Source organism: Pongo pygmaeus, chromosome 20, assembly GCF_028885625.2.
Source record: "Pongo pygmaeus isolate AG05252 chromosome 20, NHGRI_mPonPyg2-v2.0_pri, whole genome shotgun sequence".
Taxonomy (NCBI): Eukaryota; Metazoa; Chordata; class Mammalia; order Primates; family Hominidae; genus Pongo; species Pongo pygmaeus.
In genome coordinates this window covers 62,953,517-63,023,686 of record NC_072393.2, presented here as the reverse complement: position 1 = coordinate 63,023,686, position 70,170 = coordinate 62,953,517, and the positions used below count along the sequence as shown (strand labels likewise).

The window sequence follows — 70,170 nt, the reverse complement described above, 5'->3', positions numbered from 1 at the left end:
GTTTCTATTATTTTGTGCCCACATGACCTGAATGTGACCTGACCATTTTTGAGTATGAGGAATTCGATTTTATTGTCCAGATATACAGAGAGAAACAACAAGTTCACTGTTGATACAAAGAGCAAAAATGTCAAGAGAAGAGGCACTGGTGTGCATATGTCAGATGCCCCACTCTGCAAAAATCAATAATATCTAAGTAATAAGATTCCTCAGGACATGACCCTTCCAGCCACAGTCATCTTAAGAGAGTAAAAACGTGAGGGGAAAACTCCTGATAACATGTGCTGTCCCAGAGGTTTGTGTGGGTGGAAGATAAACTAAAGATACATGTTTGCTGCAGTTAAGTACATCATTTTCTGGCATAGCAGAAAGTAGCCAGATTCACAGTAGAAAGGACAAAGTCATTGACTCTAAATTAGAGGATATTTAAGTTTAGCTCCTACATTGCTACCTGTATTCTCTTTGCAATTCGCAATCTATTTCATCACAGACAGAAGTGAGACTCATCTTCAATACTGTATCTCACACAACACCCACTGCTCTGCATTGAGGCTGTAAAGGCAGAATTCTATTTCTCATGCAAATGAGGGAAACAGGAAAAGAATACATGTGTGTAAACGGTTAAGTAATACTGTTCAGGACAATTGCAATGGGGGAGAGAGAGTGAACTCAACTCCCCAATATAGCAACAACAGTTGGTTTTGTAGCCAACTGTAAGAGTAAGGGGGTCAGTGGGTGGGAAATCACAAACAGGAACTTCATTAGGTATTAAGGGTAGAATCCTGCTAAAGGCAGGCCAAGGACTGAGACATTAAGGGTGGAAGATGAGGAACCTGATCAAGGATAAGGGAATTCTCACTAAACCTACTTAACAGGATTCTTGCTAAAACTGGGTACAGCAAGGATGGACACAGAAATCCAAGGTCCGGGCCTACTCAAGAAGAGGGCTCAGGGATGCCTAAGAAAAGTCTGGTTGAGGAGAGGTCCGGGGCTCAGGAGGACTTACCAGCTCTACCGGAGGAGAAGCTTGAACTCAGTGGGGCTTCAATGGGCCCCTGCTGGTACCTTAGCTCCGGTTTCTGGCAACTCCTTCGGGGTCCTGAGTCTTCTCTGAGGCCCCACATGTTTGGGCGCCAGATTATTGTCGACGAAAGGAGTCAGACTCTGTAAAATATTTTAAGAGATTTATTCTGAGTCAAATATGAGTGACCATGGCTCATGACACAGCCCTCAGGAGGTCTTGAGAACAGGTGCCCAAGGTGGTTGAGGTACAGCTTGATTTTACAGACTTTTAGGGAGGCATGAGACATCAATCAAATACATTTAGGAAATACATTGTTTTGGTTCAGAAAGGCAGGACAATTCAGAGTGGCGGCTTCCAGGCTATAGGTAAATTTAAACATTTTCTGGTTGACAATTGGTTGAGTTTATCTGAACACCTGGGATCAATAGAAAGGAATGTTCAGGATAACATAAAGGATCGTGGAGACCAAATTTTATTGTGCAGAGGAAGTTCTCAGCAGACTTCAGAGAGAGAGAGCAGGTTGTAAAATGTTTCTTATCAAGCCCAAAAGGGTACCTGGCTCTTAGTTGATTATCTCCTGGATCTGGAAAGAAAGGAAGGAAAACAACGGGGAAAGGAGATTCTCTATAGGATGTGGATTTCTCCCAACAGAGACTTTGCAGGGCAATTTCAAGGTGTGGCAAAGAAATATATTTTGGGGTTAAATATTTTTTTCCTGGTCTCATAATGTTATGCCAGAATTAGATTGAAAAGTAACTCATGATGTGTAGGGTCAAATAAAACTCATCTGATGAGAATTTATGGTTGTAGGGCATGACTCCTTAGATCCCTTAGGTAGGAATTTGGGCAACATAAAAAAAATCAGAGCTTAGTCCTCATAGCGTAGCATAAAAGTCTATTTCTTTCTTTTTTTTTTTTTTTGAGACAGAGTCTCCCTCTGTCACCCAGGCTGGAGTGCAGTGGCGCAATCTCAGCTCCCTGAAACTTCTGCCTCCTGGGTTTAAGCAATTCTCCTGCCTCAGCCTCCAGAGTAGTTGGGACTACAGGCACATGCCACCACGCCCGGCTAATTTTTGTATTTTTAGTAGAGACATGGTTTCACCATGTTGGCCAAGATGGTCTCAATCTCTTGACCTCGTGATTTGCCTGCCTCGGCCTCCCAAAGTGCTGGGATTACAGGTGTGAGCCACTGTGCCTGGCTATTTTTATTTATTTATTTTATTTTACTTTATTACTATTATTTTTTTGAGACATAGTCGTGCTGTGTCGCCCAGGCTGGAGTGCAGAGGCACAATCTCGGCTCACTGCAACCTCTGCCTCCTGGGTTCAAGCCATTTTCCTGCCTCATCCTCCCGAGTAGCTGGGACTACAGGAGTATGCCACCACACCTGGCTAATTTTTTTGTATTTTTAGTAGAGACAGAGTTTCACCGTGTTAGCCACGATGGTCTCAATCTCCTGACTTCGTGATCCGCCCGCCTCGGCCTCCCAAAGTGCTGGGATTACAGGCGTGAGCCACCGTGCCCGGCCTATTTTTCATAGTATAAAATTCAGTGGCCTTGTTAGAATCAGAGTTATGCAACAACCACCACAATAGTTGAGACTACTTTAACTACAAAAAGAAATCCTACCCACTAGCCATTACTTTTTTTTCTCTTCTCTCCCCAGTCCTTGGCAACCACCAATCTAATTCCTCTTTTTATCTATTTGCCTACTTGGGACATTTCATAAAAATGAGATCACAATATGTGATGTTTTGTGTCTGATTTTTTTTTTTTTACTTAGCATAATGTCTTCAAGATGCATCTAGATTGTAGCATGCATCACTATGTCCTTGATTCAACATATCCCACTAAATTAAAGGGTCAGTTTAGAAACTGATTAAGCCTGTTTGAGCCTATAGTTTCCTTGTGTAAACTGAGATAATGCATCCACAGTGCTTTGCACCATAGAACATGGGTTGATGTGATGGTTAATGTCAGGTATTAACTTGAATGGATTAAGGAATATGTATGTAACTGGTAAACATTACTTCTGGCTGTCTTCAGGGTATTACCAGAGGAGATTGGCTTGTACATCAGTGGACTGAGTGGGGAAGATACACCCTCAATGTGGGTTAGCACCAGGCTTACCTTCATGAACTATAAATAGCCTTCAAATCAATGCTCATCCACATTTCTTTGACTCACTATATATTTAAGTAAATAAAACCTCTTAATTACTTTTGTTCTGCCTTATCGGCTAGTACACATGTGATTTTAGCTGGATGTACAGAATGAGATCAATTGTTTTGTGGGGTCTCTTTTGTGAAAGGGCTGTATATGCAAAGCATTCCCCAACACAGAAGGAGTCAAGAAACCAAAGAATGAGGTAGACAAATCTAGTATGTGCCTGTAATCTCAGCACTTTGGGAGGCTGAGGCGGGAGGATCACCTGAGGTCAAGAGTTTAAGATCAGCCTGGTCTCTTTATTTTCTCATCTCTGCAGAAAATAAGAAAAGTTAGCTGGGCTTGGTGGCGCACCTTGATGGCACACTCCTGAGTAGTCCCAGCTACTCAGGAGGCTGCAGTCGAAGGATCGCTTGAGCCCAGGAGGTCAAGGCTGCAGTGAGCTATGATGGTGCTACTGCACTCCAGCCTGAGTGACAGAGCAAGACCTTTTCTCAAGAAAAAAAAAAAAAAAAAAAAAGCATTGGCTAAATCAAATACAGATGATAAGTACCTATAGTTTGTATAGTTGTTCTATCACTTAGATGATATTAGGCACAGCAGGGTATATGTCAGCAAATACCTTATTGAATTCCCTGTAGTTTACTGTCACGTGCCCAGTGCTGTCAGGTTTCCTTTCCCAGTCACACAGAACTGCCGAAGGGACTCTGGGCTGGCCAACTAGTATTAACTTTGGCTAGTTCCTCTATGGTGGCTGTCATCTCTTTTATTCTGCCAAGAAAATAATTTGTTATTTCACACTGATAATACATTATGGGGGAGGAAAAAGTACAGGTGCCTATTTCACTGCCACTCTTTAAATAGCGTTTACCACCCAAACTCATTGGTGGAATTCCCCCATGGACGTTTGTAAAGTGCATCCTTAAAGGATGTCCATATCCAACATGTTTTCTGGAATAGGTGAGATAAAGACAGTATAGTAAGCAGGGAAACTCCACCGTCCAGTACCAAGAAGGGGAGGAGTTTGTCCCACTAGGATTGTTTGTCCCCAGTAACCATCTAGAGCTGCCCACTTACCAGTGTGTCTCTCTGGGCTTCCAAGAACTAAGGTGCACTCTGCACCTGTGTCCACTACAACTAGTGTCCTCTGCATGTGTTTTTCAACTCTGATATTGTGAGCTCCACATGGAGCCTCTAGTCACCCTCTACTGCTCATCCCTAGTGGCAACCTTGGCCCCCCTCCCCAGTGTGTAGGCTGGATAGGAGTCCAAGGCTGGAACAGAGACTGGAGTTCTTTTTTAATATACAGAATTTCATCTCCTCCATCCTCCTTTTCTGGCCGGATGCTGGGAAGAGGTCTAAACAGTTGGGCAGAAGTTAAGTCCTTTCAAATGCCCACCAACAAGGCATTAGGTTGCTGATTTCATGTTTCTTGGTTTATTCCAGCTGAGATCAGATTGTACCACATTTGTTTTCTGGTAATCCTAACAGGGCCTTTTAGACCTTCTTTTTTGAGTCCAATAGACTTGGTACCTCCTTTTCTTTTCCCTTGGTAACCAGTCAGACCTTATCCCTTCCCCTTTCGGTTTCTCCAAGACCAGCTACAGCATCCCGCACATAATATACATCTTGTCCTACAAGGGGACAACTGCAACTGCTGGTCATAGATGGCCTGTTGCATACCCAGCTCCCCTGAATTGCTCTGTGCCTCCTCCAGAGACCACCATGCCAGTGTCTGACCTGGGAAGTCCCCTTCACTGGGCCAGGCCTCTCTCATGGCCACACCACCATCCATGTGGCTATGCTGTCTCTTGGCAGCTGCTTTAAGAGTTCTTGCTGTGTCCAATAATTCTGCTGAGGTGTACTCTCAGAGTTAAGCTTTCCTGTGAAAAGACTGCTTGCTATTGTACAGCTGTATCTGTTGGGTTTTGTTTTCCTCCTGCCCTCAAAAGGGGAGGACAATCCTCCTACTCTGAGATAACCTCTGTTTTCATCTGACTCCGAAGTCGATTCCCAAGGATTCCAGGTCTCAGCTTCTTGGTCTGGTCTAGCAAGGACAGCTCACAGTTTCAACCAGTGCAGTTTTTGTCCTCACAGCTGCATAAAGCAGCAGACAAGTTTCCAGCTGCACCTCCTGAGTTTCAAGCTTATGCACCAAATTAGATGCTAACACAGATGTGGAGATTCTCGTATCCTTCTTTTACTATAATTACTTCTCTAGCTTCTGTACCTTTGTCTCGGTTGCTAACTGTACTTCTGGGGTCACATGTGCAACCCATAATAGCAGCCACCCCTCTTTTGCCACCTTCAGTGACCTTCAGTCCATGGTGTGGTTTTCTTCTCACAAGCACTCTAGACCCTGTAGCGTTCTGGGCCATCCCTGTACTCAGGCGGTGGTCTGCAGGCATCCAGCAAATGGGCAACACCACCCCACACACACAGAGGGCTGCCCCAAGACTTCTCCAACTGAGGCTTCCTTCCCTTGCCCATACTTTGGCTCCTGAATTCCTCCTGGCTAGCTCACCAACAGTTTCATGAAAGAACCACATAGGGAAAGCAAATCCATACCAAAAAGGAGCCAAGAAACCAAAGAATAAGGAAGACAAATCCAGTTTGTCAGTAGAAGGTGATTTATTGGAAAGTTTAGAAACATGTGGCAACAAGACAGGTAGATCTCTGCACTGTTACTCTCCAGACCCAGAGCTGACATACCATATAGAAAGAGCATACGTGCTTCAGAAGGAATGTGCAGGATCGCTGAAATTGACCCCTCAGGGAACAGCAAGAATGCTGTGTCTCATAGCCCATAATTTGCCAAAGGACAGGACTTAGGTAAGTACATGTTTATGATAACATTAAGGTTGTCTTGGCTTACACAAGCAACAGTAAGTAAAGTAGAAATCTTGAGGCATTCCTGGGCCTGGGGTTAATCAGAAGTCAACATGGCAGATTAGCATCCAAGATGAAGTGGCATCATCGTGCAGTGTCCAACGTTGTACACTTGATTAGGAGGGAGTAAACGAGATTGAGCACTGGGAGCAACAGTAGCAGGAACCCAACAGCCCAAAGTTAGAAGGAGCACAAGTGTTCACTGATGGATGAATGGATAAACAGAATGTGGTCTAAACATACCATGAAATATTATCCAGCCTTTAAAAGGGGAGGAAGTTCTGATGCATGCTACAACATGGATGAACCTTGAGGACATTATACAAGTGAAATAAGCCAGGCAGAGAAGGATAAATGCTGTATGATTCTACTCATATGAGGTACCTAGAGTAGTCAAACTGATAGAGAAAGTAGAATGTTGATTGCTAGGAGCTGTGGGGATGGGAAGATGGGAAGTTGTTTAATGGGTAGAGTTTCAGATCTGCAAGATGAAAAGGGTTCTAGTGATGGATGGTAGTGATGGCTTGCACCACAATGTGAATGTACTTTACTAACTGCACATTTCAACATAGTTAAGATAGCAAATTTTCATTTTGTGTTTTTTACCAGAATTTAAAAAGAAAAAAAGGGTTTTTTTTTTCGTTTTTGTTTTTGTTTTTTCAAAAAAGTCGTAGGACAAAACAAGGTGGAAATGGTTTCATGAAAACCAAAGATATAGAGTGTTTCGAGAATGAAGGATTCATTGAATGCTGCTAAGAAAAAGATGAGATGAGGAATGAAAACATCAGGAGGACTAATGAACAGGGGTATTACTGCTGAAACAATACAATGTCTTTAAGATGCAGAAGTGGGGTTGAAACCACATTGAAGTAGGTGACACTCTCTTCTTCCTTATCCGGGAATGAGTTGGTTGTTGGTGATCATCAGTCTGATCCACTCCAAGACAGATCATAACAGGGTCCAGTCTGTGCTCCCCTGGGATCGTTCGCCATGACTAGAAGTTGAAACTGGGCAAGAACATGTAGACAGTCAGAAAGGCTTATGCTTCTACTGCTCCCCGCTCCCCATTCAGTTCTTCTCCAAGTCATTAATTCCAAGGCCAAGGTGAGTTAATAATGGAATGTCCACCAGGCACAGTACTCATGCCTGTAATCCCAGCACTCTGGGAGGCCAAGGTGGGCAGATCACAAGGTCAGGAGATCGAGACCATCCTGGCTAGCACGGTAAAACCCCGTTTCTACTAAAAATACAAAAAAATTAGCCAAGCGTGGTGGCACAGCTACTCGGTGGGCTGAGGCAGGAGAATCGCTTGAACCCAGAAGGCGGAGGTTGCAGTGAGCCGAGATTGCGCCACTGCACTCCAGCCTGCGTAACAGAGTGAGACTCCGTCTCAAAAAAAAAAGGAATGTCCATGTGGACTACTCTTCTGACTGTCCTGAATATCTTTGTTTTAGAAACAAACTTAAAATGTGATTCAGTAAAGTGAGCAGATTAGAACATCTTGTTCTAAGCTACAATGTCATATACAAGAGAATCTGCCTGGTATTGCCCCAGAGAATATTCAGTCTTCAGTTTTATAAATCCTGGCTGCACCCTCAACACGGAGGCACCCAATGTTGACAAGTCCATGTGGGAAGCACCTCAGTTATAAACCAGTACCTCTATTTGAGAGGAAATATAGGTTTGGTGCTCATATGTGAAACCCAATTGGGTTTTTCTAACCATGATATTACCTATTCAGACCATGTCTTTCCCAGCTGAAAGGACTCAGATGCATCATTTCAGGAGCTCTACATAAAACCTCTAGCATTGAGTGACCCTGTGCTATAAAATGTGAATGTTTACTCATCATAGATTATAGTTTAAATCATATGGCATTAAAACCATCAAAACTGTATGAAATTCCCTTGAAGCATCTTAGGTGATGTGGTAGTAGCAGTATTATCAAGATACTATAGGCCAGGTGTGGTGGCTCACACCTGTAATCCCAGTACTTTGGGAGGCCAAGGCGGGCAGATCACCTGAGGTCAGGAGTTTGAGACCAGCCTGGCCAATATGGTGAAACCCCATCTCTACGAAAAATACAAAAATTAGCAGGGCATGGTGGCACATGCCTGTAATCCCAGCTACCCGGGAGGTTGAGGAAGTAGAATCGCTTGAACCTGGGAGGCGGAGGTTGCAGTGAGCTAAGATCATGGCACTGCACTCCAGCCTAGGCAACAGATAGAGACTCCATCTCAAGAAAAGGAAAAAAAAAAAAAAAGGCATTATAGTATTATGCTATCACATTGTATTACTACTGTGCTATGTTTCATTTGTTTGCTTATTTACTGTCAGGCTCATTAATTTTACTGTGACATCCATGATTATGAAGACCATGTTGATTATGTTACTATTTTTACTGTTTTATACTAATTTGGCAAAGTGCTTAAAACGTTGTAGAGATTTAAGAAAATATAGGATGAATAAATGAAAAAGAAAACAAATAGCACAAGCAAACAGCCCAAGACCAAGCTCTGTAATATGACCGTGACTTTAGCTCAGAAAATTCCAGTTTGAACCTTGGTTCCACATTTTGTCTACTGGCAAATAGTGCAACGTCTTTGAAGCACAGTTTCTGTGTGTTTAAACTGGCAGTACTGATTCTTCCATGTACTCACTTCTGATTATTAATTAACTTATGTATGCATTCATGCCTTTTATTCCTTCATACATTTAAGTATTATGCACCTATCATGTGTCAGGCTCTGAAACAGGATTGAGAAAAAGGTGATGATTAAGATGACCCCAACCCACATACTAAAGGAATTTACAGATTTGTATTTGGGCACGACAAAGAGTAGACATACACTTGGTTTCTGTAGTGACAATATCATTTACTGACAGCCTAGCTTAGTATCAGATCCCAGGGTGCAGTTGGTGAAAACATCTATTTTAAGAAATATCATAGATAGGTGAAGAGGGTGAGACAGGGAGAAAAATATAGAAAAAGTATTGGTTGTCCCAGGAGATTAAATGCAGTGTTTACTGATGGAGTTATGCAGATGGAGGATTTGGTGACTTTGTCAAGCTGAATGAGGAGAAAATCTGGAGTTATTAACTGATTCCATTTACCCACCATCTTTCTTTGTACTATTTCCCTCACAATTTTTACTCTTATCTACACTGCAAAAACTGTCAACGGGGTTATTTTGCTTTAAACACTCAGCTGTCTTTTAAGTTAATTGGAAGAGGAAAGAAAATGTCTTTTAAATTTACTTCTTTACTGTTTCTTGGCTTCTTCCTTCTTTCCCCCTGGACAACACTATGATTTCCTCACAGACTGAAGGACTTTAGAATTCATTGTTGTGTAGAACTGACAGCAATAAATTCTCACAGCTTTCATGTTTCTAAGATTACCTTGAATTCATCCTCATATTTGAAGCATATTTGGCAGGAAGGTTTTTTTTCCCCCTTCAGCACTTTAAAGACAATTTTCCATTTTCATTAGGCCTTTGTTTTTCTGATGAGAAGTTAGGGGGCATTTTTCTCCTCTTTCTCCACTGCCTGGAATTTGTCTGTTTGTATCTGGCTGCTTTCAATGACTCAGCTAGATAACAGGAGTGTTAAGAAGCTGTTAGAAGTCACTACTATTTGGTAAAATTCTGGTGATCTTGCCCCATGCCTGTACAGCCCAGCCCTTAGCCATAAATGTAGAGAGGACTTGGACGCAGACTTCTTTCATTGATCCATCATAGCTGTACGTCTAGCACATAGTAGGTTCTCAATACATTTTGTTAAATGAATGATTTAAAGAAGGCTGAGCTACAGCCAAAGACTCTACTGTGAGTTAAATTTCTTTATCCATTTGCAAAAATCCTGGAGCAAAGGAAATGGATATATTTATTCTCAATATCCCCTTTTTCATTTAAGTTTATTTACATAGTGAGAAATCCCAGAGATGTTGTTATTTCTAGTTACTATTTCTGGAGAGCAATAAGGATGGTCAAAAATCCAGAGTCATCTGAAGAATATTTTGAATGGTTTCTTCAAGGACATGGTGACTATGACTCAAAATAGGGGTTCCTAGAAGAATGGTAGAGTTTCTACCTCCAGGTCTTACTGTCTCATGGTTTAAACAAATTTTGCCCTCCAAACCTAGGTGTTGGTTAAATCTCTGGTACCTCCAGTTAGTAACAGAATCTCAGTGAACATGCTCTGTCCCTCCAAATTATTCTAAGTGCTGTGAACATTTAAAAATACAATTTACCACACTCAAAATAAGAGAAGTGTAATTCAAACCACACCGAGATACCATTTCTCACCTATCACACTAGGAGGTTTATTAGTTTCTCTCTGCTGTGATGAATTACTACAAATATAGCAGTTAAAACAAAGCAGTTTTCTTTAAACTGCTATGTTCTGTAGTTCAGAATTCCAAAATATGTCCTATGAGCTAAAATTAATATGTGGGTCTAGCTACCTGCCATTCCTGAGGCTCCAGGAGAGAATCTACCTCTTGCCTTTTCTAGCTTCTAGAGGCTGCCCTCACTTCGTCACACGGCCACATCCTTCTTGTCATCACATCTCTTTCTCTGCTTTTCCCACTTCTGCCTGACTCTTAAAATGACCCTTGTGATTACACTGTCTCCAGCTGGATAGGCCAAGATAATCTCCCCATCTGAAGATTCTTTAATCACACTTTCAAAGTCACTTGCGCCATGAAAAGTAACACATTCACAGATTTGAAGATTAGGTTATGGACATCTTTGGTGTGTGTGTACTGGGTGACCTGCTGCCTACTACAGCTAGCATTCAGATCATTCCAATCACCCTATTGGTGAGACTCTCATAGACAGGCATGCTCACATATTGGTGGTTAGATGGAAAATGACATAAATCTATGTAGGACAAGTTTGCAAATTCTCACATTCCTGCAGTTACATGTTCATGCAGAATTCCCCCTTATCAAACAGAAGAAGTACAAAAGCAAAAACACAAAAAAAGATGGATGTACAAAACTATTCAAATGTTCTTTACTTGAAATAGCAAACAAGAAAGAACCAAAATTGCCACTGACAATATTCTGGAATAGTACCCAACTTAAAACAGGAATAGGGAATACTGCCACATCACCGCACAGTAGCCTCTAGGATCCATTGTTAACTTAAAAAAAAAAAGATATAAAGAAAAACCTGTAGACTAGGCTACCAAGGAACCAAGTTGAAGGACAAACTCAGGAAACTGCATGAGGTGAGAAAAGCTGGTACAGCTTAGAACCAGGATGGGAGTTAGGTGTCGTGAAGGCATTAAGGTACTAATATCTGCATGGTCAACATCATGTGCAGACTTAATCACTATATTAAAGAGCTTCAAATTTAACCTGTATTTCAATTTTTTAAAAATATTGTTTTTAAAGGGTGGACTTCCATAAAAGTTATTTTTAAAGGCTGTCATGCCAAAAATAAAAAAATTAAAACATTGTTTTTCCTTCTGCCAGCTTGTGCAATTATCTGGCATCTTGTGAGATTACCTTGTAATTCATGGAGTAACCATATTTTTAACTGGTACAATTTTTGCTATAGCAGCATAACATGCTCCCAAAGTCCATGATCTGGCATGTTCCTGCATAAATGCTCTCCTCTCAGAGGTCCCAGTGTCGGCATTCAAACAGCGATTATTCAACCTTTTACTAGCTATTTTCAGCAGAAGAATGGTTTAACTTCTATGAGCCTCAATTTTCTTATTGATCAAAGTGTTCAGAGCTGCTCCATGTTACAAAAATACTTAGCATCTCTGGCTGGGTGCAGTGGCTCACACCTGTAATCCTAGCAATTTGGGAGGCTAAGGCAGGCGGATCACTTGAGGTCAGGAGTTAAAGACCAGCCTGGCTAACATGGTGAAACCCCGTCTTTACTAAAAATACAAAAAAATTAGCCATATATAGTGGTGGGCACATGTAATCCCAGCTACTTGGGAGGCTGAGGCAGGAGAAGAGCTTGAACCTGAGAGGCAGTGAGGTTGTAATGAGCCAAGATCGTGCCACTGCACTCCAGCCTGGATGACAGAGCAAGGCTCTGTCTCAAAAAATAGAAATTTAAAAAAATGTAAAAATACTTGGCATCTTTATTGTAAGATTTTTAAAAGCATCCATTTTGGTATTTGAAGTTCTTGGGGTATATGATCTACATCGAATTGAGCAGATCACTTCATTATTTGCACTTCAGCACCATCATGTCCACAGCCATAGCTTTTACTGAATTATGCCAGACCTTTAGTTGCAAGAAATATTAAATGTAAATAATTTGAGCAAAAGGACAATTATGAAAACACTATGCTTTTTCAATGAATCCTACATAAGAATTCAACTCAACCTCCTTAGAATGAGCTGGAGCAGTGGAATCAAACAGAATTCCCTAAATCTCTGCACTTTTCTGCTTGAATGTTTCACTTTTTATGTTTCAGCATAGGTTTCTATTGTTTTGTGTCCATATGACCCGAAAGCAAGCTGACCATTCCTGAATATTAGTTCTTCTATTTTACTGTCCAGATTTACAGAGAGAAATAGCAAGTTTACTCTGGATATGAAGACTAAAAATATCAAGGGGAGACGCTGGTGTGCATGTGTCAGATGCCCCACACTATATAAGTCAACAATATCGAAGTAACAGGATCCCTTGAGACATGACCCCTCCAGCCACAGTCATCTGAATACAGTGCAAATGTGAGGGAAAACCTTCTTGGTGGGTAGAAGATAAGCAAAAGACGTGTTAGCAGCCGTTAATTACATCATTTTCTGGCATAAGAGAAAGCAACTAAATTCATGATAGAAAGAACAAAGTCACTGACTTCAAAAAAAAGAACAATGAAGTTTAGCTCCTACATTTGCTAACTGAATTTTCTTCATAATTGAAAATCCACTTCACAGGTAGAGGTGAAACTTATCTTCAATACTCGATCTCACATAGCACCTGCTGCCTTGTATCTAGGCAGTAAGGGCAGAATTCTATTTCTCTTGCAAATGAGAAAAAAAGGAAAAGGATTTCCGTTCACTTCACCCATGTGCTCCTTAACTACTTATGGCATGCATACAGTGGGCTGCAACTGTGCAGACAATCAAACCCATCACCTGTTTTCCTCATCTCTCTCACAGTGACTCATGACTCATGGTATGACCACACTCATGGCTGGCTACAAATGAGAGGAAAAAAGAATGTCCTGATAGTAGCATGTGAGGAACTGCATCAGGTAACCATCTTTCCCCAAAATTTACTCTCTTCCACCCCATTTCACAGCTATCTTCCCTCCCTTAATGGTTCTATTCCACTGTCCCATTCAAAGGTTATCCCAGTGAGAAGATCAAGGATGGTTGCTGTCTGCCTTTTCTTCATTGTTCCAGTTAGGTGGCAAATGTTATTTATTCAATTTTCTTATTTCCTTTGGCAACTTTTCATGCATGTACTGAGGAAGAGCTTAACATATACACGGTGAGGGCTATCAACAATTCTAGGGAAAATTTTGATGAATTCTAGAAACCCAGAGGCAGTGTCAGGAATGGGTGGGAAGGAAGATGGGGCTTTGAGGGGGCTTCAAAAATGGAGCAAGAAGTATTTATATATTCCAAGATTGACAGGAAATTGGATTCCAGCAAGGATGGAGCATGTCAATATTCAAAGACATGCACAGAAAGGGATGGGTGCCATCAAAAGTGGCTGAAATAGAGTTTAAAGTTCAGTCAATGTGCATTGGGGCAGCTAAAGGCCGGGCTCTCCTCAAGGGGAACCATCCGGTTTGAGTTTTACAGGATGAGAAGAGAGGAGTATATCTCTGTGTCTGAACTCAGGTGGCAGTTTTTGTCTATTGTGAAACTTGCTGTTCTAGCCTCTCTTGGTTTTCTTGCCCCTTCCTCAGAGTGGTTGGGACAATCCCACTCTAAAGAACTGTTTTGCAAATCTCACAAAGAGTCAGTTAATAACCATTTATGGGGTAGAGAAGAAAATAGGGAAAACTGGGGAATCTATCATTTCTGTTCTAGTCCATTTACATGGGTGATATACAAAATTAGGAAAGCTGGTCATTTTGGTTGAAAGATAGCTCTATCTTAGAGGTTTAAGTTGGATTAAAAGAGGTAAAATACACCATAATCATTTCCCACTCACCATCTATGCTGTTGCTTTTTCTTCTGCTAGAAAAACTTATGGTATCCTTGCATTGATTTGACTAATTCTTTACAAAACAGCTTAAAATTCTCTAGCATATAATCTCCCTAAAAATTCATACCCTCAGACTAATCACACACACAAAAAAGTCACACAAACTCAAACTGAGGGACATTTGATAAAAATCCTGATGAGTGACAAGGTCATAAAAGATAAAGACTGAGGAATCATTGCAGACCCAAGTAGACTAAGGGACATGATGGCTTAAAGAAATGTGAGATTTGTGACTAGAACCTGGAACTAAAAAAGATAATACTTGGAAAAACAGTGGAACTCTGAATAGCCTGCAGTTTCTCTGAGAGTATTGTACCAATGTGAAGGTTTTAGGTTGACTAATATACCATGGTTCTATATGATGGTAGCATTAGGGAAAGCTGGGGAATGTGTATATAGAAACTCTGTACCATCTCTGCAGCTCTTTGGTAATCCAAACTTATTTAAAAATAAAACTGTTCAAGAAAGAAGGAAAAAATTCACTACTTCATAAAAGCCTTTTCTGAAATGATTAATATCCTAAAGTTATATGTTCCCGTGGCTCTCAAAACTTTTTTTTTTTTAATATTCCTTGCCATTTATTTATGTCAGTATTGGGTTGCCAGCCCATATTCCTCTAGTTTTCAGGCTAAGAATGTATCGAGGACACTCAGATCTAATGGCATTTAAACAGTCTATTTGCCTCTGAAGAGCATTCTCTTATAAACACTATCCTCTATCACTTACTCAGATTACACGTTTGCCAGATGAGCATAACAAACTCATCCTCTTCCTATTTCTCATTTTTTCTTTCCTCATCTTCATTCTCTGCTGCTGCTGTTTGTTTTCTTTTTCCCCATTGTATTTACCCTCATGTCCTCTCTCTTGTGGTTCTCATCCTAGGACATAAGAGCCAGTGTAGAGAGAATCAGCCAATTATTGGGCAAGAAACTAAGCCCAGAAGAACTGAACTCAAGTCATTAAGCACACATCCTTCCAGACCATGAAAGATAATAAAATGAGCAACTATTCCTTACCATTTATGCCTGAGGTTGCAATTTTTTCAATTTCTGCCATCAGACCTTGGCAATGACTTGAACAGTAAGATGTAACTCCCACATGCTTAGCATTCCAATAATGGAACACTAGCCATAAATGGGTACTTGGTAACTATATGCATCACAGTAAAGGATGGTTCATGAGAAAAGGTTTCTAGTATTAGGATGTGAAAGAAATAAAGACTGAATTTCCCTTCTTCTATTGATACACTAAGACATGGGACAAGAAAAATATTTGACTTTATAAAATAACATAAGTGGCTCATGACTTTGAATGACTAAGAAATGGAGTATTTTTAAGATTATGAAGAAGACTTCTAAAAACAGAGCATTGTTAATGAATAGTGAATAGCGTATATCTTGGGAAACCATCTGGCCACACTCTTTTTTTTTTTTTTTTTTTTTTTTTGAGACGGAGTCTCACTCTGTCGCCCAGGCTGGAGTGCAGTGGTGCGATCTCGGATCACTGCAAGCTCCACCTTCCAGGTTCACGCCATTCTCCTGCCTCAGCCTCCTGAGTAGCTGGGACTACAGGCGCCTGCCACCACGCCTGGCTAATTTTTTGTATTTTTAGTAGAGACGGGGTTTCACTGTGTTGGCCTGGATGGTCTTGATCTCCTGACCTCATGATCCGCCTGCCTCAGCCTCCCAAAGTGCTGGGATTACAGGCATGAGCCACTGTGCCAGGCCTGGCCACACTCATTTTCTAGATATTGTTCATCATGTAGAGCACTCTCACGTTTTCTTCTTAGAGTTTCTTCTGCTCACAGTGCTGATCTAGGCCCTAGTCCTGTGGAGTGAGTCTTTCTTCACATATACTGAAAATAAGGAATGTTTATCCCACCAAAGAGGCTGAATAGAACCCCTGTGGAGAAAAACAGAGGACAGACCTGTGACTTATTACAGGTCAAACCTTCATCTGAGACCCTGTAATAAAGCCTAAACATGCTCACCACACAGTGGGCACTGGAAAGAATGAGGTTGCTGACTTCACAGGGTGGAAAGATTCCATTTTCAACCTGCAGTCTACAATGGGGTGGTTGGGAAGACCTCAAGGAGAGGATGACATTGACCTATTTGCTGGGCTCCCCAAGGGAAGAGCATTCCAGGTAAAGGAACAGCAGCGTACAAAACCTTGATGAGGAGGCAAACCAGCCACGTTAGAGGAAGAACACAGGAGGCCAGTGGGACTAAAGTGGAATCTGAGAGATCACAGTGTGGGGTTTCATTAGGGCTGTCTAGGCCATTGTGAGGAATCTGGATTCTACTCTTTGTGAGGTAGAAAGTCACTGGGGAAGTTAAAGGAGACCAGAACATGATCTGACTTATGGTTTAATAGAATTAATCTACCTGATATGTTAAGAATACATGACTATAAAAAAGTGACAGAATGAGTCAACAAGTTGTTGAAGTAATCCATGTGGAAAATGGTGGTGTCAATCATCAAATGGCCAAATAAAAAGGGGTTCAAGGATGGGGGGTTCATCAGTAACATCACATCTTGGTAAAGATTTAGGTAGAAGAAGGACTAATTGATCCTTTAATTTAGCATCATGGACAACTTTTGGTGACATTTATAAGAGCAATTTCAATGGTGGCATTAGAGGCCCAGTGTGCTCAAGGAAAAATGTTATCAAGGAGCCACAGACAAAGAACAGAGACTTCTCTTTTTAGGATCTTTTCTGTAATGGGGAACAGAGAAATGGGGGAGTTGTTTAAAGAGTATGCATGACTTAGAGTAACAGTGTTTTTAAATTAAGGGAAATTCCAGAACATTTTTATTATTCTAGAATGATTTAAGACAGTAGGAAAATTATGTGGAAGACAATGCTCATAATTATTAGAGCAGACAATGCTCATAATTATTAGAGCTACACCCTGAGCAAGTAAGCAAAGCAGTGAGAAAAGTGAGCCTCAGATGAGTGGTTGGCCTTCAGCAGGAACATGGACAGCTCATCTACAGTAATGGGAGGGGGCAGGGGGATGATTGTCCTGCTGGAAAATGTGGAACTTCTTCCTGACCCATCCTGGTTTACTCATTAAATGTGCCTCAAGGTCATCGGATGAAAGAGAAGATTGGGAGAAGCTATTGAAGGTAAAGCAGAAATATAAGGTATGATGTTTTCTCAGGCAACAAGTCTTGGTGTAAGTGGACATTAAGGTTAAAGGGAGATAATTAAGCAAGGTTTTCCGGTTTCATCTCCTGTCATGTTTAAAGTTGAGTTTACTTGGGATTAGTGTTTATCAGATGAATTCTCTCTAGCTAAAAATGCAAAGAAGTGACTAAAGTAATTAAAGTGACTAATTAATTTCAACATCTCAATGTGGGCTATGAAGTAAATTAGCTCATGAGAGGAAAGGGATAGTAAGATGAAGGTAGATCACTCAGTTGTAATTCTCGAGTTGAAGTACTGTGGAAATGGAGTTGCTAATGCAAATTTTCTTAAAATATAGATATGTGACATTGAAATGATGGTGGATATACATACATTATTAATGAAAAATATGTGGGGTAACCCTTGAGTTGAGTGGCTGATGGGGTAGAAGACATGGTCACTAGAAAAGGTCAAGGAACAGAGAGGTGGAGCAAGATGGCAGAAAGGAACACTTCAGCAAACCCCCCAGCAGGAACATAAATTTCAACAACTCTCTACGCAAGAAAATATATTCACAAGAGCTAAGGAAACTAGATGAAAGATCACAGTACCTGGTCTTAGCATAACAAGGAAAGACAACTGAAAACAGTAAGAAAGATACTCTCCCACTGGCTTCACCTCCCTCCTTCCAACCCTAGGCAGCATAGCACGGAAGGCCTTAAAGGAAGGAGAGGGAAACGTGCATGGTACAAGTACTTGCCCTGCCACAGTAAAACACAGCACTGGGCAGAACCTCAAGGCCCCTGAGTATAGAATGGTGGCCATGAACAGAGCTTTTAGATCCACCCCAGGCCAGAAGAGAATCTGCCACCCACACAGGACGGTCCCATGTCCCAGACCACTTCACTGCTGGCTGACTAAAATGGCCTCAGCCCTAAATCAATTCACTGGCAGGCAGCCTCAAATCAATTCACTGGCAGCCGTAAGCCTTGGGCAGGTAAAGAGACAACCTACAGATTGGGAAAGAGTAATTTACAAACCATGCATCTAACTAGGGATTAATATTCAGAATATATAAGGAACTCAATTCGATAGCAAAAAACTAAATAATCTGATTTTAAAATGGGAAAAAAACCTGAATAGATATTTCTCAAAATGAGACATACAAATGACAAGCAGGTATATGAGAAATGCTCTATATCACTAAGCATCAAGGAAACGGACATCAAAAGGACAGACAGCTCCTGGCCAGCTTTCACATTACAATTGCTAAGATTATCTACTGTGATGGGATATAGGTGCAAAAGAATGCCCTGCCATGTGCAGTACCTCTGGCCTTTGATTAGTACTGCAGAAATAGCAACTATTAGGACTGTGGAATAGATGCCTTTAAAAAAGTGCTACTAATGCAAACAGCAGAGAAAATAACAATCTCAGATACCTTAATCAGCATTCTAAAGCGTGAATATCAAAAGGAGCATTTAAAGAAACTGTCATCTCTTGCAGTCAGAGGGCAGGCAGAGCTCAAGTCCAAGCATATGCACTTACTGGAAGAGGTGACTCAAAGGCTCAATTTCTCAACTACATAAGTCTCCCAAGCCAAAGTTGGACCCTTGATGAAGAAAGAGTTGGCTTTAGGACTGGAGATGGGGCATATAAGCAGATGAAGTTGTAGATCTTAAACAGTCATATTCTCTTTAGCCTTATTTTTGCTTTAAGAAGAGTTTCATTCAGTTTCTTGAAAGATAAGGCCCCCCTTCTTTGAAGACCATGCAGAAGCATCATATCAGCTATGTACCTCACAAGATAATGCTTGCCTTCCATAGGAATGTGTATACCATTGAGGCCAGGAGTTCAAGACCAACCTGGCCAACATGGTGAAACCCTGTCTCTACTAAAAATACAAAAATTAGCCGGGTATGGTGGCAGGTGCCTGTAATCCCAGCTACTCAGGAGGCTGAGGCAGGAGAATTGCTTGGAAAAAAACTAGATATGACTGTGATTTTAAGACTTTCGCAAAACACAATGCAAATAAGCCAGCACACAACACTGAGTAAATGTTTGTCAAAAGGTAGACAGCAGTGTCTCGTAGTTTCTATAATTTGCTGAATTTATTTTTCATGTGTTCAGTAGATAACCTCAAGATATAAAGAAACCTGGTGCACAACTAGGTTATTGATCGTAAGCATTTGAGCAAAACTACACACCAGGGTTCATGCCTGACCTCAGGGTAGGGGAGGCTCCAGGACTAGTGGGATGTGACTGATAAGTGAAAGGGAGGGAGAGAGAAGCATACATTTGTGACAGCATAAGGAGATTCATTTGCATATAAGCATCTAGCACGAAAAGATATAGGCTGTTTCCTTAACTCTTCAACACCATGCTCTCAAATCCTCTGAAAATAATTCTTCCACAAGAACTTTATTCTGTTGTCACAATTCAGGCCCTTGAAATCCCACAAATAAACTGTATACCTCCCCAGTGATATCCTGACTCAATTCTCTCTGCTTAACCCCTTCAAACAATACTCACAAATACGAGTTCTGCTATGGGCTATGATACAGAAGCTTGTACTAGACAAGTCTTCCGTATCATAGCATATGGCAGATGCAACTATGTATGGTAGATGCAACTGTGTATGGTAGACACAGCCGATAGCACTAACTTAAGCATACTCTGAAAATGACCCAGCATGGCAGACCCACCTGAATGCATGTTTGGAGCTCCAAATACGACCAACCTGGAGATTCATCCTTATCTATGATGAATGTCTGAGTCCCTGGCCTGTCCTGTGGAACGCGGGCCCTATGGGGGATTGAGGCTCTTTGTCTTGGGTTAAATGAGTCCCTGGCCTGTCCTGTGGAACGCTGGCCCTATGGGGGCTGAAGCTCTTTGTCTTGGGTTAAATGACAGTTGCCACGTGGATGCTGTTAGGAGGAGAGTGTTAAGTGAAAATGCTATATAAAGTCCATGCTTTCTGCAAGCAGTGGCAGTTCTCTTGTTCAGCCCACCACCGCTGGACCACTCTGTATGTAAGTTCCATCTCACATATAACCTATGCCTCATTTCCTGGATCTGAGTCTCTTCTTCAGCCTCTTGAACCTGGTGCCATCCCTTTTGGAGTTGAAAGAGTTACAGCATGACACAATAGCACACTACAAAATTAAACTATATCAGGGCAGTTTTCAGGCAGTGGACAAAAGGCCATGCATGACTAAGATTCATGTGAGAGGGGAACCTGTTAACAAGCTGAGCCTCTTTATCTCCCCATTCTCTGTTGAGGGATAATTCCTCAACTACAGTGGACACAGCTGGAATCTGAGCCAAGCGGAGCAGTCATGTTGAGTTCAGGAAGCCTCACTGCTAAATGCCACCTATCAAAGTGGCCTCCCCAGACCATCCTGTGTAAAATAATCCCTCTTTCCTCTCTAGACTTTCTAGCGTCTTTATCCTACTTTTTTCTTTTTTTTTAAACAAATGAAATCTTGACAGCCACTGTTCAAACGAGAAATTTCTGAGATTAAATCACAACAATATTCCGGAGCTTGATCTTTGGCTGTTTTTGTTATTTTTATTTTTATTTTGAGACAGAGTCTCGCTCTGTTGCCCAGGCTGGAGTGCAGTGGTGCGATCTCGGCTCACTGCAAGCTCCGTATCCCGGGTTCATGCCATTCTCCTGCCTCAGCCTCCCGAGGAACTGGGAATACAGGCACTTTTTTTTTTTTGAGACGGAGTCTCGCTCTGTCGCCCAGGCTGGAGTGCAGTGGCACGATCTCGGCTCACTGCAAGCTCCGCATCCCGGGTTCATGCCATTCTCCTGCCTCAGCCTCCCGAGGAACTGGGAATACAGGCACTTTTTTTTTTTTTGAGACGGAGTCTCGCTCTGTCGCCCAGGCTGGAGTGCAGTGGCGCGATCTCGGCTCACTGAAAGCTCCACATCCCGGGTTCACGCCATTCTCCTGCCTCAGCCTCCTGAGTAGCTGGGACTACAGGCATGTGTCACCACACCCAGCTAATTTTTGAATTTTTACCAGAGACGGGGTTTCACCATGTTGGCTAGGCTGGTCTCAAACTCCTGCCCTCAGGTGATCCACCTGCCTTGGCCTCCCAAAGTGCTAGGATTACAGGCATGAGCCACCACACCTGGCCCAGACAGTTATTTTCTCATAGTTCTAGAGACCAGAAATCTGAGATCAGAGTACAAATATGATGCGGTTTCAGTGAGGGCTCTTTTCCTGGCTTGCAGATGGCCACCTTCTTGCTGTGACCTCATATGGTGAAGAGACAGAGAGGGGAAGATCTCTTTTCTTCTTCTTACAAGGCCATGCTACTATCCAATTAGGGTTCTACCCTTATGACCTCATTTAACTTGATTAGCTCCTAAAGACCCTATTTCCAGATACAGTAACACTTGGGGTTACAGCTTCAACATATAAATTCCTGGGAGAGACACAATCCAGCCAATAACAGAAGTACAGCTAATATAATGCACTATGATATGAGAATATGTTGATAATTTATCAGCTACACTAATGCATAAGATAAAGTTAAAGAGTTTCATGCAGGACGGGCACAGTGGCTCACGCATGTAATCCCAGCACTTTGGGAGGCTGAGGCGGGCAGATCACGAGGTCAGGAGATCGAGACCATCCTGGCCAACATGGTGATTCCCTATCTCTACTAAAATACAAAAGATTAGCTGGGCATGGTGGTGTGCACCTGTAGTCCCAACTATTCAGGAGGCTGAGGCACAGGAATCGCTTGAACCCAGGAGGCGGAGGTTGCAGTGAGCCGAGATGGCACAACTGCACTCCAGCCTGGAGACAGAGCAAGACTCCGTCTCAAAAAAAAGAAAAAAAAGAGGAGTTTCATGCTATTTAATGTGTTTTGTATCATATGATTCAAATTATAACCCAGGGAGAACATGAATTTACACTTATAGGCCCAGGGACACTCCACATTAGAACTTTCCTTTAGACCTATTAAAACTACGCATCAGAGGCCTCTGACACTGACTGGGAGAGACATGCCCTACATAGACGTACAGATGTTATGATGATGGCAGAAACCCAATTGTGTTGAAAAGTAAGCATCGGCCAGGTATGGTGGCTCACACCTATAATCCCAGCACTTTGGGAGGCCAAGGCAGGTGGATCATTTGAGGTCAGGAGTTTGAGACCAGCCTGACCAAAATGGTGAAACCCCTCGTCTCTACTAAAAACACAAAATTAGCTGGGCGTTGTGGTGCATGCCTGTAATCACAGCTACTCGGGAGGCTGAGGCAGGAGAATCGCTTGGACCTGGGAGGCGGAGGTTCCAGTGAGCCGAGATCGTGCCATTGCACTCCAGCATGGGTAACAAGGGCAAAACTCCATTTCAAAAAGAAAAAAAAAAAGGAGGCATCAAATCCATATTCCCTCTGAATTGTAAGCAATGATTTATAATTCAGCTGCTTCCCACATGGGCAACTCAACATCTAGTATTTCACAGTGGGTGCAGCAGAGATGCATTTAACTAATGAAGAACTGGATATTCTCTAGGGTAACACCAAGGAGATTATCTAGTATATGACACTGTAGCCTACAACCAGGTTTTCTAATATTCTCATGTTACTGAATCACATTTTAACTGCTCCTAAAGTGCTGACAGAAAAATAGTACACACTTACATTCCACTGTTAGCTCACCTTACCCTTGAAATCGAAGAATGACTTGGGGAAGAAGTGAGTGGGGAGAAGGAGGTGTAGAAGCGTGGCCATTCTGACTCTCTATACATTCTTGCACAGACTTAGTTCTATCCTTGGCAAACTATTTAATATTCCAAATGGCAACAGATGGGACCCAGCTGGAATCTCTCTTGGAGTAGATCAGACTAAGGATCTTCATCATTCAACTGATTCCTGAATAGGGAAGAAGAATGTCATCTACTTCAATTTGACTTCTGACCCCACCACTGTATCTTTAAAAAAAGATAGCTCTATTGAGATATAGTCATAAACTACATAATTCACCCATATAAAGTGTAAAAATCAGTAACTTTTAGTATATTCATAGACACGTGTAACCACCACCACAGTCAATTTTAGACATTTTTATCACGTCAAAAAGAAACTCCATAACCTTTAGCTATCCCCTTCCTCACCTCCCATTCCTCCAAAACAAAGCAGATAGTAATCTACTTTCTGTATCTATGGGCCTGCTTATTCTAGAGATATGTTTTTATTTTCTATATTTTATTATGTTCCAACATATTGGGGTAGGGGAGCTAGTAGTTGGCTGGGGAGAGCCCCTCCTGTGGCTAGCTAATTCTTAAAGGCAGTAAACAATTTGCCCATAAACATAGCCTTTATATGCAACCAACCAATCCAAAGCACATATCCCCAATTACCATCTTCATCTAACGCTCATACACCAACCGTTATTTCCCCTGCCCTAAACCAACCTGAGGACCAGACAACTAGAGACTACCCCCATAGCCCAGAACCTGAGGACATTATTCAAACTAGACAATCCTAAATTGCTTCCCCTGCCTCACTTTGCCTTTCCTAGAGGAAACATGATAAAGGCTCTGGGTCTAGGCTTTTTCCCTTCTGCCTTGGCACTCCTTCTGCCTCCTGACCAAATCTTGATACATCCCCACGTGGCTCTGTATGGTTGGCATGCTCCCTTCTGCTGGGAAATGGAAGTAATAAACTCTTCCTGCAAAGGCAGTTGTCTCCATGTCTGTCACCTCACCATACCTGATTTTAAAAATCCAGGGTACGTTTTAAAATGCCTCTCCTCACATGGAAACTGTCTTAGCCAAAAATAAACCAAAAAAACATAAACTTAACGTTTGATGCTACATAAAATAGGATTATGTTTTAGCAACACTAGATTAAGAAGACATAAAATGGAGACATTTCAAAAAGCTTTTCTCATGTGTTACAAACTGTGTCCCTGCAAATTCTTATGCTGAAGGCCTAACACCCTGCACCTCAGAATGCGACCTTATTTGGTTGTTGCAGATATAATTAGTTACATCAAAATGAGGTCATTAGGGTACTAATCTAATTGGTATCCTTATAAAAAGGGGAAACTTCCAAAATAGTTCGTGTACCCCATAAATATATATACCTACTATGTATCCACAAAAATTAAGAAAATTATAAAAATTAAATGGAAAAATTTTAAAGGTGAAATTTGCACACAGACACATGCATGGGGAAAATGATATGAAGAGACCACAGATTTCTGCTATTTAAGCCACCCAATCTGTGGTACTTTATTATAGCAGTTGTAGCAAACCCATACATCATAGGGGAAAAAACTTACCAAGTTTGAGTCATATTCTACAGCCAAAAAAAGGAAAAAGCTTTGTGTAACTAACCTTATCTTGTTAGAATTTGCAATTACAACTAAAAAAGTTCATTTTCAAGTGTATCATTTTTTGTTAGGTGTGTTTTTAAAAGCATATGAATTTATGTATTTATTTTATTATACTTTAAGTTCTGGGTTACATGTGCACAATGTACAGTTTTGTTACACAGGTATACACGTGCCATGGTGGTTTGCTGCACCCATCAACCCGTCACCTACATTATGTATCCCAGCACTTTGGGAGGCCGAGGCGGGCAGATCACGAGGTCAGGAGATCGAGACCACCATGGCTAACACGGTAAAACCCCGTCTCTACTAAAAGTACAAAAAAATTAGTCGGGTGTGGTGATGGGCACTTGTAGTCCCAGCTACTCGGGAGGCTGAGGCAGGAGAATGGCCTGAACCCAGGAGGCGGAGCTTCCAGTGAGCCGAGATCGCGCCACTGCACTCTAGCCTGGGCCACAGAGCGAGACTCTGTCTAAAAAAAAAAAAAAAAAAAAAAAAAAAGATTCCAGATACTCTGGAGCTGTGATAGGGTCAGGTATTTAATTTATACCTGTAATTCCCATGGGTTCCTGGGGCAGGGGGAGGGGGTGGGGAGTCTTGAGGTGAGAGTGAGGGAAGGTCTGACCAAATCCAAGAGCAGGACTAGATTCTGGACATGGGCTCTGGGACAAACTGTCTTAGAAAGCTCATGGGTGTCTTGGGACAAACTGTCTTAGAAAGCTCACGGGTGTCTTAGAAAGCTCATGGGTGTCGGAGAATGGGCACAACAGAGCTTGATCAGGAGCCAAGACATCTGACCCACATACTCTGGTTTCTCTGAACTAGGACAGTCTGAGGCATAAAGCTTTTTCCTCAGTCCAGGGCTTCCCAGATTTTCGCACTAACGTGCCCCTAAAACAGCAGAAAGGATGACATACTTTCTTGGGAGGTGGTTTAAAGAAAACAAAGAAACTGCCAAGTGACAGATTTATCCTAAGGTTTCTTGGATCTCTTGACCACACCCCTTATTCTAGTATTAACAGGTATTTAGAACAATCTCCAGCCTAGAAAGAAACTTGCTCCAAGAACAACTCAGAGAACGGCTTACAGGATTAAAGAAAACCTTAAATGGAAAAATTCACTTTTGACCAGGAACAACAATCAGTAAGTGCTAGCTGCTAGTCACAGAGGTAATGGTAAAAGTCCTAATAGCAGTGTCTGTTAGCTTTTATTTTTATTATTACTACTACCTAATCACAGAAATGGGAAACCCAAAACTAGTTCCTCACACATTCTCCCTACTACCTAGTCCCCAAAACTTGCTCAGAGTCACCGGGGAAGAAAGAAATCACAGGCCCTGGGTTCCCCTCGCACATATACCCACCTATACAACTACAAAAACTGGGTCTCAACACACAGGCGGGTACACACACACACAGTCAAAAACACTGGCTTTCCTTGGCCGGGCGCGGTGGCTCACGCCCTTAATCCCAGCACTTTGGGAGGCCGAGAAGGGCGGATCACGGGGTCAAGAGATCGAGACCATCCTGGCCGACATGGTGAAACCCCGTCTCTACTAAAAATACAAAAAAATTAGCTGGACGTGGTGGCGAGCGCCTGTAGTCCCAGCTACTAGGGAAGGATGAGGCAGAAGAATGGCTTGAACCTGGGAGGCGGAGGCTGCAGTGAGCCGAGATCGCGCCACTGCACTCCAGCCTGGGCGACAGAGCGAGACTCCGTCCCAAATAAATAAATAAATAAATCACTGACTTCCCACACACAAACAACACTCACCCACAAAAACTGGCTAGGGCTCGAAACCTTAGTCGGATAGTATTTTAGGCTTTATGGGCCACAAGATCTCTGCTGCAAGTACTGAACCCTGCCATTGTGCAAAAGCATCCATAGAATAGACGTAAATATCCACAAGTATACATATTCAAAATCAGCGGTTCCCCACAGAGATGTACACACTGCAAAAACTGGGCTCTAGAGTCAATAGTAAATAGTTCAGGCTTTGTGGGGCCACACAGTACTTGTTGCCACCTACTCAACTCTGCCCTTCCGCAAAAGTGGATGCATAAGCTAAACAAATGTCCAGAACATACACACATATTCAAAATCAGTGCCCCCCGCCACGTACAAAACCACAAAATTCGGCTCAGAGACACACGTATAAGAAAACACAAAGGTTCGTCCTCACACATGTTCAGGGTAACACAATGTGGGTCTCACCTACACAAACGCGCGATCAAAACCCGGGACCCGCAAGCCCAGATGACTGGGACGAGGCCATACTTCACGTCTTCTCTCACACACTCACAATTACGCAACGGTCACCTCAAACGACTTTATAGCGGACATCCCCGGACCTTCCGCTGCCCGCTCCTCCTCGTCCCTTCTCACCGCCGCGGTCAGCCTCATCGACCCCGTCTCAATCCCGACACAGTCAGTCTCATTGCCAGCCCGCCGGCTGCGCAGGCGCAACACCGCATGAAACAGCCCCAGGGCGCGCAGGGGCCTTTGGGAAATGTAGTCCGGCCGCCACGCAAAGGACCGTGGGCCTCTTCGCAAAACGTGCAGGTGAGTCCCCACTGTTGGCCTAAAGAAACATCCCTCCACTGCTCTCCCGGGTCAGTTCATCTCCGACCCGGACAGAGCAGAACCAGCGCAGCCCAAGCCTTCTTCACCTCACGTTCTGGGTGGGACCTTCCACAGCCTCGCTGCACCTCGGGGGCTTCTGGATATTGCAGGATGACTGCGTAGTGCGCACGCGCGGGGGGCGGGCGTCCGCGTTCGCGGGTGAGGCCGGCTCCAAACCTCGTGAATGTGGGGGCGGCTGGGGGCAATAAGCCCTCACACGGGAACGCGTGATTGTGGGAGCGGGGAAGGCGGCGAATTGGGGAGGTTGGGTTTGGTTAAAGAGCTCGAGGAAACGCCTCAGTGTCCACACGTAATCTGAGAAGATGAAAAGCAGGGCCGGGCGCCCGTCGCCTAGGAGCCGGGTGCGCATGCCAGCCCCTCGGGTGTGCGCAGGCGCGAGACCTCGCGCGTCTGCCCCCAGTACTGCACCGCTAATGCGAACGCGCTTGTGCGTGTGGCGCTGAGGGGGCGGAGCCTCAGGCCGGGGCTGGTGGTACTATACCCGAGAGGCGGGTGAGCGCGTGCCGCGTGGCCTTGTTTGGGGGCGGGGCCACGCGCCCGCCTGCGTGGTGCGTGTGTGAAGGGGGGTGCAGCGCGCGGTCTCGGGGTCCCGGAGGAGAGTGCGCAGGCGTTGAGTCCCTGCGCGGCTGTCACGGTGGTCGCTGCCGGGGTCGGAACCCGGGAAGACCGAGGTGAGGGGGCTGGCCAGAGTGTGGGTGTGTCTCTTTGAGGGCGTGGGCGGCGCGCCCGCCACTGCGTGGACGTTCCTGCCCGCCACTGCGTGGACGTTCCTGCCCAGGCGCGCGTGGGTTTGCGCGTCCACGATGGCGTGGGCGTCTGCGCGGGTGCTTGCGTGGGCGGTGGGCTCGCGCCTGCGTGGGTTCTCGGCCCGCGACGGCTTGGGGTTTGCGCCCTTTCGCCTCTGTGGCTCTTGGGGCTTGTGCGCCCGAGTGTGAAGTGGGCGCCGCGTGTGAGGCGAGCCGTGTGTGCCTGTGTGTGAGGGAGCTATGTCGGGACCGCGGCTGTGTATCGCTGCGTGACCCACGCGAAGGAAACAATGGAGCCAGTGGGAAGCGGGGAGTGGGTGTGTGACGCTGGCTGTGAAGATTTGTGTTGCTGGAGTGTGTGCGTGTGTCAGTGTCAGGCTGATGTGGGCGTTTATTGTAGCCTTGGGTTACTGTGTGACTTGCCTGGGCGTCTGTCTGCCGCTTAGCGTCAGTGGCTTTGCGGTTATGAGTGTGTGACTGCCATTCTGGTGTATAATCTCACTGTAACCATGGAAATGGAGGCCCACAGGGGAAGAATTCTGAGCGGCTCTAAGGTGTGATGGGCTGCCCTGGAAATCTGTGGAACTGTTTAATTGTGCATGAGTTTCCTCCTTGGTAAAATAGCATATTAATAGCACCTGCCTGGGTGTTATTGGGAAGATTAAACGGGATGATGTAGCTCAAACACCCTGCACAGAGCTTGTCACATACTAATCACCGTGTTTAGGTCTTGGTTATGGTGCTGGTGGTCGTTTTTCTTTGACCCTATACAGAGGCAGAGGTAGTAGTGAATACTGGAGGAGTTTGCATCTCTGAACTTGGGACTGGGCGATCTTTGTCCACATAACAGGGCATCTGACCATCTCCAGTTGAGCAGTGGTGCGCTGCCCCCGCCAACCACCTGCGTCGTCCGTTTTCTGCATGTGTGCATTTGAGTGGAGGACAGAGCCCTCCACTGACGCTAAGTATGGTTGTGTCCCCTTCCTACCAGGGTAGCTTGGAAAATTAAGAGCATGGACTGTGGCGCCCCGCTGTCTGGTGTTGACTCCTGCTTTCACCAGTGGCTAGCTTGTGTGACTGGGAGAGCTTACTTAAGTCTACCACTCCTCGGTTCACCTGTAAAACAGTAGTAATAACAGAACCAACCTCAGGCTTATGGTGAGCATAAGTAGAACTTGGCACAAGGAAGTGCCACATAAATGGTCACCGTTTTATTATTAGCATAATAACCGCAGGCGTCCCACACCTGGAAAATAAAATCCAGAGGTAGAAATGCAAAAGGATGAGCCCCAGAGTAAAGGTTTCAGGTCCAGAGGTAAAATAACTTGGACGTCCAGATCAGGGCTTAGGTTCAGAATTGTGTAGGCAGGGTCCTGGGAGGGCAGCATTAGGGTAGAGGAGGTGGGGTCAGGAACAAAGGATCTTCCTGATGGAGATGTCCCTAGGGAGCCCATGGGGTCAAGAACAGAACTTTGAAGTGTCAGGGACTAAGGGATGTTTCCATATAACACATGGGTCTGGAAATGTTTCTGTCCAGACCAGTGTTTCACAGCCTTGGCACTATGACATTTGGGGCCAGATAGTTTTTTGTTGGGAGGTGGAAGGGGGTGCTATTCTATGTATTATAGGATGTTGTGCAGCAGCCCTGGGCTCTATTTACCAGGCCAGTAGCACACCGCACCTCCCTCCGGGTTGTGACAAGCAAAAAAAAAATGTCTCCAGACACTGTCAGATGTCCCCTGCATGGGCAAAATCACTCTGATTGAGAGGACCGTGATGCAAACGCATGGACAGACCCAAGGCATGATGATAGGGAAAAGAGTAAGGGAGCTGGGGAGGTGGGGAGCGAAGAGATGATAAAGAGATAGTATTCTGAGATGAGAAGAAAGGGCCTGCAGCCCGGGTAAGCTCCGAGATGCATTCATTCATTCAGCCAGTGAGTGCCTCCCGTGGATTGGGCACTGTGCTAGTCTCTCAACAAAACAGGCAAGGTTTTTACTCAGCTGGAACTTGCATTTAGTAGGAGAGACAAAAATAATGTCTATAATAGGTGCTGATGGGTATTTTGAAAAGTAAAGCAGGGTAAAGGGATTACAGGGTGTTGGCAGGTGTTCTTTTCAGAGTCAACATCCAGGTCTCCCATGGGCATCTTGGTCAACTCCAGAGCCAGGAATGGCCACCAGCAGTGACCCTTTGGAATTCCTTGATTAGGGAATCTTAAGAGTTTGACTTTGATCTTACCAAAGACTTTTCTCTTCACTGAGGTCTTGACTTCAACAGAAACAGGTCAGATCTCTAGCCCTGTTCTTGAGATTCTGAGACTCGAACGTTATTCTAAACAATGGCTTCATGTTACTCTCACCTTGGAATGCTTTATTTAAAAAAAAAAAAGGGGGCGGGGGCGGGTCAGACTCAATCCCCAGAGATTCTGATTTAATTGGTCTGGCATAGTGAACTGCCATCAGCTTCGACTATTTATTAGAAAGCTCCCAAGAGACTAATGTACGCACAGGGTTGAGAGCTACAGCTCTGAGTGCCTGCAGCCCAGGCTTCTTTGGGGCCTCTGGGAATGAGATAAATTGATTTGGAGGAGTCAGGGGGAGGATGCGAGTGCCCTCTGCTTGGATATCTTATCAAAAACAGTCCTCACAGCTGCACTTCCCTGCAGTAGGGGTATTCCTAGCCCCATCGTGAAAGTGAGGAAACCTAATGTGTTCCCAGGCAAAGTGGGGAAATGGCAGGCTAGACATGCATATGCATAGCCTGTGTTCTTCCTGTAACAGCTGTGCTGAGGTCTTTGGAGAAATTGCCTACATATGTCCCTGGCCTCTGGGGCTGGCAGGTTCAGGCCAGGAGTGATCTTTGAATATTTGACAGCTGGTACAGCAAAAGCTGACTGGCCCAAAGGAGGCAATGAGGCTGTGGCAGTGCATTTAATGGCTGGTTTTCAGTATATCAGGACCCTCCCCCAATTCAATACCCAGCACAGCCCCCCAGGCTCAAAGGGGTGCCAGGGCAGGAGGGGAAGGCCCCTCAGTTATTTGCCTCAGAAGGGAGGCACAACCACGGTTCAGTAACTCTTTGAAGCATGTTCCCATCCAGGTTCCAGCCGTCCTAACCTCAGGAGGACGTAGCTTTGTGCCTTTCAAGGTCTTTTCTCATCTATCATCAGGGACTCAGAAGACGAGCCAGGTTTACAGCCCTGCCTTGATGCGGTATGTGCGATCCAGCCTTCTTTTATTTCGTTTGTTGTTTTGAAGATGTAATTATACATTCATGACTCAAAATGCCAAAGCATAGAGAGGAAAAAGCGGGTTTTGGATTTTTTTTCCATTCCCACACATATAACCTGGTTCCTTTCTTCAGGGACAGTCACTGCTACAAACTTTTTGTTTATCTTTCCAGAGCCTTTTCAAAGTCATGTATTTGTATACTATATTTTGTTTTTTTCTAAATGGCTTTTCTATATTTTTGCCCTTATACCATTTTATCGTGGAGGTTTTTCAGCCTGGGCACAGTTGATGTGTTGAGCCAGATCCTTCTCTGCTCTGGAGGGCTGTCCTGTGCATTGCAGGATGGTGAGCAGCATCCCTGGCCTCCACTCACTGGATGCCAGGGGCACCCCACCTCCCAGATGTGACAACCAAAAATAGCCTTAGACATTGCAATTTTCCCACGGGGGGCAAAATTACCCCCAATTAGGAATCACTACTATGGTTCTGCTTTGTTTCTTTTAATATGTGGTGTCTCATTATATGCATGTAATATTCACTTAGCCATTTTCCTATTGATGGGCTGTTAGGTTGTTTCCAGTCTCCTGATGGTGGTAGTAATAATAAAATTCTTAGCATTGGCCCTGCTTCCTGGCACTACTCTAAATGTGTTACGTATTTTGACTCATTTAATCTTCACCACAACCCTGTGAAGTCATTACTGTGTTTTGTCTCATCTTACAGTTGAGGAAGCTCAGGCCGGGAGAGGACACATAGAGTGTCTAAGTCCACACAGATAGCAGACAGCAGAGTTAAATACTGAACCTAGACAGCCTGCTGCAGGCCCACACCCTTACCCAAGGAAATGTACTGCCTCTTTCTATAAACTCTGCCATGGTGAATACCCTTGTGTGTCTCTCATTGTGCACATGTGCAGAGATGTCTGAAGACATGTACAGGAAATAAGGTTGCTGGATTAAAGAGTACAACAGGGGTAAAGAATGTGTATCTTCAGTCCTAAAGACATTGCCAAATTGCCCTCCATTGAGGTTACACCAATTTATCTCCTCCAGCACTGGATAAGAATTCTAATCTCAGCCTTTTTAGTGGGTCTCAGTCTTTGTTGGTCTCTTGGATGCTTGGTATATGGTTGACCCTTGAACAGTGCAGGGGTTAGTGGTACCAACCCCCTGTACTGTAGAAAATCCACATATAGTTTTGACTCCCCAAAGACTTAAGTGCTAATAGTCTACTGGTCACCTTACTGGCACCTAAGCAATAACCTAAACAGTCTATTAACACATATTTTGTGTGTTACATGTATTGCATACTCTATTCTTACCATAAGCTAGAGAGAAGAAAATGTTATTAAGAAAATCATAAGGAAAATATATTTACTGTTCATGAAGTAGGAGTGGTTTTCATCGTCGTGGCCTTAAAGTTGAATAGGCTGAGGAGGAAGAGGAGGGGCTGGTCTTACTGTCTCAGAGGTGGAAGAGGTGGAGGAGCCGGAAGGGGAGGCTGGAGAGGTAGGCACACTCAGTGTAACTTCCATTGAAAAAAATCTGCATATAAGTGGACCCTCACAATTCAAACTAACGTGGCTCAAGGGTCAACTGTATTGTGAGTTGAAAAGGAAAAGGAAGGCAAGCAATGACCATGTTCCAGTTACCGAAGACATCACATATAAATATCCTAACAGCAGAGGTGAGGTAGGTTTTCTTTACCCCATTGTATAGATGAGCAAACAGGCTTTGTGTAACTTTTTCACAGCCAGTAATTGGCAGAGGCAAGCTTTGAATCCAGGATTACCTAATATCAAACTGCTGTTCTTTCTTCCCCAGTAGTGCCGAGTTCCTTGAAGAAAATTATTTTATGGACAATGTATGAGTCTGTTTTCACGCTGCTGATAAAGACATACCCAGACTCACAGTTCCACGTGGCTGGGGAGGCCTCACAATCGTGATGGAAGGTGAAAGGCACGTCTTACATGGCTGCAGGGAGAATGAGAGAATGAGAGCCAAGTGAGAAGGGTTTCCCCGTACAGAACCATCAGATCACATGAGACTTACTCACTGCCATGAGAACAGCATGAGGGAAACTGCTCCCATGATTCAGTTATCTCCCACCGGGTCCCTCCCACAACACGTGGAAATTATGGGAGCTATAATTCAAGATGAGATTTGAGTGGGGACACAGCCAGACCATATCAGACAAGAATCATCTTCTCAAATTTGGGGTGCATGGCTGAGTGCACACACCTGTGAAAACTGCGGGATGAATGCATTACAACTTCCTGGAACAAGTCATTTTACCTATGTATTTGGAAGGGGAAAGCCAAGTGATCTGCTTATCTGGTAAATCATTTAAAACATGATTTTTACATTAACACAAACCCAGATTTATTATGAAGTAATATGCACAAATGAACATGTTTCAAAACAAGAAATCAAAAGAGTTTTCTGTTATCGGCAGCTGCTTTCGGATATATCTCAAACCATAGAAATAGGCATTAGCCCTCCTGTACTCTTCAGGGATTTCTGCCCAAAGTTTAAGAATTCCCAGGCAAAGAATAGGGCTTTGTCCTCAAAGGCTCTGCAGCAGCCTTTGGTGTGGTGGAGCTGGCTCACCCAAGCCATTCAGCCCCATGCCAAGTGACATCACTTCAATAGCTTACAACCTGCTGTGGTGGGAGTGTGTATTAGTCTGTTCTCACACTGCTATAAAGAAATACCCGAGACTGGTAATTTTTAAAGAAAAGTTTAATTGGCCCACGGTTCTTCAAGTTGTATGGGAAGCATAGCAGCTTCAGGGAGGCATCAGGAAACTTTTACTCATGGCGGAAGGCAAAGTGGGAGGAGGTGTCTTACATGGTGGGAGCAGGAGAAAGAGGCAGGGGGGTGGTGCTACACACTTCTAAACAACTACATGTCGTGAGAACTCTATCATGAGAACAGCACCAAAAGGATGGTGCTCAACTGTTCACAAAGGATCCACCCCCAAGATCCAGTCACCTCCCACCAGGTCCCACTTCCAACATTGGGGATTACAATTAAACATGGGATTTGGATGGGGACACAGATCCAAACCATATCAGCGTATTTACTCCATGGAAGTTGTAACACTATAAATCACCCCTGCAGTAAGCTGCTTGTTAAACATTCCCCAGCACACCATTGTCCTAGGGTCTAACACAGCCCAGAATTCTGGTGTCCAGGATTCAGGGCAGGCCTCTTGGTCCCCATCTCTGTACGAAGGAAACCTCGCTCAGAAAAGTCAGAATCGAAGGCCAGTCTGCTCAGTTCGTCACCGAACCCTTGCTCCTCAGTCTTAACATGATATGCTCAAATTTTCCCCAACTCCTGTGGCCACTCTACTATGACATAAACATACATATGGGGATGTTTTCAGGAAGCATTTCACCACACTGATGCCTCCCGTACCCTGCCAGGGTGGATAGTGGACTCCTGCCCTGTGTGAGGAGTGCAGAGTGTGCGGCTTGTGGATAGGGCCTCAAATCCAGGCTCCATCAGTTAAAGCTCTGCGACAACAGGCGGGTCATCGTCCCTCTCTCATCCCCGCGATGGAAAATAAGGACCCTGGGTGGTTGATTTGCCATTAAAGGTTAAAGGAGATGGTGTAATGCATATAAAGGATCCAGCACAGCTTTCATTCTCATCATTATTAACTGAGGAGGTGATGTTGCTGCCCAGGCATGGAGCACATTCAACACACACACCTGAGCACGTGCATAGAGCGTGTGGGCTAAGGACGGTCAACGCGACCTTTTCCCAAACTCACATCCCACAGAACTGGCCCCACCTGGCTCTTGTAACCTCAACAGCAATGATGGTAAATACAGTTTACCTTAATGGAGCACTGACTGATATGATCTCATCTCATCCTCCAACAGCCCTTTGTCCTCCCTTTGCAGATGTAAAGGAGGGAGGTAAAGACCCAGCAAGGTTCAGTAACTTGCCCAAGGTCGCACAGCAGCTGCACACATGAGAACATTGGTCAATGCATTGTCCGGTGGAGGACAAGAGGTAAAGCCAGAAGGCAAATGTGCTCACAATGGAATGTGTTTCCGCTGTGAAGAAGTGGCACCTGATACATGTGAAGGATACCCCTACCCCGGTTTAGTGGGTGAGGGAAGGCTGCTTGCAAAAGTGTTGGTAAAGAAAGTTAATATTTATTACAAAGCCATTCAGTCATTCAGTTAGCAAACACTTAAGCCCTTTCCGTGTGCTGGATGCTGGTCTAAGGCACTTGGAATACAGAGACGCCTGTCCTCAGGACGGTTGACAGTAAGCATAATAAGCAAATTCTGCAGCGAGTTACACCACAATAAGAGCTACCGAAAAAAGAAATATCTGAACCAGCCGTGAAGGGTGAAGGGGGCAGCTTGCATTATTAAATAGAAACGTTAGTGAGGCTTGCTGAGAAGGTGAGGTTTGAGCAGACTGAAGGAAGTGAGGTGGGGCTGTGGCAGCCCCTTCAGGGACTAGCAGGGAGGCACTGGCGTGGGGGTGGGGGTGTAGGACCCGAACGTGATTCTTCATTCTTACAACTCCCTCCAGAAGTAGGTTCTGTATTGTCCCCAATTGAGAGGTAAGGAAACTGTGGCACAGAGAGGTTCAGTGGCTTGCCCAGGATAACACAGCTGATAGGAACACTTGCCACCCTCAGGTAGTCTGACCCCAGAGTGATGTGTGTACCACCACTGGGGGCCACCTCACCCTTCCCTCTGACCCTGGCTAGAACAAGGCAGGACTCTGAGCTTCCTCAGCATGAGGGAGCTCTGGATGCGCGCGTGTGTGTGTGTGCAGGCGTGCAAGAGGGAGGCAGGCAGGGCTGCTGTTTCAGGGCTCCTTTCTGCGTCTTGGAGTGGCCTCACAGGCCGGCTTCAGCAATCACCAGCTGACCTCTTCATCTCACCCTAGCCCTGTAATTCCCCTGAATTACAGATGTTTTCAGCACCAGGTCACTGACGAAGCAGAAGAAGCCCATTTATTGGGCATGAGGACTGGAAGGAAATGGTGGAAGGGTCACTGTGTTCATTTCCTCTTGCTGCTGTGACAAATTGCCACAAACTTAATGGCTTCAAGCTACACTCATTTATTCTCTTACAGTCCTGAAAGGCAGAGCTACGAAGCCATGTCGGCAGGTGCTCCTTCATCTTCAAGGCCAGCAGCATAGCTTCCATCTTGCAATTTCTTTTTCTGTCTGACTCTGATCCTCCTGTCTCCCTTTTATAAAGAGGACCTTTGTAATTATGTTGAGCCCACTCGGGCCATCCAGGATTGTGCTATTGAGAAATAACTATTTAGCCTTTTTGAGAAATAACTATTTAGCCTTTAACCTGTTTCCTGGCATAAAACTCCTGAAATCTTACAATTTCCAAAGTGATGTCTGTGAACCCAAAATATTGGAGACAAGTCTCAGTCAATTTAGAAAGTTTATTTTGCCAAGGCTAAGGACACACCTGTGACACAGCCTCAGGAGGTCCTGACATGTGCCCAAGGTGGTCGGGGCACAGCTAGGTTTTATATGTTTTTGGGAGACATGAGACATCAGCCAGTATGCGTGAGATGTGTGTTGGTTTGGTCCGGAAAGGTGGGACAACTCGAAGCGAGGGAGGAGCCTTTCAGGTCATAGGTAGATAAGAGACAAACAGTTGCATTCCTTCGAGTCTCTGATGAGCCTTTCACTGAACACACAGTTTACATGTGACAGGAGGGTAGACGAGTAGTCACTTATGCCTTGGTCTGGCTTAGTGAAATAGGGCAAAGGGAGCAATCAGATATGCATTTATCTCATGAGTTCTGTGTGTCCTCTGTCCAAAAAGAACTTTCTTGTGGGCATATTGTGAGGGAGGTACGTGGTTAGTAATAAAATGGGAGGCAGGTTTGCCTGAAGCAGTTCCCAGCTTGACTTCCCTTTGGCTTAGTGATTTTGGGGCCCAGAGATTTTGTTGTTGTTTTTGAGACAGAGTCTCGCTCTGTCACCCAGGCTGCAGTGCAGTGGCGTGATCTTGGCTCACTGCAACCTTTGCCTCCCAGGTTCAAGCGATTCTCCTACCTCAGGCTCCCGAGTAGCTGAGATTACAGGCATGTGCTAATTTTTGTATTTTTAGTGGAGACGGGGTTTTCCCATTTTGGCCAGGCTGGTCTTGAACTACTGACCTCAAGTGATTTGCCCACCCCAGCCTTCCGAAGTGCTGGGATTACAGGTGTGAGGCACCGTGCCCTTTTCTTTTCTATGTCTTTTGTATGCTAATGAGATGGCTGGTGGCTGGCAGCCCCTGGGTAGCTTCAGAATAGGGTTGGTCAGCAGGAAGACCAAGGCAGGACTAGACAGTTGGGACTTTGAGTTCCACCCTTCAACCTCTGGGGAGGGGAGAAAGACTGAAGGTTAAGTTGATCACCAAGGGCCAGTAGTTTAATCTTGCCTGTGTAATGAAGCCACCATAAAAACTCAGGACAGGGTTTGAAGAGCTTCTGGATAGCTGAACACATGGAGGTTCCTGGAGGGTTCCCAAGGAAGGCATGGAAGCTGCACACCACCTCACACATACCTTGTATTTCTACACATTTCTTCCTGTGTATTCTTCGGAATAGCCTTCATAATCAACCAGTAAATGTCAGTATTTGCCTGAGTTCTGTGAGCTGCTTTAGCAAATTATTAATTTATTATAATAAAAAATTTATTATTAACAATCAATTATTAATAAATTATTAATGATTAATTATTAATTAATAATAAATTATTAATAAATTTATAGTAATAAATAAATTATAATAAATTATTATTATAATGAATAAATGTTTATTATTATTAAGTTGTGGGAACCCCAACTTAAAGCCAAACGTTCCCGAAGTCCAGACTTGCAACTGGTATCTGAAGGTGGGGCAGGTGGGGCAGTCTTGGGGGCTGAGACCTCAAGCTCTGGGATCTGATTCTGTCCACAGGAACATAGTGTCAGAATTGAGTTGGAGGACACCCAGCTGGGGTCCACTGCAGAAATGATTGATTGCTTGGTGTGTGGGGAAAACTCCTCACACATGTGGTCATGGATTGTTGTGGTGTGACAGCAGAGGAAAAACGGTTTGTGTTTTTTCCATTTTCAGGATTATCTCCACTGCCCCCAAATCCTTAACTTCATCACATCTGCAAAGTTCCTTTTGCTATGTAAGGTGCCATATTCATGGGTTCTGAAGATTAGGATGTCCATATCTTTGGTGGGGAGGGCATAACTCTGGTCTACCACAGTCACTAATGCCCCAGTGCCCTCATTCCCCCCACCCCATTCCCAGGCAGATGAAGTCAAGTATCCCCCTTAGCCTGATGTGGCCGGCATGGCACACAGTGCTAATTAGAGGCCCCTCCTGGACCATGGCTCACCTGCATGGGACCCTGCCCCTTCTTGCCCAGTGAGTGTTGCTGGAAAAGAGGGTCCCAATCGAGACCATAAGAGAGGGTTCTTGGATCTTGCACAGGAAGGAATTCAAGGTGAGTCACAGAGCACAGTGAAAGAAGCAAGTTTATTGGAAACTACTCTGTTACAGAGTAGGGTGTTCTCAGAAAGCAGGAGAAGGAATGGGAAACTGTAAGGAGCTGTCATTAAACCTGGAATGTGCAGATGCGCTCACTAAAGGTAGGGCTATTTGTGCTATCAATGACCATTCATCCTTCAGCCTAAGCCTGGTCATTGATGTTATCTCTGAGTAAAGTGGGCTGCACTCTCAGGACATCTGGACATTCTGCAGGCTTGGTGGGAGATGTTCTGTATGTCCATATATTTTCTGTAATTATAATAGGTGGTCAGCTCAGGATGTGGCTACTTTCAGACTGTAAGCATTAACCTTATAGCAGGGGCCTTGTGAGCGCCTAGCTACTCACTTTAAGATAGAGTCACTCTAGTCATATTTTATTAAACCAGAGGCCTGGTAACCAGGGGTCCCTCTAACAAGAGCACCAGAGAAGTGGGGTGTGGCTCAGGGCACCATCCTGAGGGGCTGGGAAGCCACACCTCTAGCTGCCTCCCATTGGGGCCAGGACATTGATCATGTGCCCACCTCAACTCCATCTGTTGCAGAATGACTGTTCACTGGATCCTCATTCTAAGGCTGATACAGCTGGCGGGTATGATAGAGTGGGGGTTACCTCTTACTGGCTTATGTTTCGGAGTCTGCAGGGCCACCTCCCAGGTTCCAGCATTCTCAAGGGCCTCCCAGGACCCAACCTGTAGTCATGCTCACAGCTAATGATTTATTACAGCCAAAAAATGCAGAGCAGTATCAGCAAAGGGAAGGGTGCACAGAGCAGAGCCTGGCTTCAACTCCATCTGTTGCAGAATGACTGTTCACTGGATCCTCATTCTAAGGCTGATACAGCTAGGGGGTGTGATAGAGTGGGGGTTACCTCTTACTGGCTTATGTTTCAGAGTCTGCAGGGCCGCCTCCCAGGTTCCAGCATTCTCGAGGGCCTCCCAGGACCCAACCTGTAGTCATGCTCACAGCTAATGATTTATTACAGCCAAAAAATGCAGAGCAGTATCAGCAAAGGGAAGGGTGCACAGAGCAGAGCCTGGGGAAGCCAGGGCCAGGCTCCTCGGAGTCCTCTCCCAGTGCAGTCCTGAGTGACATACTAATTCCCTTAGTAACGAGTTAGAACAACACATGCGAGGTGCTGTCTACACAGCATGCCCATTAGAGACTCAGTGTCCACATTTGTTATTGTGAGCTGGTTACGTCGGCATCCTCTGGTTGGCAGATAACAAAATTGCAGACTCCCAGGAGGAAAGCAGGGGTTCAACATAAGGCATAAATTGTGTGCTCCCTGCACCACACAGTGAAGCTGAAGGTATTCTTAACAGTTAGGAAAAGTTTTATATCCATGTAGGGAATGGTCTCCCAGCCAGGTCCTTAGACGCCAGCCTGGGGCTGACCCTGCACACAGGCCTCTTGGGAGAGCAGCCTCAAGCCTGTCCTGCTGGTCTTCTCTGCTCACCTTGTTTCCTCTGACACGGGCAGAGGGGAGGGTGCCACACAGTGTGGTTAAGAGCCAGGCATTCGGGGCAAATGTCCAGGTTTGAACCCTGGCTCTGCCACTGGTCTACCTTATGACATTGGGCAAGTGATTCCTTCCTCTCTGTGCTTCCACCTCCCCATCTGGAAAATGGCGTTAGAACTGGACTTGCCACCAGATGTGAGAATTGAAATGATAATCTTCAGTGTTGCTTAGCACATGGAAGCACTCAACATTTATTCATCTTGTTAATAATTCACCTTAGTATTCCTATTCTTAACTGCTACTTTATCCTACAAAGAGAGAAACTTAATTATCCAAGCATTCTTCTGCCTAGCTTCTCTTAAATAGGACAAGGCCATCTTAGGATCCATGTTTCGTATCAAAACATAGCCGTTACCTAACTCTGAACTCAAGCCTGATGGCCTTGGATTTATTTATCTTCTTCTACCTCCACCCCTACGGGGATGAAACAAACATCTGTAGAGGGAACATCCATTATTTCCATTTTCCAGGCTGTATCCTGCTGTACTTTTTTCATTACAAAGTCACAAAAAGCTTTTGGGGACATTTCTGCTGTTGTTGGCAGCAGGGTATGACGATGGCATTCTTTGGAGGCGTGTGCTGGAACATTTAGGGATGAACTGTCATCATTCTACAACTTTCAGACGACTGCCTTTTTATAAAAAAGTGTAGGAAAAATGTTAACATTTGGTGAAGAGTAATTAGGCATTCATTGTATCGTTTTCTCAAGATGTCAAGCTTTCCACACTAAGGGAAGTGAAAAGTATGTCCCCATTTCTGTCCTCTCCAAAGACAAATGTGGAGGGCCAGAGAATGGCTATGGCAGAACTGTATCTCTGGGGTGGGGTTTCAGCACACTGAGGATTTGGTTGAGTTAGTCAACAAGTGTTTATTGAGCACCTGCTCTGTGCTAGGTAGGTTCTCAGCCCTGGGAGTAGAGCGGTGAACAAAACAAAGTCTCTGCTTTCCAGCCCAGATCATTGTGTGTGTTTAGGGAGGGAGGAGGTACTACCCACATAAACACCCACATAAACAAGCTGTTTTCAGAAAGCAGTAAAGTGCTCTGTGGAAAGTGGGGCAATACAATAATAGAGCATGCAGCGGCACTGCCCCACAGAAACATAATGTGAGGCTGATAAGTTTACATTTTCCAGAGGCTACATTGAAAAGGGTAAAAAGCAACACATTTATCATTAAAGTTAATTTTGTTTTGTTTTGCTTTGTTTTTGAGACAGGGTCTCACTCTGCTACCCAGGCTGGACTGCAGTGGCATGATCTTGGCCCACTGCAACCTCTGCCTCCCAGGCTCAAGCAATCCTCCCATCTCAGCCTCCCAAGTAGCTAGGGCTACAGGCACACACCACCACACTCAGCTAATTTTTTAATGTTTTACAGAGATGGGGTCTCACAACATTGCCTAGGTTGCTGTCAAACTCTTAGGCTTAGGTGATCCTCCTGCATCAACCTCAAAGCATTGGGATTACAGGCATGAGCCACTGTGCCTGGCCCATTAAAGTTAATTTTAATAACATTTAACTGATTATATCAAAATATTAACATTTCAACATGTAGCCAATATAAACAGTTATCAATGAAATAGTTATTTTATCATACTAATAGTTTACATTTTTTCATACTGAGTCTTTGAAATCTGATACAAGTTTTATACACATGGTCCATCTAGACCCTTAATTTTTAGTAGAGATACCTGATCCGTACTTAATTTCATAAAACCTTTGGAAAAGCAGAGTCACATACCCAAGTTGTTCCAGACATACTTTAAAGTTTTACAGTAACCAAATTGAGCATCAGTTTTTCATTTTAAATTGACAGTAAATTTTAATAATTTTAGCAATAATTTTAAATTTTATTTTATTATTCTTTTAATAGTGAATTGATTGGAATGAAAATGAGTTCCAGGCTGGGCACAGTTGCTCATGTCTGTAATCCCAGCACTTTGGAAGGCCTAGGCAGGCTGATTGCTTGAGCCCAGGAGTTTGAGACCAGCCTGGGCAACATGGCAAAACCCTGTCTCTGAAAAATACAAAAATTAGCTGAGTGTGGTGGCGGGTGCCTGTGGTCCCAGCTACGCGGAAGGCTGAGGTGGGAGGATCGCTTGAGTCGGGGAGGTTGAGGTTGCAGTGAGCCAAGATCACACCACTGCACTCCTGCCTGGGCAACGGAGCAAGACCCTGTCTCAAAAGAAAACGAGTTCCTCAGTTCCACTAGTCTTATTTCCCGTGCTCAGTTTTCATATGTGGCTAGTGGCATTCACATTGGACAGCATAGGTATAGACTGATACAGGGCAGAGATTCTTTGAGATAGGTGGATAGAGGGGCCCCCTTGAGGAGGCGATCTAACCACATCTTCCCTCCTCCACTCCACCCACCCTAGTCATGCCACCAACATTTTCCCCGGATTTCCGCAGAGCTACCTAGTGAGTCCTCTCCTCACTCTTGCTCCCTCTCCTAACACACAGTTTACCCACCATATAGACATGCTCCAAATTTTTGTTAAATGTTGTCTGATGGTGTCACTCCCCTGCTCAGCTCCCCCTCCTCCCCCAGTGATGTCACACTTGAGATCAAATCCCAGCTGCTCAGCACCCCCTTCATGATCCGGCCCCTCCTGCCTTAGCCCACCCTCCCCGCTGCACCCACTCTGCCTCAGTACACAGACCTTGCTCTCCTCACATCTAGCCTGCGCCCACCCACGACGCTGGCACCTGCTGTGCCTCTACCTGGAATGCTCTTCCCCTAGCACCCACATGGCTCATGCTCTCATATTTAGACCTCAGCTCAATGTGACCTCCTCAGAGACACCTTCCCTGACCATCCCACGACTCTAATCCCTGCCCTGGCCTGTTTATTCTTCATAACAATGACCATGATCATCATTGTGCTTTATATGGATGTGCTTTCCCTACTGGAATGTAAGGTGCTTGGGAGCCGGCACTCTTCCACTGTAACTCACTGCTGACTCCCCAGTACCTGGGACAGCTGGACACCTAGTAGGTGCTCAGTAAATACTTGTCAAATGGATGGCCAGAGGTCTGTACAGTCCTTATTTGCCTTCTGATCAAGAACCTGCTATGATCTTAGGCACAAAAAGGTTGGCCGTGCCCTTCCCTGACCATGAGAGGGTGAGAGGGGACAGGAATGTGCCAGGTGTTCTGACATCTGCGTGTGTGCGCATGCATATGTGTGTATGTGTGTCTGTGTGTGTGTCTCCAGGTTAGGTAGGGGCCTGTGGACTCTGGCACTGCCCAAAAGGCCCAGTTGGCCTCATGACCTGTCTTCTCCCCACAGCCTTGCCTTACCAGCTCTCTGCCCCTCTCTGAGTGTGGACCCTAAAGGGGGAGGAAAGGATGCCTTCTGCACGGGGGAAATCCAAATCCAAGGTAAGTGGTAATTCCTCTTTCTTCCGGAACACCCCATCATGTCTTATGAGATGTGGACCATTTGCTTTCCTTCCATGGAGAATTTTTGCCTGTTGGAGATCCATCCAACACCTAGTCCTTGGTTTTCTCCCATTGCTATGGGGGATGAGAACCTGAGAAGGGCCCAGCAGCCAGGAAACTGCCCAGCGGGCCTCTCTCCATTCCCAGTGTGCACATGGCCACTGGCCTGTTGGTTTAGCATTCCCAGGGGCTTTGCCAGTGCCAGGAGAAATGCCCTCCCCAGGAGAAATGCCCTCCCCAGGAGAAATGTCCTCTGTGGAGGAAGATGAGAGCCACTGTGATTTCTCAGCATGGAGACGAATGCCCAGGTGGGGCCTGCAGTAGCAGAGGGGACTTGACATGTGCTCTGGAGTTAGTCTTGTTGTGTGGTTTTGTTTCTCTTAAAACCCATATTTACAGGGAGGAAATCTCTTTAGCTAAGGTCCCAAGACTAAAAGGCACCACATAGCCCTGCTATTCCATTGACTGCACTGATGCAGGCAGTGAGGTGGTATGCGTAGCCTCCTGTGGTCAGCATGCTCCACCACTGTCAATCATTGAGTGGTTTTTACAACAGGCATCTCAAATGCAGTTTCCCATAACAAGCGTGTTTGCTTTCAGTTAGGTGTATTAGTTGCCCCTTGCTGCTGTAACAGATTAGCTGCAAACTTGGCAGCTCAAAACAGCACGTGCTTATCATTATGCAGTTTTGTGGTTGGCGTCCAGGCACAACATGGTTTAGCTGGGTCATCTGCTTTGGAGTTCACAGGGCTGAAATCAAGGTGTCAGCCGACTGTGTTCTCATCTGGGGCTCAGGTCCTCTTCCAGACTTGCTGGTTATTGGCCAGATTCAGTTCCTTCCCACACTTTCCACCTCACCCTTATTTTTCATCTTCAAGACAGCAAGAACCAATAACCAACTGGCCAGGTCAAGTCCAAGATAATCTGCCAAGGTCAAGTGATCAGTAGCCTTGATTATACCCTCAAAGAACCTTTTGTCATGTGTAACATATTCACATGTTTCTTGGAGAGCATGTGGTTAGGAGATTAAATCGGGAGCTGTCTGGCCTGAACACTAGCTTCTCCATTTACTAGCTGTGAGACCTGCAGTAAGTTTTCTCATCTCTCTGGGCCTCAGTTTCCTCATCTGTAACATACTGTGATTCTGCTGACAGTGCCTCTATCACTGATTCACATGAGCACTAAGTGAGCCAGTACAGTCAGGTGCTTAGAAGAATGCCTTGACTTTGTAAATGCCTGGTAGATCCAGGTTGCCATGTCGTGTTCTTAATGCAACATAATTTTAATAACAGCTATTTCTGATATTGTATTTTACTTAATTTATTTAATACACCTGCCCCTTTTGGCCTCAGAACCCTGAATGCTTCCTGAATGATTCTTGGTATCTTGTGTCTCCCATGTTTAAGATGTGTGCACCGTTTCCTCCAGGCATGTGGAAGCACAAGTCCGTGGTGAATAGACATTTGATTTTTCATTTCAGGCACCTGTAACATTTGGGGACTTAGCCATCTACTTCTCCCAGGAGGAGTGGGAATGGCTGAGCCCCATTCAGAAGGATTTGTATGAAGATGTCATGTTGGAGAATTACCGGAACCTGGTCTCGCTTGGTAAGGCTCTTCTTCCCCCACAATCCAGAACCAGCCTATTGAGGGACATGCATCACTCTAGGTCTAGTCAGGAAAATGGAAGCCACTGCAGTTTCTTTTTTAAAAGAGCTTTATTGAGATATAATTCACATACTATACAATTCACCCATAAAAAGTACACAGTTAAATGGTTTTTATAATAGTGTATTCAGAGTTATGCATCCATTACCACAATCAATTATATTTTCATTATTCCCACCCAAAAACCCAGTACCCATAAGCAGTCACTCTTCGTCTCCTCTGGTCATTCATCCCCCCAGATTCAGCAACTACTAGTCCACTTTCTATCTCTATGGTTATGCCTGCTCTGGGCCTTTCATACATGTGAAATCATAAATATGTGGCTTCTTTGATTTCTAATGTTTTTGAGGTTCATCACGTTGTAGCATGTGCCAATACCTCATTTCTTTTCATTGCCAAAGAATAGGTGTGGTATGGATAGACCACATTTTGTTTATCCATTCATCAGTTAATAGATGGGCATTTGGGTTGTTTTCACTCTTGTTATTTTGATATGCTGCTATGAACATATACAAATTTTTTGTGTGGATGTATGTTTTCATTTCTCTGGGGTATATACCTAGGGGCAGAATTGCTGGGTCTTGCGGAAACTCTGTAGGTAACTCTTGAGTTCTTTTGATATAATTTTTTTTTTTTTTTTTTTGAGACAGAGTCTTGCTCTTTTGCCAGGCTGGAGTGCAGTGGTGCGATCTCAGCTCACTGCAACCTCCGCCTCCCGAGTTCAAGTAATTTTTCTGCCTCAGTCTCCCGAGTAGCTGGGATTACAGGCACACTCCATCACACCCAGCTAATTTTTTGTATTTTAGTAGAGATGGGGTTTCCCCGTGTTAGCCAGGATGGTCTCAATCTCCTGACCTCGTGATCTGCCCACCTCGGCCTCCCAAAGTGCTGGGATTACAGGCATGAGCCACCACACCCAGCCCTCTTTTGATAGAATTTCAGGAATTGATTTAAGAGGTGTTGTTGAAAGGTGAATGGTGGACACTGATGTAACACAGAGACAGTAACTGCAGGATGCTGCCACCATTCCTGGGGTTGGAGAGACAAAGGGAAGAGTTTGGGGTTTTTAGGGCTTCAAGGAAGGTCCCCTCGGATCTGGGACTCAGAACTTCTGAAGGAGGGGGCAGTGTGCTGCCTGGTTTGTTCATACTTCTGAGGAGCCACATGAAACTGGTTCTGGGAGTACAGAACTAAAAAACCCAGTCATAGAAACCGACAAAGCCCCTATTGGTGGATGTTGACAGGAAGCAGCCAGTGAAGCAGAAGTGAAGACCGCAAGGCCCCCGCCCTGGCACCACAAAACAGATAATAGAAGGGTGAGGGTCTGGAGCAGAAAGACAGTAACTTCATAACCAACCTCAGGATTTTCTGACTCAATTTTCAGGAAAATAGTTTTCTTTGTCGAATTAAAATTTAACAACTCTACTGGCTATAATTTAGATTCCTGCCTCTCCATGTGAGATTTAAACAACTTTGCAAACTCAACACTGCACACTCTAACACCAGATGTTTGGAGGTTTTCCCACACACACCAAACAGTTCTCCAGCACACTCCAGCTGGGTGTCCTCCAATTCAATTCTGACACTGTCTACCTGGAGATAGTGTCAGATCCCACAGGGTAAGAGCCCAGTCCCACAGGACTGTCCCCTACTTCAGAGGCCAGTTGCATGTCCGGGCCTTCGGACTGACCAGCTCTAAATTAGGGGATTCCCATGACCCTCTCCTCAAGTTCAGTCATTTGCTAGAGTAGCTTTCAGAACTCAGGGAGGCGCTTTACTTATGCCTACCAGCTCAGTGTAAAAGATATTACAGAGGATGCAGTTGAACAGCCAGATGCAAGAGATGCAGAGGGCAAGTTATGGGGGGAGGGACACAGAGCATGCACCCTCTACTGCACTACCCTCCACGTGGTCAGCAACCCTGAGGCTCTCCAAACCCAGTCCACTGGAGTTTTTAAGGAGGCTTCAGGTAGGCAAGGTTGATTAAATCATTGGCCATTAGTGATTGGCTCAAGCTCCAGCCTCTGACCCCTCCCCAGAGGTCAGGAGATGGGGCTGAAAGTTCCAATCCTCTAATCACATGATTGGCAACCAGCCCCCATCTGAAGGCTGTCCAGGATCCCCCAGCCACAGTCTTCTCATTAACATACAAAAGACACATATGCAGGAGATTCCCAGGGTTTAAGGAGCTGTGTGCCAGGAAACAGGGATGAAAAGCAAATACATATTTCTTCTTATAAATCACAATATCACACTCCCCATTCTCCAGCTGCCCTTCACATCCTGTGTGCTCCCTTCATGCTACTAAACCTGCATTCCTGTTGATGCAGAGCGTGGCTCTGACTTCTGTGGTGCCCACATTTATGATCATTTCCCATGTTTGTCCCACGTACAGGTCTTTCCTTTCGGAGACCAAATGTGATCACCTTATTGGAGAAAGGGAAAGCGCCCTGGATGGTAGAGCCAGTAAGAAGACGCCGGGCTCCTGGTGAGTGACAGAGAACCAAGGCATATGTCTCAGTCTACTGGGGCTGCTATAACAGAATGCCATATATTAGGTGACTTACAAACAACAGAAATCTACTTCTCACAGTTCTGGAGACTGAGAAGTCCAAGATCAATGCATGAGCAGATTCGGTGTCTGGTGAGGACTGCTTCCTGGTTCATAGGTGGCACCTTCTTGCTGTGTCTGCACATGGAGGAAGGAGTGAGGGAGCTCTCTGGGAGAGAGATTATAGGTGATTATAGATGATATCTCATTCATACGGGCTCCACCTTCGTGATTTAAACACCTCCCAAAGGCCCCACCTCCTAATACCATTACCTTAGATGATAAAATTTCAACATAGGCATTTGGGGAGACAAACTTTCAATCTATTGCAGCATAGAGGCAGGCGTTCTGCATAAGAGCTCACGTGATTGTGAGGGGGCAATCTCTTTAAGAGATTATTTGTGTGCCTCTCCCACTGAAAGGCTCCAGGCCTGTATAGAGAATTCAAGTCTCTTCAGTATGAGTCCTAGAGGAAGAAAAAGCAACATTTAGTAAGCCCTTACTAGATATCAAGCACTCTTCTAAGTTCAGGGTCTTCCTCCCAACAACCCACCATAAGGTGGGTGCTGTTATTACCCCTACTTTATAGATAAGCAAACAGGCCCAGAGAGGTTTGTTGACTTGCCCAAGGTCACCCAGCTAGGAAGGAGCAGCAGAGGAGGGTTTGAGGCCCAGACCCTCTTCAGAGGGCCAAACAGCCTCTGCCTGTTTCCAGAAGCTCAGCTCTCCACACCCTTATGCCCACCTGTACCCCTGCATCTCTGCTTTCGTATTTCCTTTCAGAGAAGGTGTACACTGACCTCTCTGTTAATACTTATGATAACATTCAAATCTGCATGATTTTTGTGATTCTTTTAAAAATAATATTTTTTAACTCTTTTCTCCAAGTGTTCTTTTCAGCTACTTTTCAAGGATTCATTGACAAATAGGTTCCTCTTTGGTTGGCCAAGTTATATATTTTGTATGTTTGTTTCTTTAAGTAGCATTCATTGAGTTTCTGCTTAGATGGGATGCGTCATCTAGGAGCTAGGGATCAATATTTTGGTGTAGGCTGGGAGAAAACGGCACCACCTCGAGCGTCTGGCTTTGGTGACCTCCAGGTTCTGAGGGTGTGTAATGAGAAGCCAGATGGAAGCACAGTGCAAAAAGAAGACACATATGCATTATTTTACATCTTAATTTCAACATGAAGAAATATTCTTTATTAAAATACTGTTTTTAAGTTTAGAAGAAATTTAGTCATATAACAAATTTTAGAAAAAGGAAAAGACACAAACAGTTTATACATAGAGTTATCACTGATTACTTGTTTATTTTATGAAATTGAATTTCATCGTTACTATAAGGTTTATATATTTCTGCTTTTTTCACATTTTGTTTTAGTAGAAATGTTCTATGTTACTAGTCTCTCATGTCATATTTTCCATTTAGATTCTAATTTATTATTATTAACATCATTGTATCTGCATTAAGTGCTTTTGCCTGTTTTCTATAGTACTGAGTCACAGAGGGGGAGCTCTAGATACTTCTGAATTACTTTGCAGAAGAATTGTCAGATCACCAGCCCCCAATAAAAAAACCCTAGGCGCTAGGTCTTTATCTAGAAGACAACATTTCTCACAATTGTGAGGTTTCACAATTGTGAAATTTCACAAATTGTGGGTGTGTTGTCACAATTTGTTGCAGGAGGAATGAAGTGCAGCCTGTGTGACTGCACAGGGACACAGCTCCTGAAAGCTGTAACCAGTTTCCTCTAGAGTCTGCCCCATTTCCCTTTGCACACTCGCTTTGAATCCTTTTGCTGTAATAAATCAGAACCATGACTACAACTTAGAATTATCAAATCAGCACCATCAATAGCAATGGGGTTTGATTTTCATACTCACTAGTATTGGATATTGCCATTAAAATGTTTCTCTTTATTTAGCAAAATAAATTAATAGCAGTCAGCATTTATTGAGAATTTACTTTGTGCAGATTCTGTGCTAAAGCCTGTAAGTTCAGCATTTCATTTAATCCTCACAACACTTGTAGAAATCTCTGTCATTCCTAAGTGACAAGATGAGGGTTTGAGTCTTAGAAACGTTAAATAACTTGCCCAGGATCTCCTGTCCAGGAGATGCAGTAGAAGGTTTGAAGCCTTGGCAGTTGACCTTTTTAAATTTTTTTCTCTTTAATTTTTACGGGATATAGAAGGTGTATATAATAGGATATTTCAATACAGGCATATAATGTGTAAGAATCACATCAGGGTATATGAGGTATCTATCACCTCAAGCTTTTATTATTGTGTTACAAACATTCCTATCATACTCTCTCAGTTATTCTAAAATATACAACAAAGTATTGCTGACTGTATTCACCCGGTTGTGCTATCAAATAGATTGTATTTATTGCATCTTAACTGTATTTTTGTACCCACTAACCATCTCCTTTTTTCTGCCTACCCTTCCCAGCCTCTGGTAACCATCCTTCTACTCTCTTATATCCATGAGTTCAATTGTTTTAATTTTTAGCTCCCACAAATGAGTGAGAACATGTGAAGGTTGTCTGTGTCTGGCTTATTTCCCTTAAAATAAGGTCTTCCAGTTGTATCCATGTTGTTGCAGATTACAGGATCTCATCCTTTTTTATGGCTAAATACTACTGCATGACTGTTGATGGTCATGTGGCTATTGTGAGTAGTGCTGTAATAAACATGGAAATGCAGAGATCTTTTTAATATACTAATTTATTTTTTGGGGGGGTATATACTAAGCAGTAGGATTGCTGAATCATATATTAGTTCTATTTCAGTTTTTTGAGGAACCCCCCCCACCATACTGTTCTCAATAGTGGCTGTACTAATTTACATTCCCACAGTGTACGAGGGTTCCCCTTTCTCCATATCCTCACCAGCATTTGTTTTGCCTGCTTTGGGATAAAAGTCATTTTAACTGGGGTGAGATGATACCGTGTAGTTTTGATTTGCATTTTTCTGATGATCAGTGATGTTGAGCACTTTCTCATATTGCCTGTTTGCCATGTGTACGTATGTCTTCTTTTGGGAAATGTCTATCAGAACTTTTGCCCATTTTTTAATTGGATTATTACATTTTTTTCCTATAGAGTTGTTTGAGCTCCTTATGTATTCTATGGTTATCAATCGCTTGTCAGATGATATTTGTCAGTTTGCAAATATTTTCTCCCATTCTGTAGATTGTCTCTTCACTTTGTTGATTGTTTCCTGTGCTGTGCCCAAGCTTTTTAACTTGATATGATTCTATTAGTCCATTTTTAGTTTCATTGCCTGTGTTTGTGGGGTATTACTCAAGAAATATTTGCCCAGACCAATGTCCTGGAGACTTTTGCCAGTGTTTTGTTTTAGTAGTTTGATTGCTTTAGGTCTTAGATTTGTCTTTAATCCATTTTTATTTGATTTTTGCATATGGCAAGAGATTGGAGTCTAGTGTCTTCTGCATGTGGATATCCAGTTTTCCCAGCACAATTTATTGAAGAGACTGTCCCTTCCCCAATATATATTTGTAACATCTTTGTTGAAAATGAATTCACTGTAGATGTATGGATTTATTTCTGGGTTCTCTATTCCATTCCATTGGTCTGTGTGTCTGTTTTTATCTCAGTACCAAGCTGTTTTGATTACTATAGCTCTGTAGTATAATTTGAACTTAGGTAATATGATTCCTACAGTTTTATTCTTTTTGCTCAGGATGGCTTTAGCTATTCTGGGTCTTTTGTGGTTCCATATAAATTTTAGGATTATTTTTTCTATTTCTATGAGGAATGTCTCTGATATTTTGATAGGGATTGCATTGAATCTGTAGATTAATTTGGGTAGTATGGGCATTTTACTAATAATTTTTCTTCAAATCCATGAGCATGGACTATCTTTCCATATTTTTGTGTCCTCATCAATTTCTTGCATCAGGTTTTGTAGTTTTCATTGTAGAGTTATTTCACTGCTTTTGTTAAGCTTATTCCTAGGTATTTTATTTTATTTGTAGCTATTGTAAATGGGATTACTTGATTTCTTTTTCAGATTGTTCACTGTTGGCATATAGAAATGCTGCTGGATTTTTATATGTTGATTTTGTATCCTGCAACTTTACTAAATTTATCAGTTGTAATAGGTGTCTAGGTGGATTTTTTATGATTTTCCAACTAAAAGATCATATCATCTGCAAAGAATAATAATTTGACGTCTTCCTTTCCAACTTGGATGCCTTTTATTTCTTTCTCTTCTCTGATTGCTCTAGCTAGGACTTCCAGTGCTATGTTGAATGTAGAATAATAGTTGTGAAAGTGGGCATTCTTTTTATGTTCCTGATGTTAGAGGAAAGGCTTTCAGGTTTTTTTTCCATTCAGTATTATACTAGCCATGGGTCTGTCATATATGGCTTTTATTGTGTTGAGGAATGTTCCTCTATAACCAGTTTTTTGAGGGATCACGTCATGAAGGGATGTTAAATTTTATCAAATGCTTTTCAGCATCAACTGAAGTGATCATATGTTTTTTGTCCTTCATTCTGTTTCTATATATCATTGATTTGCATATATCAAAGCATCCATGCATTCCTGGGAGTAATCGTTGTTGTTCATGATGAATGATCTGTTTAATGTGTTGAATTCAGTTTGCTAGTATTTTGTTGAGGATTCTTGAATTAATATTAAGCTCTTTGTTTGATGTGTCCTTGGGTTTTGATATCAGGGTAATACTGGCCTTGTAGAATGAGTTTGGAAGCATTCTGTCCTCCTCTATTTTTTGGAATAGTTTGAGTAGGATTGGTATTAGGTTTTTTTAAGTATTTGGTAAAACTCAGCAGTGAAGCTGTCAGGTCCTGCGCGTTTCTTTGCTGGGAAACTTTATTACAACTTCAATCTCATTGTTTGTTATTGCTCTGTTCAGGTTTTGGATGTCTTCATGATTCAATATTGGTAGGTTGTATGTGTCTAGGAATTTATCTATTTCTTCTAGGTTTTCCAATGTATTGGCCTAGGTTGCTCATAGTAGTCTCTAATGATCCTTTGAGTATCTGTAGTATCAGTTGCAATCATTCCTTTTGCATCTCTGGTCTTATCTCTTTTATTCTTAATCTGATTAAAAATTTGTCAATTCTGTTTATGTTTTTGAAAAAATTTCATTTTGTTGATCTTTCGTGGGTTTTTTTTGAGACAGAGTCTTGCTCTGTCACCCAGGCTGGAGTGCAGTAGCACGATCTCGGCTCACTGCAACTCCACTGCCATGTTCATGCAATTCTCCTGCCTCAGCCTCCTGAGTAGCTGGGATTACAAGCATCCGCCACCACGCCTGGCTAATTTTTGTATTTTTAGTAGAGATGGGGTTTCACCATGTTGGTCAGGCTGGTCTTGAACTTCTGACCTCAGGTGATCCGCCCACCTTGGCTTCCCAAAATGCTGGGATTACAGGTGTGAGCCACCGCGCCTGGCCTCTTTTGTGGTTTTTTAGTTTAAATTTCATTTCTTTCTGCTCTGATCCTTACTATTTCTTTTTTTCTGCGAATTTGGGGTTTGTTTTGCTCTTGGTTTTCTAGTTCTTTAAGATGCATCATTAGGTTATTTGAAGTTTTTCTACTTTTTTGGTGTAGGCGTTTATTGTTACAAACTCTCTTCATACTGCTTTTGCTGTATCCCATAGGTTGCAGCATGTTTTCATATGTTGTGTTTTCATTATCATTTGTTTTAAGGAATTTTTAAATTTTAATTAAGAAATTTCTTCAGGCCGGGGGTGGTGGCTCACGCCTATAATCCCAGCACTTTGGGAGGCCGAGGTGGGTGGATCACCTGAGGTCAGGAGTTCGAAACCAGCCTGGCCACCATGGTGAAACCCTGTCTCTACTAAAAATACAAAAAATTAGCCGGGCATGGTGGTGGATGGCTGTAATCCCAGCTACTTGGGAGGCTGAGGCAGGAGAATCGCTTGAACCCGGGAGGCAGAGGTTGCAGTGAGCGAAGATGGTGCCATTGCACTCCAGCCTGGACAACAAGAGTGAAACTCCATCTCAAAAAAAAAAAGAAATTTCTTCATTGACCCACTGGTCATTCAGTATTATATTGTTTAATTTCAATGTGTTGGTATACTTTCCAAAGTTCTTCTCATTATTGATTTCTAGTTTTGTTCCATTGTGGTCAGAGAAGATACTTGATATGATTTCAATTTGAAAGATTTTTTTTTTTTTTTTTTTTTTTTGTTTGAGACAGGGTCTTGCTCTGTCACCCAGGCTGGGATACAGTGGTGCAATCACGACTCACTGCAGCCTCAACCTTCTAGGCTCAAGCAATATTCTCACCTTGGCCTACTGGGTAGCTGGGACTACAGGCATGTGCCACCACACCTGGCTAATTTTTGTATTTTTTTTAAAGTTGGGATTTCACCATGGTGCCCAGGCTGGTCTTGAACTATTGAGCTCAAGCAATCCACCTGCCTCAGCCTCCCAAAGTGCTGGGATTAGAGGTGTGAGCCAGTGCACCCAGCTTTTTTTGGATTTTTAAGACTTGTCTTGTGTCCTAATATTTCATGGTCTATACTTGAGAATGATCCATGTGCTGAGAAGAATGTGTAACCTGTAGTTATTGGATGAAATTGTAAATATCTATTAGGTCCATTAGGTCCGATGTTTCTTTGTTGATTTTCTGTCTGGATGATTTGTGCAATGCTGAAAATGAAGTGGTTAAGTCTCCAACAATTATTGTATTGTGGTCTGTCTCTCTCTTTAGCTCTGAAAATATTTGCTTTATGTATCTCGGTGCTCCATTGTTGGATGTGTATATATTTACAATTGTTATATCCTTTTGCTGAATTGATCCTTTTAGCATTATATGACTTTCTTTGTATCTTTCCATACTTTTTGTCTTAAGCTCTATTTTATCTAAATATAGCTGCTCCTGCTCTTTTTTGGTTTTCATTTGCATGGGATTTTTTTTCCCTCCCTTTATTTTTAGTCTATGTGTGTCTTTATAGGGAAATCATGTTTCTTATAGGGAACAGATCATTGAGTCTTTTTTAAAATTCATCCAGCCACTCTGTGGCTTTTGATTGGAGATTTAGTCCATGTACATTTAATATTTATAAGTAGGGACCTACTACTGACATTTTGTTATTTGTTTTGGTTGTTTTGTGGCCTTTTCTTTTTCCTTCTTGTCTTTCTTCATGTGAAAGTGATTTCGTGTGATGGTATGTTTTAATTTCTTGAATTATATTTTTTGTGTATCTCTTATATATTTTTTATTTGAGGTCAGCATGAGGCTCATAAATAATATCTTATAACCCATTAATTTAAACTTATGACAATTTAACTTTGCAAAAACAAACCAACAAGCAAAGAGAAAACTAATAAAAACCCTATACTTTAAATTAATCTCCTGTGCTTTCAAACTTTTTGTTGTTTATATTTTCATACTGTGTGTCTTGTAGTTGCCGTTTTTTTGTCAGTCCATCTTTTAGTCTTCCTACTTAAGATATGAGTAGTTTACACATCACAATTACAGTATTATAATATTTTGTATTTATCTGTGCAATTACTATTGCTAGTGAGTGTTGTATGTTCAGATGATTTTTTATTGGTCATTAGCATCCTTTTCTTTCAGACTGATGAACTCCCTATAGGATTTCTTGTAGGAGAGGTCTGGTGTTGACAAAATCTCTCAGCTTTTGTTTGTCTAGGAAAATCTTTATTTCTCCTTCCTGTTTGAAGGGCATTTTCACTGGATAGAATATTCCAGGATAAAGGTTTTTGTTTTCTTCAGCTCTTTAAATATATCATAATTCTCTTTCCTGGCCTATAAGGTTTCCACTGAGCAATCTGCTGCCAGATGTATTAGAGTTCCGTTTTATGTTGTTTATTTTCTCTTTCTGCTTTTAGGATCATGTCTTTATCCCTGACATTTGGGAGTTTATTAAATTATCTGAGATAGCCTTCTTTGGATTAAAGCTGCTTGGTGTTCTATAACCTCCTTGTACTTGAATTTTGACATCTTTCTCCAGGTTTGGAAAGTTCTCTGTTACTATCTCTGAATACACTTTGTACCCCAGTCTCTCTACCTTCTCTTTAAAGCTACTAACTCCTAGATATGCCCTTTTGAGACTATATACTAGATCCTGTAGGCATGCTTTATTATTCTTCTTCCCTTTGACTTCTCTGACTATATTTTCAAAGAGCCCATCTTCAAGCTCACTATTTCTTCTGCTTGATCAATTCTGCTGTTGAGAGACTCTGATGCATTCTTTAATTTGTCAACTGAATTTTTCAGCTCCAGAATTTCTGCTTGATTCTTTTTAATTATTTCAGTGTCTTTTTTAAATGTATCTGATAGGATTCTGAATTCCTGCTCTGTGGATCTTGGATTTTGTTGAGCTTCCTCAAAATACCTTTTTTTTTTTTTTTTTTTGTTGGAGACAGAGTTTATCTCTGTTCCCCAGGCTGGACTACAATGATGGCATGATCTTGGCTCACTGCAACCTCCGCCTCCTGGGTTCAAGCAATTCTTGTGCCTCAGCCTCCCGAGCAGCTGGGATTACAGGTGTGTCCCACTATGCCCAGCTAATTTTTTTTTATTTTTAGTAGAGACGGGGTTTCACCATGTTGGTCAGGCTGGTCTCGAACTCCTGAACTCAGGTGATCCACCCGCCTCAGCCTCCCAAAGTGCTGGGATTACAGGCATGCTCCACCGCACCAGGCCAAGATAGCTATTTTGAATTCTCTGACTGAACGGTCACATTAGCTCTGTCACTCCAGAACTGGTCACTGTTACCTTATTTAGTTCATTTGGTGAGGTCATGTTCTCCCAGATGGTCTTGATGCTTTTGGATGTTTGTCAGTACCTGGTCATTGATGAATTAGGTATTTATTCTTATCTTTGTAGTCTGGGCTTGTTTGTACTGGTCCTTCCAGAGAAGGCTCTCCATGTATTCAAAGGGGCTAGGATGTGTCTTTGTTCACTGCACCCATGTTTGCATTAGGGGTCACCCCATGGCCAGTAACTCTGTGACTCTTGTAGACTCACAGAAGTACTGCCTTGGTGGTCTTTGGTAAGATCCAGGAGAATTCCCTAGATTACCAGGAAGTCATTCTTTTCCCTTATTTTCCCTGAATGAATGGAGTCTCTCTCTCTCTCTGTGCTGAGCTGCCTAGAGTTGGGGAAGGGATGATACAAACACTCCCATGGCCACCAACACTGGGACTGTGCTGGGTCTGACCCAAAGCCAGCGTTGTACTCATTCTTGCCCAAGGCCTGTGGCTACCACTGCCTGGCTACCACTGATGTTTATTCGAAGCCCAAGAGGTCTTAATTCATCAGGTGGTAAATTCTTCCAGGCCTGTTTTTCCCTTTAGGGCAGCGAGTTGCTTTCTGGCCCAGGGTAGGTCTAGAAATCTTGTCAGGACCTATGGCCTAGAATGAGGCCTTCAGGACACTGCTTGGCACTTTTTTTTTTTTTTTTTTTTACTGTGGTTGAGATGATATCCAAGTTGCAAGACAATGTCCTCTTTACTCTTCCCTCTCCTCTTGGAGCTGCCAGCTGTGCTTCCTGGAGTTGGGAAAGAGTTGATACAAACATTCTCTTGGCCACTCCAGCTGGTGTGTCACTGGTATGTCACTGGGTAGCAGGTACCCCAGGTCCTCTGGTTCTGAGCCAAGCACAGCACTAGGACTTGCCCAGGAATTGCAGTCCTTGTGGCCTATACTGCCTTTCAGATTTACTTAGGACACCAGAGTGTTTTAGTCTGTGGTGGGGGTACTTGCTGGAACTCAAGTTTCCACCACTGTGGTGGACAATTCTTAGGCTAGAGCTGATTTAAATGCTTCCTCTGGGGGTGCTGGCCAAATTCTACCCCACGTTGCTTTCTGCTGTTACAGGGCAGCACTGAGTTCCAATGCAGAGTCCCACCATCACTCCATTCTTCCTCCTCCAAACACATAGATTCTCTCTTGTTGCCATGCTGCACTGCCAGGCATTGGGGGAGGGGTGGTGCAGGCATATGATGACTGTCTTTTCTACCCTCCTCAAGTGCCTCTTTCTTTGAATACGATGTTAAAGCTTGATACTTTGATTGCTCACCTAATTTTTGGTTCCTATGAAGGTGTTTTCTTCTGTGGATAGTTGTTCAATTTGGTGTTACTGCAGAGGGGGCAATTGCTGGAGGGCTCTATTTGGCCATCTGGCTCTTCCATTTTCTCCTTTTTAGTTGTTTTGTTTGTTTTTTGAGATAGAGTCTCACTCTGTCACCTAGGCTGGAGTGCAGTGGCGCCATCTCAGCTCACTGCAACCTCCGCCTCCTGGGTTCATGCAATTTTCCTGCCCCAGCCTCCTGAGTAGCTGGGATTACAGGCACACATCACCACACCCGGCTAATTTTTGTGTTTTTAGTAGAGATGGGGTTTCGTCATGTTGGTCAGGATAGTCTTGAACTCCTGACCTTGTGATCCACCCACCTCGGCCTCCCAAAGTGCTAGGATTAAAGGCGTGAGTCACCATGTTTGTTTGTTTGTTTGTTTTTAAGGAGACAGGGACAGGGTCTTCTGTTACCCAAGCTGGAGTGTAGTGGTGCAGTCATGGCTCACTGCAGCCTTAAACTCCTGGGCTCAAGCAGTCCTCCTGCCTCAGCCTCCCAAGTACCAGTTTGTTTCTTGAGCCCTCGTGGATAGACTGGATATCCATATTGGTTTACCCGTACTGGATAGGCCATAAATCTTTCTTATAGATTTGCTAGCATTTGTTTTCTGTTTTTACTTATTCTCGTGAATTGTTTTTTCATTATCTTTCCCCTTTTATCTAGCAGTGACTTTTTTATTTTCTGCTTGTATAGTAAGCTTTCATATAGAAAATGCATTAACCATATGACATTACATTTTACTTCATATATTTCCCCATTCTTTCCTAAGACTTTTTATTTACCTCTTATTTTTCTATTTGGTTATATGAAAGTTTTTTTCATTTTTGTGTGATTGGAAATGTTGGCATTCACATTGTAATTTTTCTTTTTATTTCCATAGTTAGAAAGAATTTGGGGTAGATTTCATATTATTTTAGTTTGTAATGATTTTGTACTTTATATTGAACTAATTCACCTGGGATTAATTTTGTTGTCTGGTGTGGTTTAAGAATTTCCACATTGAAGATGGGGAGATGGGCTGAGGGGATATGTTAGTATTCCACACAGGAAGGAACAAAGGAAGGTACAAAGGAAAAGGAAGGGAAGCTAAGAGTTTTAGGAAAATGTGAGAGGGAGAAGCAGCTTAACTGATGTGACTTAATGGGATGTGGGGTGGGAAGGGACTATAGGAGGAATCTTGGGTTTCTTGTTTTACTGATGCTGCTAGCTTCACTATAAACATTTCCATTATCTTCCTTTGTTAATTCCTTATTTTGTCTGGTTGTTTTCTGGAACTTCTACTAATAATAATTATAATGGTAGCTACTACCAGTTATTAAGGAACTGCAGGTACACAAAGCTTTCTGTAGAACCCTTGGAGCAAGATGTGTTTCAGAATTCAGAATGGTGCAGATTTTAGAAAGGTGAACAGGTCATATACTATGTGTGGCATAAATCAAACACATTGAGATAGCTACAAAGACTAGGACTTCCTAAGAGCAATAAATAGAGGCTATGAATAGCCTCATTGCATTTCAAATGGGGTTTCACTCCAAATGTCTATTCAAAAAGGAAAAGAAAAAAGGAAAGAAGACTTTGGTTCTTTGGTTCTCAGCTTTTTGAATACTGGAATGGCAGATTAGAGGTCATAGCATGTGCCAGAAATTTCGCACATTATTTCCAATTCTCATGAAAACTTTGTGAGGTATGAGATTATTATCTGTATTTTCAAGATAATATGCTTATGGTAATAGAGTTAACAAGTGTGTCACAAGATTATGTAGTTAAATGAAAAACACCTCAGTTAATTCAGTAATGTCTGCCTTTAAAGCACACCTATGAAATAGAAATATAATGTGAGCCACATATGTACTGAAAAAATGTTTAGTATCCACATTCAAATAAAAATTTAAAAACAGTGATATGGTTTGGATCTGTGTCCCCACCAAATCTCATGTTGAAATTTAATCCTCAGTGTTGGAGGTGGGGTCTGGTGGGAGGTGATTGGATCATGGGGGTGGATTTCTCATGAATGGTTTGGCACCATTCCCTTGGTGATGTCTTAGCAATAGGGAGTGATTCTTACAGAATCTGATCATTGTAATATGTGGCACCTCCTCCACACTCTCTCTTTCTCTTTGTTTCACCATGTGATGTGCCTTCTCCTACTTTGTCTTTCACCATGAGTAAGAGCTCACTGAGGCCTCCCCAGAAGCCAAGGAGGTGCCAGCACCATGCTTGTACAGCCTACAGAACCAGGAGCCAATTGAACCTATTTTGTTTATAAATTACCCACTCAAGTATTTATTTATAGCAATATAAGAACTTCCTAACACAAACAGGTAAAATTAATTTTAGTAATATATGTATTTAACCTAATATATCCAACATATTATATCATATAACCAGCATTTTTACAATGAGATACTTTATACTTTTTTGTAGTAAATTTTCACAGTCTGGCATATGTTTTATACTCATACTATACCTCAAACCAGCCACATTTCAATTCCTCAGTAGCTACAGGTGACTAATGGCTACTATATTGGATAGCATAGTTCTAATGCCTGTGTTTATCATGCCACATTCACTCAAGTTTATAGTCAGTTTGCCATACAAGTAGTTATTTTGTATCACCTTGGACTTTGACACCCTATGCCAGCCACATTGATCTATTTTACTATATAATAGATTTCTTCTTTTAGTCTAATCTCTTCTGTTTTTCTGAGTTTTTCCTGCTTCTTGCTAAAGTCTTCACCTTTGTAAATATCTAAATACAGTCATATGCTGCATAATGTTTCAGTCCTGTCAACAACAGACTACATATATGGCCATGGTTCTATAAGATCATAAAACTGTATTTGTACTGTACCTTTTCTACATTTATGTATATTTAGATACACAAATACTTATCATAGTGTTAAAATTGCCTACAGGATTCAATACAGTAACATCATGTACAGGTTTGTAGCCTAGGAACAGGCTATACAATATAACATAGGTGTATAGTAGGCTATACTATCTAGGTTTATGTAAATCTACTGTAAGATGTTTGCACAATGATGAAATTGCCTGACAATGCATGTCTTACAACATGTCCCCATTGTTAAGCAACCCGTGACTGTACTCAATTCTAATTGTTACTAGTTCTTTTAAATTTGATCTTAAGAATACATTTTTTAAAATCTACAACTTTATTGAGGTAAACATCATAAAAGTCACTATTTCTAGAATATAATTAAATGATTTTGGATAAATTTACAGAGCGTGTAACCATCAACATAATCCAGTATTAGAACATTTTTATCACCCCTGTAAGATTCCTCATGTCCATTTTCAGTTAATCCCCATTCCTACCTTGAGCCCCAGGCAACCACTTATCTTCTGTCTCTGTAGACTTGCCTTTTCTGGACACATTCTCTAATAAACATACGTTTATCCATTGAACAACCTGTGGAGTTCAATGTGCCATATATGGCATAAAAATTATCCTATAAATAAAATCTTGACTTATTCATTTTCAAATTACAGACTCTTCTGAACTCTGGTTATTAAATATCTCTGTAAAGCCTTTAGTATAGTCATCAAAACCACAATAAAACACTAAAAAGTTATTGTTTTGGTAATCATAATTGTTGTTATGATTAATAATGATAATTACATTTATATTGTAGACTCTTCATTTTTTCAGCATGGGAAAGGAGAAACATTTAATTCCTTTATGTCTTTCAGACTCGGGGTCTAAGTGTGAGACCAAGAAGCTACCTCCAAATCAATGCAACAAATCTGGGCAAAGCATCTGCCAGAAACTAGTTTCTGCACAACAGAAAGCTCCTACACGAAAGAGTGGCTGCAACAAAAATTCAGTCCTAATAAAACCTAAGAAAGGGCATTCAGGGAAGAAACCTTTAAAATGTAATGACTGTGGTAAAACCTTTAGTCGAAGCTTCTCTCTTAAACTTCATCAGAACATTCATACGGGAGAGAAGCCTTTTGAATGCAGTAATTGTAGAAAAGCTTTCAGACAGATCTCATCCCTACTACTTCATCAGAGAATTCACAGTGGAAAGAAAAGCCATGAATGCAATAAATGTGGGGAAAGCTTCAATCAAAGAACAACCCTTATTCTACATAGGAGAATTCATGATGGAAAGGAAATTCTTGACTGTGGGAAGGCCTTGAGTCAATGTCAGTCTTTCAATATACATCAGAAAATTCACGTTGTTGGGAATGTCTGCCAGTGCAGAAAGTGCGGGAAAGCCTTCAGTCAGATGTCATCCCTTTTACTTCATAAGAAAATTCACAATGGAAAGAAAACACATAAATATAATAAATGTGGGAGAGGCTTCAAAAAGAAATCAGTCTTTGTTGTACATAAAAGAATTCATGCTGGAGAGAAAATCCCTGAAAATGCGAAGGCCTTAAGTCAGAGTCTACAGCAAAGAAGTCACCATTTAGAGAATCCTTATAAATGCAGAAAATGTGGGAAATTATTTAATAGGATTTCACCCCTGATGCTTCACCAGAGAATTCACACTTCAGAGAAACCGTACAAATGTGATAAATGTGACAAGCTCTTCAGGCGGCTTTCAACCCTTATTCTGCATCTTAGAATTCATAATGGAGAAAAACTATACAGATGCAATAAATGTGAGAAGGTCTGCAATCGGCATTCATCCCTTATTCAACATCAGAAAGTTCATACAAAGAAAAAGAAACTATTTGAGTGTAAGGAATGTGGGAAGATGTTTTCTGGAACTGCAAACCTTAAAATACATCAGAATATTCATTCTGAAGAGAAACCTTTCAAATGCAATAAATGTAGTAAAGTTTTCGGCCGCCAATCATTTCTTATTGAACATCAAAGAATTCATACTGGAGAAAAACCCTACCAGTGTGAGGAATGTGGAAAAGCCTTCAGCCACCGAATATCTCTCACGCGACATAAGAGAATTCATACTGAAGATAGACCCTATGAATGTGATCAGTGTGGGAAGGCCTTCAGTCAGAGTGCACACCTTGCCCAACATGAAAGAATTCACACTGGAGAGAAGCCATATACATGCAAAACATGTGGTAAGGCCTTTAGTCAGCGCACATCTCTTATTCTACATGAAAGAAGTCATACTGGAGAGAAACCCTATGAATGTAATGAATGTGGGAAGGCATTTAGCAGTGGCTCAGACCTTATTCGACATCAGAGAAGTCATTCTTCAGAGAAACCCTATGAATGTAGTAAATGTGGGAAGGCATATAGTCGGAGCTCATCCCTGATTCGACATCAGAATACACATTCTGAAGAAAAAGCCTAAGGTTGTTTCAAGTCTATAAAATCAACGAATGAGGCTATCAAAGATATGGCAAATATGTATTTGTCTATAATGTAAATTTTGCGTATATGGGACCATTTGATGATATGTCCCACTTTGAAAGCCAAAGAGCAAAAGTCATTGGTGATTTTGACCTCAGGATTTGAAATTAACTGGAGGAAACTCAGAAGTTTGGTCAGTCATTGTGAATGAAGATCATTTTTCATTTGATAAGAATTACTGGCTGGGCGCAGTGGCTTACACCTGTAACCCCAGAACTTTGGGAGGCTGAGACGGGCGGATCACGAGGTCAAGAGTTTGAGACCACGGTGAAACCTCGTCTCTACTAAAAAATACAAAATTAGCTGGGCGTGGTGGGTGTGCACCTGTAATCTCAGCTCTGGAGAGGCTGAGGCAGGAGAATCGCTTGAACCCAGGAGGTGGAGGTTGCACTGAGCAGAGATTGCGCCACTGCACTCCAGTCTGGGCAACAGAGCAAGACTGTGTCAAAAAAAAAAAAAAAGAATTACTGATATTTTACTTCTAGCATAGTTTTAATGATAATTTATTGGTCACATACAACAAAATAGAATTGTGAAGTCCATTATAGGGCTCTGAGCCTGATTTAAGGTCACAGAAGAAAGAATTTGAGTCTGTTTCGCAGATCTAGAATTATCAAATATAAGGAACTTCTCAGCAAAACAGGGTGCCACTTTCAGCTGACAAACTTGTGGGTGAGAATAAAGAAAAGTGAGTCTTTAGGTAGATAAAGTTGTCATTCATAACGGTGTGTAACAGTAGAAACCTTACTGTACCATCTCCATGGTTATGAGGATGTATGATCTTCATGGTGTGAATGTCTAATATGGCTGAGACAAGCTATCAGTAAAAGAACCAAGATATAGTGAAGAACGAGGATTTCAGAGCCAGGAGAAATCAGTATTGTTTTATTTGGAAATAAATCATCTATATTTATATGAGTAAACATTGGTATTTTCATGTAACAATACTGGTATGCAATAAGTGGTGTAATATGAGTTGTTATGGACTGAATGTTTGTGTCCCCACCCCCAAAATTAATTATGTTAAAATCCTCAACATCAGTGTGATGTTACTTGGAAATGAGGCATTTGGGAGGCAATTAGGATTAGATGAGGTCATGAGGGTGGAGCCCTCATGATGGGATTTGTGCCTTTATAAGAAGAGACATCAGGCTGGGCACGGTGGCTCACGCCTGTAGTCCCAGCACTTTGGGAGGCCAAGGCGAGTGGATCATGAGGTCAGGAGATTGAGACAATCCTGGCTAACACGGTGAAACCCCGTCTCCACTGAAAAAAAAAATACAAAAAATTAGCCGGGCACACTGGCATGTGCCTGTAGTCCCAGCTACTCAGGAGGTGGAAGGAGAAGAATCGCTTGAACCCAGGAGGCGGAGGTTGCAGTGAGCCAAGATCACGCCACTGTACTCCAGCCTGGGCGACAGAGCGAGACTACATCTCAAAAAAAAAGAGAGACATCAGAAAGCCTGCTTGCTGTCTGCACCATGTGAGGATGCAGCAAGAAGCCAGCTGTCTACAGGACAGGAAGAGAACCCTACGAGAACCTAATCATGCTGGTGGCCTGTTGTCAGACTTCCAGACTTCAGAACTGTGAGAAGTAAATTGTTGTTTAAGCCACCCAGTCTATGATGTTTTGTTATGGCAGCCCCAGCTAATATATGGAGTGGAAACCCTAGATTTATATACTGGGTTCTTTTCCTGTCAGCAGTTCAACATGTGTAGTAGCTTTCAGTCTCTGCTGTTTGTGCCAAATATAAAAGAAATAAAATCAGATAACTTTTTTGTAATTGGATCATATACAGTTGGGCTCTTCTGTTTAAGTTTTCCTTCTGTAAAAGTTATTTTTGAGAATACCTAAAGTTTAAGATGACTTTGTGGAATGTGTGGAATGTATATGGGTTAGGTCATCCTAACTTTGACCACAATTGATAAACTAGCAATCCAAATTGTGAGGGGTGAGCATGCATACAGGACAGTACAACTAACTTCCCATTTAAACTTGTTCTTCCGTATTTGTAAAGCAAGCATAAAAATCCACCCCTTGGAGCAAATGGGTGAGCAAACAGCACAGAGGTAACTCATGGAGAGGCAGGTCTTTTTTCCCCCCTCTTTTCTACACACACACCCTCTAGCTTGTTAATTCCTCTGCCAATCTGCTATACAAATACATGTCAGTCCCAAATGAATTGTGACACACCTGAAGACTGGGGAGAAACAAGAGGATGCCCTGCCCACAGTCACCTAATTTCCTCAGGCTTATCTCATTGCCTATTGCATTTCTTGCTCCTCTTGGGGATTTCAAGAGAGCATTAGAATGGCAATACATGATAAAGTTAAACTTAACTTGGAATTACTTATGAGAATTGCATATCCTCACTGCTTTATTTCTGGCCTAGTCAAAAATCCTCTTTTCATCTAGTTTTGTCTATTCTCTCCTATTCTTAAGCTCTTAAAGGCATTTGTGAAAGTGCAATAAAGGTAAAGTAACTTTGGGTTCATGTGTCCTCCCAACTGCTTGGAACTCAGTTATATCCTAATAGGCCGAATCATTTATTATTTAAATTATTTTGCATTACGTGAATTTAAAAAATATATCTAAACTAAGAAGGAAATCAACTTTGTGTTTTTTTAAAGTCCTGAAAACTTAACTGGCAAGAAAAATGTTTTGCTTTATTCCTAGACTGTTGTAGGAGAGCCCATTATTACAGTATTTTGCTTTTAATAGATGCCTATAGATTTCCAGCTTTCATTAGCAAACATTTTAGCTGCACATTTGTTGTGCATGTGAATACCCTGGACCAATCACTGCTAAATCCTGCAGATATGTAAACTAGTAAGACACTGTTCTTGCCAGCAGACACTTACAGTTTACCAGGGAATTCGGGTAATAAAATATGGAATTCTGTATAAGGTGCATAGGTAGTACGGAGAAGAGGATGATAAACTTCATGGTGATGGAGGTATGGGGACAGGGATTGTTTTTGCAATTAGTATTGAAGAACATGAATTTACTAGGCACACAAAAGTTGGAAAGCTAAAGAGAAAATTACAGATGGATAAAATAATGGCAAACAGTAATAAAGTATTTGGGGAGTTACAAGTTCCAGCGTTTAGTACAATGACACATACTTCAATGATTAGCACTCAATAAATATTTGAATGAATGAAAATATATTAGTATAGATGGGCTATCTGAAGCATAATCCAATGGGACCTAAACCTGAAGGTCACCCTGACATTCAGATAGACCCTTGGGAAAACCAGTTCTGACCCTAAAGATAAGAAATCACTATTCATATCTGAAACCTATGGTGAACTTATAACCACAGCAACAACAAACCATAAACCTTCCTCAATTCCTAGCTATAATTATAAAAATCTTACCCATCCACCTCCCACACACTAAAGGCTACATAGAAAGACATGCTGTTTCCAGGAATTAAATTGATTTACCTTCATATCTGTTGTTCTACAGAAGATACTTGGCTTTCAGGAAAAAAAAAAAAAATGCAAGGCATACAAAAATGCAAAAATGAACACCTTACCCCACCAAGAAACAAAACATTCATCAGAACTAGACTCAGAAATACATAGCTGTTGGACTGACATGGAATTTAAAGGAACTATGGGTAGTATCTTAAGAGTTATAATGGAAAAGTGCACAACAGGCAAGATTAGATGGGTAATTTGAGCAGAGACAAAAACTGTAAGAATAAAATGGGGCTGGGCGCAGTGGCTCACACCTGTAATCCCAGCACTTTGGGAGGCCAAGGTGGGCGGATCACGAGCTCAGGAGATCGAGACCATCCTGGCTAACACGGTGAAACCCCGTCTCTACTAAAAAATACAAAAAAAAATTAGCCAGGCGTGGTGGCGGGTGCCTGTAGTCCCAGCTACTTGGGAGGCTGAGGCTGGAGAATAGTGGGAACCCAGGAGGCGGAGCTTGCAGTGAGCTGAGATCGCACCACTGCACTCCAGCCTGGAAGACAGAGTGAGACTCTGTCTCAAAAAAAAAAAAAAAAACAAAAAATAAAATGGAAGTACTAGAAAAAACACAATAAGCAGATGAACAATGTCTTCAACAGGCTCATCAATATACTTGACATAGTCAAGGAAAAAGTAAATGAACTTGACGTTAGGACAATAAAAGTTACTCAAACTGAAACATAAGTGGGGTAGGGTAGGACAAGAAGGAACAGAGACTCCAAGAGCTCTGAGAAAATATCCATTGGTCCAACACATACACATAATTGGAATCTCAGAAGATACAGAATAAATGGGACAGAAGAAATATTTGAAGACATAATGGCCAATATGTTTCCGAAATTTATGAACCCAGAACACAAATCTATGAAGCTCAGAGAACCTCAAGAAAGATAAATATTAAAATCACTCATACACACACACACACACACACACACCACCCCAGCCATATTACATTCAAGCCACCGAAAATCATCTTGAAGCAAGCTAGAGAGGGGAAAAAATTACATATAGAAGAACAAAGTTAAGAAAATTACAGCAGACTTATCAGAAGTATGCAGGCCAGAGGACAATGTAATGGCATCTTTTAAGAGCTGAAGGAAAATATCTGTCTTCATGAAATGCTCATGAAAATCTTTCAAATTGATAGAAAAATACTCTCAGAGAAGCAAAACTGAGAAAATAATACATTGAGAAGACCTACTGTACAAGAAAAGTTCTTCAAACAGAAGGAATATGAAACAACAGACACTTGGAGATACACAAAGAAGTGAAGAGATGCAGAAATGGAATACATGAAGGTAATAACTTTAAAAACTTATCTTAAAAAGTAACTGGCTGTCTTAGAGTAAAAATGTACCATGTAAACAGCATATAAAAGTAAAATATGACAAGCATAATGGATGTCAGAGGAAATGGGAATATATAAGATACTAACATGTTAAGTTGTATATTATTTGAATGTATATTCCAATTAAAGTAACAACTGAAAATGTTTAATGAGATGTAAACAATAATATAAAATAGAATTATTAAAAATGGTCGTTTAGATCATAGAAGGCAAAAATAGAACAAAAACTAAAGAACAGAACAATTAGGATAGAGATAACAAGGTGGAGATTTTAATCTAACTATATATTTAAAAATATCAAATGTAAATGGTCTACATATACCAGTTAAAAGACAGAGATTCTATGATTGAATGAAAAAGCAGCATCCAACTATATGCTGTCTACCAGAAACATACTTTAAATTTAAAGGCATAGATAAATGGTGGGAAAAAGATACACCATGCAAACATTAACAAAAAAGCAGAAATGACTATATTACTATCAGATGAAGTAGACTTCAGAACAAGGAATACAATCAGGGATAAAGAGTGAGATTACATAATGATAAAAAGGGTCTGTTTACTGGGAAAATGTATTTATTTATTGATTGATTTTTTTGAGACAGAGTCTTGTCTCACTCGTCTCCCAGGCTAGAGTGCAATGGCGCAATCTCAGCTCACTGTAACCTTCACCTCCCGGATTCAAGCAATTTTCCTGCCTCAACCTCCCAAGTAGCTGGGACTACAGGTGTCCGCCACCATGCCTGGCTAATTTTTGTATTTTTAGTAGAGATGGGGTTTCACCAGGTTGGTCTTGAACTCCCGACCTCAGGTGATCCACCTGCCTCAGCCTCCCAAAGTGCTGGGATTACAGGCATGAGCCACCATGCCTGGCTGGGAAAATGTAATTCTAAATGAGTACACATTGAATTGCAAGGAAAAATGATAGAATTGAAAAGAGAGAAAGACAAACTGACAATTGTCATTGGAGACTTCAACACTCCTCTTGGTAATTAATAGAACAAGTAGACAAAAAAAAAAAAAAGGATATAGAAGACCTCAGCAACATAACCAACTTGACCTTGTTGACATTTGTTAATATAAAACATTCCAAACAATCCAGGCAGGGTACACATTCTTTTTAAGTGTTCATGAAACATTCACCAAGACAGAGTATAAATATTAATAAATTTAAAAAATTATTTTGCAAACTATGTTCCTTGACTATACCAGAATTAAAGTTGCAATAAACACAGACATCTGAAAATATTTGGAAGGCTTAAATTACAAATTCCATTTTTTTTTTTTTTTTGACAGAGTCTTGCTCTGTCGCCTAGGCTGGAGTGCAGTGCTGGGATCTTCTCTCACTGCAAGCTCCGCCTCCCAGGTTCATGCCATTCTCCTGCTTCAGCCTCCCGAGTAGCTGGGACTGCAGATGCCTGCCACCAAGCCCGGCTAATTTTTTTTGTATTTTTAGTAGAGACGGGGTTTCACCGTGTTAGGCAGGATGGTCTCGATCTCCTGAGCTCGTGATCTGCCCACCTTGGCCTCCCAAAGTGCTGGGATTACAGGCGTGAGCCACCGCGCTTGCCCACAAATTCCATTTTTCTAATATAGAACTGAGTATTTCTTCAGTAAACCTTGTTAGCTTCTTTCAAGAATTTTTAAATTGTCAAATTATTTGCATAAAGTTCATAACATTCTTTTATTCATTTAATAACTATCATTTGTAGTGATACCACATCTGCCATTCTAGATACTGATAACTTGTATAATC

General features: G+C 42.6%; 1 protein-coding gene across 14 annotated transcripts; it reads left to right on the top strand.

The window, feature by feature from the left end:
* The first annotated feature begins 27,197 nt into the window (after positions 1–27,197).
* Positions 27,198–66,038, top strand: ZNF667 (zinc finger protein 667). 14 transcript variants are annotated; one of them, XM_054462157.2, is made up of 7 exons: positions 27,198–27,331; positions 31,261–31,373; positions 33,218–33,727; positions 43,734–43,825; positions 45,366–45,492; positions 47,948–48,040; positions 61,945–66,038. In XM_054462157.2, exons 4-7 carry the CDS (start codon positions 43,793–43,795, stop codon positions 63,522–63,524), a joined length of 1,833 nt encoding a protein of 610 aa, XP_054318132.2. In that variant the 5' UTR covers positions 27,198–27,331; positions 31,261–31,373; positions 33,218–33,727; positions 43,734–43,792; the 3' UTR covers positions 63,525–66,038. The 14 variants fall into 14 exon arrangements, with proteins under 14 accessions (XP_054318132.2, XP_063514591.1, XP_063514594.1 ...); XM_063658521.1 differs by having other exon boundaries at positions 27,285–27,331; positions 33,218–35,541; XM_063658524.1 differs by having other exon boundaries at positions 27,285–27,331; positions 33,215–35,541.
* The last annotated feature ends 4,132 nt before the right edge of the window (positions 66,039–70,170 follow it).

Excerpts from the sequence above, each read along its gene's own strand:
- ZNF667 (XM_054462157.2), top strand. The coding sequence starts at position 43,793 with ATGCCTTCTGCACGGGGGAAATCCAAATCCAAG. Across the intron at positions 43,826-45,365 it reads GGGGGAAATCCAAATCCAAG|GCACCTGTAACATTTGGGGA; the intron begins GTAAGTGGTAAT and ends TTTTCATTTCAG. Across the intron at positions 48,041-61,944 it reads AAGAAGACGCCGGGCTCCTG|ACTCGGGGTCTAAGTGTGAG; the intron begins GTGAGTGACAGA and ends TATGTCTTTCAG.